General features: G+C 29.6%; 8 protein-coding genes and 1 pseudogene across 10 annotated transcripts in view; 4 read left to right on the top strand and 5 right to left on the bottom strand.

The window, feature by feature from the left end:
- The window catches only part of LOC109808471 (DUF21 domain-containing protein At4g14240), a 5,722-nt gene extending 2,477 nt beyond the window's left edge, over positions 1-3,245 (top strand). For both annotated transcript variants that reach the window (XM_020371492.3, XM_020371493.3), the window contains exons 8-13: positions 157-244; positions 334-407; positions 503-869; positions 971-1,017; positions 1,121-1,202; positions 2,996-3,245. In XM_020371492.3, the coding sequence (XP_020227081.2) occupies positions 157-244; positions 334-407; positions 503-869; positions 971-1,017; positions 1,121-1,202; positions 2,996-3,070 (733 nt within the window). In that variant the 3' untranslated portion in view covers positions 3,071-3,245. The remainder of the gene's footprint in view (positions 1-156; positions 245-333; positions 408-502; positions 870-970; positions 1,018-1,120; positions 1,203-2,995) is intronic.
- A 6,793-nt stretch (positions 3,246-10,038) lies between these two features.
- LOC109807405 (uncharacterized) lies at positions 10,039-11,038 on the bottom strand (annotated as a pseudogene).
- A 7,336-nt stretch (positions 11,039-18,374) lies between these two features.
- LOC109809046 (uncharacterized) lies at positions 18,375-19,769 on the bottom strand. Its single transcript, XM_020372267.3, has one exon. The coding sequence runs from the start codon at positions 19,598-19,600 to the stop codon at positions 18,677-18,679; it is 924 nt and encodes a 307-aa protein (XP_020227856.1). The 5' UTR covers positions 19,601-19,769; the 3' UTR covers positions 18,375-18,676.
- Positions 19,770-22,098: 2,329 nt separating this feature from the next.
- RNR2A (ribonucleotide reductase 2A) lies at positions 22,099-26,997 on the bottom strand. 2 transcript variants are annotated; one of them, XM_083075886.1, is made up of 9 exons: positions 26,672-26,997; positions 25,148-25,308; positions 24,630-24,678; positions 24,422-24,548; positions 23,513-23,578; positions 23,293-23,409; positions 22,990-23,152; positions 22,828-22,898; positions 22,099-22,489 (listed from the first exon to the last, which is right to left on the bottom strand). In XM_083075886.1, exons 1-9 carry the CDS (start codon positions 26,829-26,831, stop codon positions 22,474-22,476), a joined length of 930 nt encoding a protein of 309 aa, XP_082932012.1. In that variant the 5' UTR covers positions 26,832-26,997; the 3' UTR covers positions 22,099-22,473. The 2 variants fall into 2 exon arrangements, with proteins under 2 accessions (XP_082932012.1, XP_020227380.1); XM_020371791.3 differs by having other exon boundaries at positions 22,099-22,469.
- Positions 26,998-34,631: 7,634 nt separating this feature from the next.
- Positions 34,632-38,720, top strand: LOC109809137 (endo-1,3;1,4-beta-D-glucanase). The gene is made up of 7 exons (XM_020372371.3): positions 34,632-34,843; positions 35,659-35,680; positions 36,356-36,482; positions 36,772-36,862; positions 37,023-37,112; positions 38,010-38,110; positions 38,396-38,720. Exons 1-7 carry the CDS (start codon positions 34,696-34,698, stop codon positions 38,534-38,536), a joined length of 720 nt encoding a protein of 239 aa, XP_020227960.1. The 5' UTR covers positions 34,632-34,695; the 3' UTR covers positions 38,537-38,720.
- Positions 38,721-40,013: 1,293 nt separating this feature from the next.
- Positions 40,014-43,886, top strand: LOC109808727 (endo-1,3;1,4-beta-D-glucanase). The gene is made up of 7 exons (XM_020371842.3): positions 40,014-40,294; positions 41,240-41,261; positions 41,506-41,632; positions 41,946-42,036; positions 42,141-42,230; positions 43,164-43,264; positions 43,589-43,886. Exons 1-7 carry the CDS (start codon positions 40,147-40,149, stop codon positions 43,727-43,729), a joined length of 720 nt encoding a protein of 239 aa, XP_020227431.1. The 5' UTR covers positions 40,014-40,146; the 3' UTR covers positions 43,730-43,886.
- A 7,236-nt stretch (positions 43,887-51,122) lies between these two features.
- On the top strand, positions 51,123-54,952 carry LOC109809513 (endo-1,3;1,4-beta-D-glucanase). The gene is made up of 7 exons (XM_020372848.3): positions 51,123-51,312; positions 51,620-51,641; positions 52,470-52,599; positions 52,900-52,990; positions 53,124-53,216; positions 54,056-54,156; positions 54,586-54,952. Exons 1-7 carry the CDS (start codon positions 51,165-51,167, stop codon positions 54,724-54,726), a joined length of 726 nt encoding a protein of 241 aa, XP_020228437.1. The 5' UTR covers positions 51,123-51,164; the 3' UTR covers positions 54,727-54,952.
- A 5,900-nt stretch (positions 54,953-60,852) lies between these two features.
- On the bottom strand, positions 60,853-65,400 carry LOC109809426 (F-box/kelch-repeat protein At3g06240). The gene is made up of 2 exons (XM_020372734.3): positions 61,846-65,400; positions 60,853-61,050 (listed from the first exon to the last, which is right to left on the bottom strand). The coding sequence occupies exon 1, from the start codon at positions 62,985-62,987 to the stop codon at positions 61,866-61,868; it is 1,122 nt and encodes a 373-aa protein (XP_020228323.1). The 5' UTR covers positions 62,988-65,400; the 3' UTR covers positions 60,853-61,050; positions 61,846-61,865.
- Positions 65,401-67,457: 2,057 nt separating this feature from the next.
- Positions 67,458-68,721, bottom strand: LOC109809054 (small ribosomal subunit protein uS8z/uS8w). The gene is made up of 4 exons (XM_020372274.3): positions 68,561-68,721; positions 68,318-68,455; positions 68,072-68,232; positions 67,458-67,670 (listed from the first exon to the last, which is right to left on the bottom strand). The coding sequence occupies exons 2-4, from the start codon at positions 68,448-68,450 to the stop codon at positions 67,572-67,574; spliced, it is 393 nt and encodes a 130-aa protein (XP_020227863.1). The 5' UTR covers positions 68,451-68,455; positions 68,561-68,721; the 3' UTR covers positions 67,458-67,571.
- Between the last annotated feature and the right edge of the window lie 3,368 nt (positions 68,722-72,089).

The following is a 72,089-nucleotide window of genomic DNA, read 5'->3' as shown; positions in this document are numbered from 1 at the left end:
CACCAAACTAGTGAGACCTAACTTTGCTTGCATGTTGAGAGCAGAATTCTTGGTTAGAAGATGCAAAGCATATGTAAATAGTAGAATCATTCTTGTGCTTTTCCCCTCTTTCATTTTTTCCTTACAATCATTTTAATGTTGATAATCTTAAATCAGGGAAGCAATGGGAAAAATTCTTGCTCGCGGGCACAGCCGTGTTCCTGTGTATTCTGGAAATCCAAGGAATATTATTGGGCTTCTTCTGGTGTGTTTTTTTCCCCACATTTTGACTTTATATTTTCTCATTTTATTCTTTTTTAGGTTCTTTCTTCACATCATTTCTATTTAAATTAGGTCAAAAGTCTTCTTACTGTACGACCAGAGACAGAGACCCCTGTCAGTGCTGTATCCATTCGGAGAATTCCACGGTGCGCTTGTCTATTAATTTATTCTCATGTTTTTTTTTTCCTTTCAAACAAATTGTCAAATATCCAAAGTTTGTGTACGGGTTTTATATGTACAGGGTTCCATCGGATATGCCTCTCTATGATATACTAAATGAATTCCAAAAGGGCAGTAGTCATATGGCTGCTGTTGTTAAGGCTAAGGGAAAAGGCAAAGAAACTCCGCAAATCATTGATGAAGAGAAAAATGAAGAAAACAATAGTGTTGGTGGGGATTCACAGTTGACCACTCCGTTGCTACAGAAACAGGATGAGAAATCAGGAAGTGTTGTTGTTGACATTGTCAAGCCTTCAAAGCCTTCCAGCATTAATAAGCTGATGCAACGTAGTGATAGCACAACGAATGGTCCCTCTGCAGAAAATATTGAAGATGGTGAAGTGATTGGTATTATTACTTTGGAAGATGTATTTGAAGAACTTCTGCAAGTAAATTTCTGTTTTCTGAGACATACATACCCCCCTTGATTGTCCAGTGTTTTGTCTTTTTCCAACCCTTGTGACTGATTGTAATTGCTTCTTTGATACAGGAAGAAATTGTTGACGAGACAGATGAATATGTTGATGTTCATAAGAGGTAATAGAGAGTGCATACTTTCAAAATTTAGGTGGGATTGTAGCAGAGAAGCATGAAATTGCTACAAATCTGAATTTTGATGTACATAAATTTTATTTTGCAGAATACGTGTTGCTGCGGCTGCAGCTGCTTCCTCGGTGGCCAGAGCTCCATCAGCACGAAGATTGAGTAGCCAAAAGGGAGCAGTAAGTGTTTTATCATTACACAATTTTCGTGATTTTAATATTTGTTTCTTGTCTGCCGTAGTTGCTAATGAAATGAATCTCTTGAAAAAGGTTCTGAATATTCATGTTTCTCTGCTTGGTTTATTATCCTGTAATTCTCCATGATTTGCATGGCTATATACGTTCAGCAGCTCTGAACGGTAATCCAAACAAGCATTTAGTTGGAAATAGTGTTCTGACACTGTTTCAAAAAAATAAAATCAATAGGCTTAAATATGTTTTCATTAGTCCTCTAAAATATTTTAGTTGATTATGATTTTCATAATCTTTTTTATTTATTTTAAATTATCATTATCATCACTTATTGATGCCATGAGTCCATGACATGTATCTATCCATATCATGACTGTAACTGTTTTGAAGTAACGTGATATAACATGTTTAGAAGCGTGATATACCATCAATAAGTAAAGATAGAAACTATTTAAAAATTAAAAAAAAATTAATAATCATATTATTTGTACGAAGTATTTATGACTTCACTGTTGATTAATCTCTGCCGAAAAATTTAGCTAGCCATCTTTAAAAAAATTGAAATTTATGATAACCAAAGCCAACAAATAAATTTTTGGAGGACTAAAACTATATTTATTCATATTTACAAAGACTAAAAATGCTTTTTATCCGATTCAAACTCTGCCATTGAATGACCTGAACAAGTAATTGATTTGACTCTTCAGGAGATCTAATGGCTCCTGTAGAGCGATGTTTCCTATTCTGTATCACTTATGGTTATGGGAGTAGCATTAAATTGCAGATCTACCTCCCAACAACCCCTCTATTAAGTTTTAAGAATTTAAAATTAGTTTATTTTCATCAAGGGATATGAGAAGATTCATGGATATTTCAACAAGTTTCAAAATTCCTTAGGTTATGTTTGGATTCATGTTTGATATGGCTCAACTTGAGTTTATGTTTGGATTCATGTTTGACATGGCTCAACTCAAGTTTAGGACGGTTTGACATTGTGTAGAAAACATGATTCCAAGTTTTAGACCCAAGTCTCATTAAAGCTGTTAGAATTAATTTTTGCATCAACACTAACTTGAGTCATACTATTTGTTGCATGAATACCCTTAGTCATGTTAAAAAGAGACACTTCATGTTTTGTATTTTTATTTAAAAATAAAATAATATAATAAAGATAGAGAAAACATAGCAGTTGAAGAGCAGTAGTAGTAGTAGTTGGTTCTTAAAAAAGAGACACTTCGTGTTTTGTATTTTTATTTAAAAATAAAATAATATAATAAAGATAGAGAAAACATAGCAGTTGAAGAGTAGTAGTAGTAGTTGGTTCTTAAAAAAAATAGAAGAGTAAATGAAAAGTGGGTGAATTAAGGGTAGAAGCTTCTATAAATAAAATATAAAATGGAGACGAGAAGAAGTTGCAAAACATGTATAACCTTTATATACATCCTTGTTATACTCGAGTCATTTTTGGTAATTATACATCCAAAATCAATTTTGAAACAAGTTTCCAAACATTTTGTTAAAATCAATTTTTTAATATTTGTTATTCAAATAAAAATCGCATTACTATAATCTCACATTTAATTAAAATAAATTCTATAAAATCATGTTAATTCAAAATTAATTCTACAAACATATATCCAAACACGCACCTAACCAGAATGGTTTTGGGGTTCAAGAATGATTTTATATTTGTTGCCTAAAGTCTGTTGGCCAGTTACGGTATGTCCTGCTTGGATGCTGATCATGTTTTCCTTCTGGTCTAATTTATTTTCACCATCCAGGGAGGCCAAAATAAGCCAGGGCAAACTCCGAAGAAATCTGCAGAAGAAAATGGATTGAATTCTACGAAGCAATAAGTGAATTCGTGTTATACTCCCAGGAGAGTTCTTCAGTCATTTGATCCTATGATTTATCATATTAATAACTCTCCTTTCTTAAGGGCTCAAACGGATGTATTGCTATTTATTGTAGTAGAAATGTTGAAGGTTATTAAGCTAGTGCCGCTTGCATATCTGCTGCAATTTTATGTTCGATCTAAATTGTCTTTTCTGTTTTTAACGAAAAGGAAAGTGTGTTTGTTTTGAGTAGAAAACTGGTTAAAAATTTTAGTTGAATGTAGGACAAAATATCTGGCTTTGAGAAGAAAATTTGGATGACAAATTCCAAAATATTTAGAGTGTGTTGGTCTGAATGTGATGGATTTAGGAATTTTAAGTAAGAAGCGAGAATAATATTCTTATACAAATTTATAATAATAAATATATAATTTTATATATTTTAAAATAAAAATATATGTTTTAATTATTTTTTGAGATTTTATATTTTAAAAATATTAAATGATTTTCATATTTTTAAAATTATTTTTCTTCATATAAGTAACAAAGTAATTGTTTAACCATTTATTTCTTACATTAAAACTTTATCTTTTTTTAAAAAGTATAACATGACACATCTAAGTAAAAAGTATAATACGACACAAAATTACAATTACTTATTTTTTTAAAAAGGAATAAGTTAATAAGTACATTTTAATATATTTTAAAAATATTACAATTATAATTTGTTAATATGCTTTTTTTTTAAATATGTATGTTACAAAAAATTATATATATTTGATAATTTATATTCACTTATTTTTAAGAAAAATTAAATTAATAAATTACACTCGGATGTATTTTTTTTATAAAAAAAATATACTTCAAAAATAATATTTTTATTTTAATTTTTTTATAGCATAAAACATAAAAAGTAATGGAATACTTAGTTTTTAATATGATAAGTAGTGTATTTTATTATAATATATATATATAGAAAATAATGGCCATAAAAAATTTAGTGGGAGAATTTGCCCCCACTTGTACAAAAGTAGATCTGTCCCTGAGTTCTATTATGATAAAAAAAAAAAAACAATCAAACATGCGAGCATATCTTGATGTAGTTGTAATTTTAGTATCATATAAAGAAATAAATTGAATGAAAATAGGAAAGGTACATAGAAATATTTAAAAATAAAGGTGTTTGGTTTAACATGATCATGAAAAAATAAAGACAGAAACAAATAAGGTTATGAAAATATATATATAAAAAATAGAATAAAAATAACTGGTGAGTTTTATATCTTATCTATTTCTCTTCTTTTTATTTCACTTCTATCAAAGGTGTTTATTTTTTTATTTTACTTTTTTTTTTCTCTCCATCTTATTTTTTCTTCACCAAACTAAGGTTAATTTGGAATCATACTCTCACAATAGGTTCACATTTAATCGAAAGAAATAGAAATTCAAATAAGCTATAAGTACTTAATTCGAGTATTTTTTTTTCTTTTCCGTAAAAAGAAAAATAGTAAGTACATTTTCTTATTTTTTAAAAACAAAATACCTTATCCATATCTGATTTTTTTTTATAAAATTAGTTAAAGAGAAAATTAAGCACTTAAATTTTTTATAAAAGAAAATGAAATGAAGTATTTTTTTTTTAATTTAAAAAAAAAAATACTTTCACAAAAAATTCCCTCTTCTCTTTCTCTTGTTCTGTATCTCCTCTGCTCTGCTTATCTTCTGGTTCGTTGCCTTTTTCTTGAGTCATTTCTTTTAAATTAAACAAATCAGAAGTGTTAAATAAGTTATATTTTTTTAATTTTTATTTTGATATTTAATTTTAAAATGAATTTTAAGTATATAAAAAGTTGGGTTTGGACCGTTAAAGAAATAACTAACTTTGAAAATAGGCAAAAGAAGCAGAACTTGGCGCACCATTTTTCTTTCTTGCAGAACTTGGGGAGAGTAGTTATGAAGGGTGGTAGATATGATACAATACATGATATAATTTATATCTCAATTCAACATCTTAACTTTGTCTTCCTATTCGTGTTGTATCTTGTAACGATGTCAATATCTCTGATTTTTTTACTTTTCCCTCGAGTAAATAAATTCAGGAAACTTTTGCATTTTATATCAGAATTTCATATTGATCTAGTAAGAAATTGTTCTTTCTTCACTTGCATTTTAAAACTAATTTAATTCAAGATTAAATTTGTGAGGTAATGAAAACAGAAACACTTGAGAGAACTAAAATTTCGTTTGAAATCACAGCATTGGTACTTGATAATAATTATTTCACCAAGATGCTTCATGCTTAGTTTATACATTTCTCCACTAAGGAGAAATAAAGTTCCGAATTCTTTTTGACATGGCTAAGGAGAGTTTTTTTTTTTTTTTTGTTGGAGAGAACGGGAGATATGAAAGTTATATAGCCCAAAAAAGAAAATAAGAAACTTTAAAACGGATGGAGATTACACGTACCACAAAGATAATTAAGAAATTTTGTTACACACGTGTTGACAATCATCTACTGATACTTGCATAAGTTTTACTTGCTAATGAATAGAAAACTAAGAATAGTATGCCTAGAGTGTGAAAGAAGAGTACAACAAAATTCAGTAACTATACAAGTTTATCAACAACTGAAACATTCAGGGTCCTCCACTTGGCCTATACAGGCAAAGTAACACTCCAGAACCACTTGGTGGAGCAAATCTTGTGGCAGAGACTATGTAATTGAAGCCTTGCAGCCACTCTGCGTGTACACAAAAACTCAATATATTTCCAAAACTATGTCCAAATCAAAATCTATCCTCACACCGCATAAGAAACACTGTGCACCTCCATATGATATAAAATCTAGTTTTCTGCTCCCTGAAGTGCCTTGAACACCGTTGCATCAACCCGGACTTTGGAGTTCTCATTGATAAGTATTGCCTTGCCATGGTCAAAACAAATGCCTAGAGAACAGACACAAGAGGTTCAGTTCAGTTCTCTGGAGCTAAATATAGCTCTATGATTTTGTAGCCCTTATAGAAGTAGAACCCGTTATTGGTATATATATGTGTGTGAAGTTGAGAGGGTTGTGTGAGAGCGCGTAGCAGGTGACATGGGTGGTCCCTGAAAAGAATTGAAGATGACAAAATTGTCACTGTCACATTGTCTCCCTGCTAAGCAAGAGCCAAGAGGGTCTTAACACAACTCATGGTCTCATCCTAATAGTAGTGGCCAACCCTGTCTCTTTGTATTATCTACCTTTTGTGAATGTGCACATTGTATATTCCCAAAGCAACCGCAATTGTGCCTGAATTTCAGGTTGTGTTGCATGGATTCTCCTTCATAGTTTCAATAATAATGAACCCAAGTATTTTACTTTGTCATAAAGTTAACCAATCAGGTAGTCCAGCTAGGATTTCAATTTCACCTTGTGACAGAGAACCCATCTTTAGCTTGTTTTAATTATCACCTCATATGTTGTACGATACTGGTGGAAAGTAACATGATGTCTTTCATCAACAGAATGTTGTCATTAATTAATCAGCTTTTTAACAGATCATGTAACATTGCGTGTACGGGGGGAAATGGAAAGTCATTTGTTTGTATTCAAGTAGATCATCAAACAACCAAAATAAGTAATTTATGTTCGAGATTCTAATCGTACATGTAAAAGCTTTAAGAAGGACATTGATCTCTATTCACTGTTAACAATCCAATCTAATTAGTATCATAAAATTAATTTCTACTGGAATGAGTATATATATAAAAAAAATTACATTAACTAGGTACTTTCGACAATATGTATATACTTTCTAAAAATAACAACAGACATAAAACAAAGCTGGCCTTAGGGGAGAGAGATTTTACATTACTCCAAAAAAATTCAACCCCAATATGTTTACTACACAATTTCATTAAATGCTAATGTATAAACTGTTAAAGCCAATTTAGCTAGATGATGACTCCTCAAAGCTGGTGGAGAATACCAAAAAAATGTGTTTGTGGGCTAAGCCTGAGAGTACTTATCCCAATTTAGAAGCATAGAGATACACACCCTCATAATATAAAACTTCCCTCTTTGTTGCCTCACCATTCTCCTCAACTTGGAAAATCTCCTACTCGTGTTTCCCATTTGGAAGCTCAAAATCAAATTGCAGTTGTTGAGCATGTAGTAGCTCCAATGTAGGCACAATTTATTGAAGATAAAATCCGACCTGGCACTGATTGGATCCACGTGTTAGATTTGCACGCGCTCATGTTAAGGCTCCACTTGTACTTGAACTTCACATCAAAGTCACGTGCCTTCTCTTTCCAAATTCAACTCAGGCTAAGTTTATAGTTAAATCATGCCGGCCATTAGTGATTGTCGCTTCCCTGAAAGCGATTAGCAAGTACAAAAACACCAGCCTTATCTTAAATAGTGTGCCTAAAGCTAACATCTTATCCTCTCAAACAGAAACTTTCTTTACCATCAAGCAGAGTTTAAATGAGAGACACAAGTGAAGGCATGAGCCTTGGGGATGAACCCAACAAAAAATAAACCAGAACTTCAACATCACCGCGCTCTTTTCTCCACTCCTACTTCCAAGACCTTGATTTGTTCTACTTAAAAAGGGTTCAGCATGTGATTTACAATCTTGTCAAATAATGTCTCACTATTTACAAAAAGGATTGGCACTCAAACGCTCCTACAGTCACACATCTTATCTTTAAGCATAAAGTGTCAAAGATAAGATCCTTAGCATGTATAACTAATCTTTGTGGACCTTTGGGATTAGTCTAAAGATATCCAGCTATAATGGGTCCTAGTAAAATTTGCAAGATCAAATTAGAGTCACATAGAGGCCAATGAGGGTGACACAGATGGGAGGCACTAGTGGAAGAAACTGAAACTGGGGACATGTTATTTCAAGTGTTGGAATTTTGGTCAGAAATGTGAGAAAAGAAAGTTCCAGGCTGGTGGGGAGTCCTACTGTGTTGTGTCTTTTAAAGAACAGTGATGGACAAAGCTAGGTGATCTGTGTAGTTCAGGATGTGACTAACTGAGACTACACAGGACCAGTGTGGCAACATTCCCTTCAGGGAAACATCAGAATGAATCTGTGTTTAATTATGTGTATGTCAGGAAATGCTTAGCTGATTGCTAATAAGAAATATGAGGTCCATTTGAAGCTGGAACAAGTAGAAGGTGACAAATCAGATCAATTGAATAATTTAGCATGAATGAATAGGAGACCTATAAATTGTGTTGTATAGGGTAGCGTTAGAGACAAAGCAACAATAGCTTTTAAACTCCACCATAAAGTTGAACAATTCCTATTGGTCAGGGAATACTTCTAAAGGGGGAAAATGGAAATCCAACTGATGGCTTCCTGATATTATTTCTACGTAGCTCATGTGATTAAGCAACTGACTTTTGATATTTTTTGTTCTCTTTTATTTTTCCAATTTTCTCTCCATCAAATTGACAAAAATATCAGGGATCAATAATGCAAATTTAAGGAATTGCTAGCTTCTGCCTCCATAAAATGTGAAAACGGGTTACCAAACAAGTTTGGTATGAATAAAAATGGATTCCATAAAATCTCAAGTTTGAGTCTTAAAAATAAAATAAACATAATTGAGAGAAAAAACTTTATTAAAAGTAATCCATTAAGAAAACATAATTAAGATTTTTCGGTTACAGTTAAGAAAAAAACAAGGTGAATAATATTTTGCATTATAACCTGTTAAAAAAAAAACTGTAAAAACGAGCTTGGTGGGTCCAATTTGATAGGGCTGTCCTCAGATCATGTGTGGATGTAATTGGGGCAATACATGAATTAGGGAGTGAGGACAGCACATGAAAATCATGCAATGTATTTTGTGAGAAGCCAGATTTTAGTGGCATCTGGGATGAGTTTGGAATGATTTGATTTTCAACACAATTTTTTGAAGGTTTGAAATTTTGGGGGACACAAGTTTGAAAGTTTAGTACTTGATTACTTTCCATCCATGTAGCCACATGCACCCACATATTCAAAAAATAAAATGAACAATAATCGGAGTGCAAAAGCAGGTGAACGGAAGCTTCTTGTGTCTCACAGCAGCTGCAGTGTAGGTGTGCTAAATTATGACTTGTTACTTTCTCTTTTTATGTTATCTTATCTACCTACTTGAAAAATCTTGTACAGGATCTCAAGTCCTGAATGACAACTGAATAAATCGAACCGAAATTCTTGCTTAAATATTTTGAGAAATTCAGCTATTTAAGATTTTTTATTTTAATATTATGTATATGACCTGAATTAGTAAGATTTTTTTTTTCTTTTCCTGAAATACTTCAGTTCTATAAAAGGGAAGGGATGTATTGAATAAATATAATTTTTCTGATTCAAAATATGTTTCTTTTCTTGATTTGTTTCGCTGTATTACAGTGTTTAGATATTTTCTGCAATCGTTATAACCCCAAAAAAATCATGATAAAAAATTTTTAAAAAATAGAAGTAACTATTTATTATTTTGATTTCCAACGTAATTTTGATAGAATTAAAAGTAAATCCAAACACAATATCTATTTTTACATCGTACCAATAAGTCATAATTTTATGTATGAAATAAATTATATTAAAAAAATTCAATAATAATTACTGTTTAATGAATGTTATACTAATATTATAATTACTTTAAAAAAAATATAATAACAAACAAATTGGCAATATTGTTGCTCTTGTGAAGTGAAACAAAATAAATCAGCATAAAACCTATATACCTTTCCTTGTTTCAATCCACGAATTCTGAAACGCCACACATAGTACTAGCTTTACCCATGTCTTATAGACAATGGCGACACCCAAAGACTAGTGATCCATGGAAAGTTATAGAGGAGGACTACAAAGTTCTTTATTTGGATAATCCCACATTGGCTCATAGTATAAACTCAAAGGCAAAAGCTTATTTGTTGCTATTTTACAACAAAATCTCACTAGAATTGTGATCGTGAAATCAACATGTGAAACTTGGCACTATGTCAAGAATGAATATATATGAAGGAGATGAAAAGATAATAGCAATTAAAAATAACAGAAACTAAAATCATAAAAAAAAAATTATAAAAGATCGAGAAAACTATATAAAAAAGTTATAAAGACTAAAATGATCAAACATATATATTAGCAGTAGCAGTAGCACATGTGTAAACACGCTTAACTCAATAATACCCTATAACAACTAGTCACATTCCCAAAACAGTGAATTTATTTAATTCGTAATTAGAAAGAGAGGTGAAGAGATTTTGGCGAAGGCGGGGTTTGAGTCTTCATCCTGATTCCGGAAAGAAAAATACTCCACTTTCTCGCCATATAGTTTGAGCAAAAGCAAGTAAAAAGAAAGCGCAAAAACGGTAACCGCAATAATGAACCAACTGAATTGGATATTGAGAAGCGAGTTAGCACGGTGAAGTGCCTCGGGAGAAGAGCACCCAACCACCATGTGACCATCCTCATCGTTCAGGAAACAACCTTTGGGCACGAGCGATGGTGTCCATAGCATGAAGCCCATCACAATTTCCCACAGGCCCTGCGACAAGATGCTCAGGGACCGCACAAAGCTCACCACGAAACTCTTGGGAAGCCCAATTGCAATGAGGTGGACGTGGGCCCGGTCCAAGATGATGGCGCATGCCGCGTAGAGGAAGAAAGTGATGGAGATGGTTGGAGGGAATGGTTCCGTCTGGGTCAAGTGGTTGGTGGCGCTTAGGGCCTATGAAGAGTTCCATTCCATGGCTATGGAAACTGTGGTGCCACTGCCAGCCATGATGAGAACTAGCTCTAGGTATTTTAATTTGGCACTCGGGAACCATGATGGGCCCTTCTAGCCCTTTGGGTTAAGGGCGTGGAGCTTTAATTTGCCTATCTAAAAAAAACAACACCCTTTGTCTAAGTTTCTTATTGCAATGCAATTTGAATTCCCACAATGATGAACGCACACAAATATCCATCATCAACCACGTACGATAACATAATCCATGCATGGCATGCATTTCATAATTGTCATCAAAATTTATATATATATATATATATATGTGTGTGGTAAGCTTACTCCTTGATCGTAATGCAGACGTTTACGTTAGAACAAATTAAAGAAATTGCTAGTGGAAGAGATAGAATAGGGACTTTTGAAGCCCAATAAAGTTAAAGGTACAAGTTACCCTTGTCACTCCCAAGATTACTATTTGAATTCCTCATTTTCTTAAAACTTGTATATATTTTTTTCTGAAATACTCGTGACATTGAACACCCTTCACGATGCAATGAAAATAAGTTTTCGCATCTGAATCAGATATACAACTGTTTTTGACTTTTTGTTGTGCATTGAATACAAAGAAACATGTTTTCGTTAAATAGAAATTTTTTTAATTTTTTTTAATATTAATCAAAATAATTTGTATAATGATTAATTTAATTATTATTAAAATGTTAATTTATATCCTAATTATTTTGACTAATACTAAAAAAATATTATATCATAATTAATTCAATCATTGTTAAAGATAGCTTGTATAGTAATTAAATCAGTTTCAATTGAAAAAAGGGTTTGTGCTTTGATGCACAGAAACATGTTTTCGTTGTGCTTTGATGGATATAGAAACATGTTTTCATTGGGAACAACTTCACAAAACAAATAAAAGCCTAAAATAATACAACTAAAACTTGTTTCTATTGTATACTTTTGTCAAGATATACAACAAAAAATTGTTTGGTTGTGTTGTGGGACGTCGTTTGGGGTATTTTTGTCAAAAAAATAATTTTCCATAAAGGTTGAAGGTTTAAATGGAAATTCGGGATGTGTTTCAACATCAAGTCTGGTTATAAATTATCCTTGCCTTCAAATTCTAAATGATGTTGCGATTTTTATATATTAAAATAAGTCGTTTGATTGAGACTATATAATAAAAGTGACCTAGATCATCTTTTTATTAAATATATTATTTCTACAACAAGTCCATTAACATTCAAGATATTACTTATTTTGATATTTGTTATATCTTATTATATATAATTTTATCTTAAAACGACATTTTAGAGATTAAAAAAGTATAGAGTTAATAGCAATTCCCTTTTTGTAATAACAATGTTAGATTAAAAAAAACAAAAACAAGTAACATTCTTATAATTTTTACCAATAAAATAATATTAAATAATGAATTTTAAAATTGTGATTATAAAAATTATTAATAAATTTATCAAGCATAATAATTATAATTAGACAAAAATTTAAAAATTATTGATGCTATTAACATACTTAAATTATATTCTTAAAATCTATCTTTCTTGGTATTTTCTCTTTTCCTTTTTTCTTTCTTTATCTTTTTCATTGACCAATAGTATGTTTAATGTTACATTAAAATGACCAATATGAAGGGCATCACTTCTAAAGTTACTAGTTATCTTTTCCATTTTTTCACAAGTGAGACAAGATTCTATCCATTTGATGGGAAAATCCAATCATCCTATAGTTGTTTAAGGTTGAGCTTTTCAATGAGAACATGACTTATTTGTGAAGGCTTTCTCCTTAGTCTACAACATTGTGTTTGGTGCAGGGGGGAGGAGGGTTGGTAGGAGACAAAGGAAAGAGGAAAGATGGTATTTTTTAATGTGTTTGATGTATTGGAATAGAAGTATATGAAATAAATAATGGATTTTATGTGGTTATTATCCTCACTAAGATGAGATATTTGTGAGTAATTTTTACTCTCATTTACATGAATAAAAATTGTATTGGTTGTACTTGTTATTCTACTCATGATTTCTTTTGTCATATATGTCTTCTTTTATGTGAATTATGAGTTGGGTTATAACGTTATTATTGATTATGTTCATTCTTTAGACAAGCATAATCAATTCGTAGAAGAGTGGGGGAGGAGGAAAGGAATTGATATTTTTAATGTGTTTGATGTGGTGGAATAGAAAAGATGTGTACGAAATACATAGTGAGCCCATGTGTTTATTCTCCCTTACTAAGATGAGACAATTTGTGGATAACTTTGACTTCTTTACATTTTTACTCTCATTCACATGAATAAACATTGTGTTGATTTTACTCATGACTTCCTGTGTCTTATGTGTCTTCTTCCATATGAATTGTGAGTTTGTTGTAGCGGCATAATTGATTATACTTGTCGTTTGGACAAAGCATAATCAATTGGTAAGAAAAAGGGGGAAGAAAAGGGTCATTTTTCATGTGCTTGATGTAGTGGAATATAGTAGAAGTATATGAAATAAATAATGGAACCCATGTGTTTATTCCCTCTTATTGAGATAAGATAATTTGTAGGTAATTTTAACTTTACATTTTTATCCACATTCACGTGAATAAACATTATATTGATTTTTCTCGTTATTCTACTTGTGACTTCCTTTGTCTTATTTGTCTTCTTTCATGTGGATTGTGAATTGAGTTGTGGCGATATAATTGATTATGCTTACTATTTGGTTAAAGCATATTCAATTGGTAGGAGAGAGAGAGAGAGGGAATAGAAAATAAGAGGACATTTCTAGTATATTTGATGTAGTGTAATAAAAAAAGAAGTGTGTAGAGTAAATAGTGGGTCCCATGTGTTTATTCCCTCTCACTTTGATGAGACAATTTACAGGTAATTTATTCACATAAATAAATATTGTGTTGATTTTACTTATTATTTTGTTAGTAATTTATTTTATTTGTGTGTCTTTTTCATGTAAATTATGAGCTAAATTATGGTGAAATAAATGATTATGTTCATCCTTTAGAAAAATCATAATCAATTATGTTATCAATCATGCTTCAACTAAAGATAAACATATTTTTTAATTTTAATTTATATTATTTTTAAATAAACTTATTATTATTATTATATATATAAACATACATGAATAACATAAACAATTGTGTAATTTAATTTATAATATCAATTTAATTTTTTATTTTGTCTAATATAAATATATTAAAAAAAATATCTTTCATTTCTCTCCTACCTTCTTCCTTCTAAACAAATTACAATTTCTATTTTATTTTATCCACTTCCTTTCTCTTCTCTTCACTTTTTTCTCACTAACAAATACGGGATAGAAGTTTGCCATGACAATTAATTAATGTCAGAAAAATTAGTATGAGATCGTGGTAGTGTTTTATTATCTCGAGTAAGTAGTTTTTTTCCTTAATTAATTCATGCTGTGTAAATAAGCCACGTGGTACCTCTTTTATTATCGTAGCTGTGAGACCAGAAGACGTTAAATATTCTAACATATGATAATGATATGTATGTCATTAATTAAAAAGATTGTGGCGTAGTTGACTTGACCAAAAAAGAAAGTCTGAATCGTACACGTTGGCTGCTCATGAAAACTTAAAACTTCAAAGGAAAGATTACGTCAATGTCATACACTCTTTTTTTTTCTCCTGTTTTTGTTTGTAATTTTTCACGAAACTGCGTGATCCAGATTTTAACGAATGTGTACTTGAGAATTTGAAACTGCGAAGAAAATTCGCGGTATTGGTACTTTTGTTTTCCTTTAATTATTCTTCTTTCTTGAAAATTAGGCTTTGCTTTAATATAACTAATTTTAAGAATAAATTTTAGTAAAGTTTATTTTATTCAATAATTTATATATATTAAATTTTAATAATTTAATCGTTAAATTAAATTTTTTTAATATATAGATTAAGTTTGTAATTTTTTAGAAAAATTAAAATTATTTGATATTTCATTTAATTAATTTAAATTGTAAAATTATATCTATCAATTTGAATTGATAAAAAGAAGTATCATATAGTTAAAAAAATTAAAATTTATAAATTTGATCTATACATTAAATTTTTTTATTTAATGATTAGATTATTAAAATTTGATATAAAATATGAATTATTAAGTGAAGTAGATATTAATATATTTACTTCAATAGTAAGTCAACTTAAACATACTTCACTCAATTACTCATGTTTAACATTAAGTTTTAATTCAATCATTAAATTAAAAGTTTTTTGTGCATAGATCAACTTTTCAAATTCTTAAAAAATTTAAAAATTATTTGATATTCAATTTTATTAATTCAAATCGATGTATAAAATATTTTTATAATTGTTTATCAATTTAAATTAATAAAATAAAATATTAAATAAATTTTTAATTTTTAAAAAAAATATAGGCTTAATTTATGTATTAAGATCTTTTAATTTAACGTTTAATGATTAAAATTTGTTGTAGAATGTAAATCATTGAATGAAATAAGCTTAAGTAGATTTACGATTGGAATAAGTGAATCTCTCTATATATAGAATTTTTTAAATAAGAATTTGAATTAATTTTATTTTATTTTTCATCATTCTTTAAAAATTTCATTTGGACAAGTCAATTTAAATTATTTAAATTTTAAATTCTTAGTTTGAATAAACCAATTTAATTTCTACAATAGATAAAATTAAATTCTTAAGAATAAATTTTATAAAATTAAATATTAGTCAATTTTTATAAATATTAATTTTATAAAACTAACAATTTTAAAAAAAATATTATTCAATATTTAATAGTTAAAAAACAATTTTAAATATTTAACAATTAAAGAAAAATTATTGATATTTTATATGACAATTTTGAAAGAAAAGATAGGTGAGTAGGGAAAAAATGAAAGAATAATTTTAAATTCTAACTATTTTAGGAGAATGAAAAATTCTACATCTTTAAATAATTTAAAAAATGTTTAAATTTCAAATTCTTTGTAAACTTTTCATCCAAATAAAATATTTTGAAATTTTTCAAAAAATTAAATTACTCCATTAAAATTTTTCGTTCAAATAACTCAAGGTTGAAATATAATAACTTGTTGTGTTGACTACAATTACAAAATACAAATATTAAATGCAATCGGAGAATAAAACGAAACATATTATACAAGTGACCCAAGTGAAAATACCAATTACTTATTTGTATAGACTAACCATGTTTCTAAAAAATGGTAAATAAATTATATGGTCAACTCAACATCCTCAGAATAGTTGAAACTATGGTAGATCAATCATAATTAGAAGTCTTCATCAAACTTGAATTAAACAAACTTTTTTATGTGCATCTTATAGGCTTGACATCATAGATACTTTGTGATAATCACCCACCCTTCTCTCAAAGAAGTTTGTCTTTCCTCTACTCATTCAACATATATACTAAGATCAAAATATCAAACTAAGTTACCCTCATTCATGTGAATAAACCTTGTTTTGGTTCTACTCAAGTCTTCTTGTATCTTGTGCATCTTCTTTCATGTGTATTATGACTTGAGCTGCAATGACATAATTAATTATTCTCAACTTTGGATAAAGAATATCAATTGGTAGGAGAGAGAGAATGAAGAAAAAAGTTGGTATTTTTCATGTGTTTGATGTAGAGAAGAAGTATATGAATAAATAGTGGAGTCCATGTATTTATCCGCCCTCATTGGAATGAGATAATTTATGGGTAACTTTAACTTTACATTTTTTACTCATATTCATGTGAATAAACATTGTATTGGTTTTGCTTATTATTTTACTCATGATTTCCTTTGTCTTGTGCATCTTCTTCTATTGAATTGTGAATTGGATTGTGGTGACATAATTGATTAGGCTTACCCTTTGGAGGGTGCATATTCAAGTGGTAAAAGATAAAGGGAAGAAAAAAGAATATGACATTTTTAGTGTGTTTGATATAGTGCAATAGAAAAGAAGTATATGGAGTAAATAATGGCCCCATGTGTTTATTCTCCCTCATTGAGATGAGACAATTTACAGATAACTTTGGTTTCTTTACATTTATACCCCCATTCGCGTGAATAAACATAGTATTAGTTTTACTTGTTATTATGCTTGTGATTTCTTTTGTTTAAGTGTCTTCTTTTATGTGAATTGTGAGCTGGGTTATGGTGGCATAAGTGATTATGCTTGCCTTTAAACAAAGCATAATCAATTATGTTATCGATCATGCTTCAACTAAGGATGAGCATAGTTTTTAGTTTTAATTTTGTATTATTTTTAAATGAATTTATTTTATAAAAAAATAGATAATTGTGTAATTTAATTTATAATATCAATTTAGTTTTTTATTTTATCTAATATAAATAAAAAATTATCTTTATTTTACTTCTACCTTCTTCCTAGTAAACAAACCACAATTTCTACTACTTTTTTTTTTTATCTATTTTTCTTCTCTTCTCTTCTTTTCTCTCTACCATCTACAATATAAATAGTGTGATAAATTCAAGACCAGAATAAAAGTTTGTCAATCAAGGAGTTGACACAAGTAGTTAATGTGGTGAACCAAGGTCAAATTATTCGAAAAAAACCTTTGATAAAAATAATCATTAGTCAAACTTTACTTACTTCCTGATCAAAATGGATTAATTTAAGATGAAATCTTAAAACACTAGTATGAAAGAAAAAAACTTGAAATTTGCCATATATAGTAATTTATTAGTGTGAGAAGTAGTATGAGATTAACATGTGTATATTACTAGTTTAAAAGTTTTTTTTATTATCGCCAATAAAAAATTAATCCTTTTTAATTAGTTCGATTTTTAAGATAATTAAGTTGTCAATTTTTTTATATATAGAAATTTGTTATTAAATAATAGTAACTTTTACATTATATGTATTATTTATTCTTTCTATATTATATTATTAATTATACGCTGAAACCTGAAAGGACTGAACCATACAAACACATTGTGTGCAAAGTTTAACCAATGATCGTCAAGAAATTTTGGGCACGATATAATAACAAATATCTGGGAAAGTTTTTTGTAAGGAAATAATAATATATATTTTTTAATTCTCTCAATAAACTGGTAAAAAGAAAAGTTTTCTGTTTATCAAAATAACGTCTAGTGATAGGGAAATTTGGGTATGGAAAACAAAACCAATTCTACCTGTACATCATCAAGTGGAATGCTAGCGCTGTTGGTGTGTGGATTGTGAATAGGAAATAGTATATGGCTGGAAAGTCCATCCAATTAAGTGGGGATATGAATGCACACATGGAGTTGCTTGCGAGTGGGCATAGGCTTTATTTTATATGGCGACTGTATGTATAATATAATGTCTACATGATGAGGATTATATTTCATAAAAGACAAAAAAAATTATGTTTCTTGGCTTGATGATAGGTTTAATTAATTATGGCTTTATTTAATGATGGAGTAGATAAAAATGAACAAGTAGTTGGGGTATTATTATATACAAGTGAATTAGGTTTCTTTAGCATCCTTTTATTTTTATGGAATATTCTTGATAAGTAATAAAATCTTAATAGAGATGTGAGCATGGAATGCAAAAGTAGAAGAAGATGGCACATCCGAGGTTGCAAAACACATTGTAAATGTCACCAAATGAGAACAAAAGCAAACACTCTTGCCCCAACTAGCAAACACAATCAAATGAAATAAATCCCTATAAAAACTAGCCGCATTCACAACATTCCTATACACAACCACATGTAACATGTAACATGTAACATGTAACATGATGCTGATTAATTAATTCAAATCCTAACTAAAAGAGACCTGTACACCCCACACATACACTTACACTTACCAGTTTCCACTAATCACAGATTCACAGACAAACCAAAATATTGTTTCATCTCTCTCTAATCTCTAGTCTCTACCTTTCCAAATCATTGTGAGAAAATATTTTGCCCACGTGAATAAAGCTTTTGCTTTTGTCGCTGTTTTGCGACTCAACGTCGTCGAATGACTCTTCATCCTCGTTCCCCAGCGAAAAATACTCCACGTTCTCGCCATAAAGTTTGAGCAAAAGCAAGTACAATGAAACAGCAAAAACGGTAACCGCAATAATGAACCAACTGAATTGGATATTGACAAGCGAGTTAGCACGGTGAAGTGCCTCGTGAGAAGAGCACCTAACCACCATGTGACCATCCTCGTCGTTCATGTAACAACCTTTGGCTATGAGCGAAGGTGTCCACAGCATGAAGCCCATCACAATAAGCCACAGGCCCTGGAAGAAGATGCTGATGGAGCGCACAAAGTTCACCAAGAAACTCTTGGGAAGCCCAATTGAAATGAGGGTGGTGGAGAGCGAGAGCAAGACCAAGATTTGTAACAGAAGGTGGTACTGCCCTTCTGGGCCCATGTGGTCCGCCGAATGGAGGTGGAAGAGAAGAAGCTGTTGGCCGAAGGCTACGGCCCCGAGCAACTGGGTGAGTTCGTAATGGGCCTGCACGTGGGCCCGGTCCAGGACGATGGCGCACGCCGCGTAGAGGAAGAAGGTGATGGAGATGGAGGAGTGTTCGAAGTTGTGGAGATGGTTGGAGGGAATGGTCCAGTCTGGGTCCAGTGGTTGGTGCCGCTCTGGGCCTATGAAAAGTTCCATGGCTACGGAGGCTGTGCACCCAGCCATGATGAGCACAAGCTCTAGGTACCTGAATTTGGCACCTGGGAACCATGATGGTCCCTTGTAGCCCTTTGGGTTAAGAAGGTGGAGCTTGATGTGGTTGAAGAGGTGCCACAAACCAATCAACAAGAACCCAAAACCTGGTGCTACATGTCCCACTAGAGTGCCCATGATTCTTTTGTCAAGTGTGTTAACGTTTTTTCGATGCGGGAGAAAGAGAGAGGATGGCTTTTAAGAGGGAAAAAGTTGATGATGTAAGTGATGTTGTGTGAGGGGCTGGCTTAATTTAATGCACAAATATGGTGGCTTCGCTTCTCGAATAACCTTTTTTTTTTCAAGTCTAACCTTATGAGTTATGACCCTCGAGAAATAACATATGAGGTGGCGCTGCCTTTCTGGAATCAACAACGTACCACGAATTCCTTGTGCTGTCTTAATGCGTTTAATTAATGCTAAACGAATAACATATGATATGAGATAAACAAATACTAATTGAATAACATTTTCTCATTCTCCCTCAAGTTTTTTAATATGGCAAAGCTCCTTTTTTCCTTTCAAAATTGGGTTTGGTTTTGTTTACAAGTCATTGCTTGCGATCGCTTTGACTACAATTCTCTTTACTGTCAGTAAAATACAGTATTCAAAGTTAGAAACATGAAAGGTTGTATGCTATTTTATATTAAGGAATATTTTGTTTAAAGCCTATTGTTCCTTCTTACTAACCATTCATCATTGTTGTCATCTTCGTTTAGTATTTTAATTAAATATTTATGTAATGATTAACTGTTGTGACCAACTAATATAACATGTGTGATAAAGTAAAATAAAAAAAAATTCTCTAAGTCTCCTCTTTATTTATTAACAAAGTGGTATATCCATTCACTTCAGCGTTACAATATGTGCTAATAATTCGACCATTAAATTTGTTGTTACTTGTAGTATTTCACCTATTTATAACACTTTACCCAAATCTACAAACAAATTGAGGGGTGGAGTATTTTTTTTAGTTTTACGAAAACTCGAAATTGGAAACAATTTCTGTGGTCGTGGTGGTGTTTTATTATTTTAAGTAGTTTTTTTCCTTAATTCATGTTCTGTAAATAAGCCACGTGGTACCTCTTTTGTTATAGCTTAGCTGAGGGGATCAGAAGATGTTTAATATTCTAACATATCATAATGATATATGTATGTCATTAAATAAAAAGATTGGCGTAGTTGACAAAGAAAGAAAGTCTGAATCGTACACGTTGGCTGCTCATGGAAACTTAAAAGGAAGATTACTAAAATGTACACGTCATACACATTTTTTTCTCCTGTTTTTGTTTGTAATTTTTCACGAAACTGCGTGATCCTGATTTCCGAACGAGTGTGTACTTAAGACTTTGAAACTGCGAAGAAAATTCGTGGTATTGGTACTTTTCTTTTCCTTTATTCTTCTTTATTATTCTTCTAATTATTATGCAATTTGAATTCCTACGTTGAACACACACGAATGTATTCAAAATGATTTAATAGAATGCCCCGGTTTGGCTGACCAGATTGTGTTTGTCAACGTTGTGTTTGAGTAACATATTTATCCATCATCAACGACGTAATATAACATCTCCATGCCATGCATTGTTATCTAAATTTCGAAGGGTCTCGAAGGTCAAATGTCAATCCTTTGTTTATTATCTTACTCCGTGATCGTGATGTAGATGGGGTAGAAATTAAAGTTATTAAAGAAATTGTAATAAGTGTGAGAAACAGATAACGTAGAATATGACGATTGTAAGAATGTTTTTGGGTCATTCTACTGTTTATAATTTGGTTTGACTAATTAATAGTTGGTTTATTTTAACTAATGATTATTCTAGAACCTGTTTATTTATGTTTTATTTTCCACTTTTTAATTACCAAAATATCATTTATTTTTAATTTGTCTTCTGTTTTTAAAAAAAATTCTACAAAGGTAGAGAAAGCAAAAAAAAAAAAAAAAAAAAAAAAAAAAAATATATATATATATATATATATATATATATATATATATATATATATATTACAGTCCTAGTAAAGTTAAAAAAAAATTCTTATAAATAATTCCTTTGATAGACTTCTATTATTGTTTAAGTGGTAAAATATTAAGGATCTTACTCTTCTTTTTTCTCAAAAGGACATCTTTTCTTAGTACAATAATCTTTGATAGTGTTTAATATCACATCACAAACTTAATTTTTGCATCAAAATAGAAGTAATTAGTTGTAACTTTTACATTAAAGACCTATTTAACATAATTTTTTTTAGTAGAAAATATAATTTCAAACATGCATTAACTTTTTGGACTCCAAAGAATCCTACTTTATATGTTGTTGATAACCTCTGTTTAGAGTATGACAAAATTAACTTATATACAAGTTAATTGAAAACTTATATATTAGTTGGAAGATTATAAAATAAAACTTAGGGGTTGAAATATGAAAAGTTTATAAGTTATTTGATTGAATTAAAAAAAAAAGTGTTCATTCAATTAATAAATAAATAAATTGATAAATATAAAATGACATATAAATTAGTTTGTAAAATGATCCGGGTGCGCAGTGCTTCAGTACTTTTCTACTTTGCAAGAAAATTGAAGCCAACAAATTAAGTATTAATGGCAATGCTATCTCCTACCCTTTTCAAGAGAAACGTTATATAGAAATTATAGTGTAGGCATTATACGGAGTGCCTTTTAAGGTTGAAATATAGTAACTTGCCGTTATGGCTACAATTACAAAATACAGATGCAATTGGAGAATAAATCGAAACATATTATACAAGTGATATGAGTGAAAATACCAGCTACTTATTTGTATAGACTAAACATATTACTGAAAAATAGTAAATAAATTCTATGGACAACTCAACATCTTTGGAATAGTTGAAGCTGTAGCAGATCAATCATAATTAGAAGTCCTCATCAAGTTTGAAAACAAAGTTTTTACCAGCATCTTGGAGGCTTGACATCACAGATGCCTTTTGATAATCACCCACCCTTCTCTCAAAGAAGTTTGCCTTTCCTCTGCTCATTCAACAGTTGTACTAAGATCAACATGTCAAACTAAGTAACAAGGGACAAGGCATGCATTTAACACAGGAAACCAAGAAAAGTGGGAAGTTTCTGCACATTTTTTCCCCCAAAGACGTGTTTCAAAAGTAAGAAAGAATCCTTCAATACCAGCATATCAACAGGTTTGTTTTATTTAGTAAAATGAGAATAAAACTCAATAATAGGCATCATGTGCATGTTCAGCGATTAAAATATGATCATGTCCTAAAATGGTATAAACATGGAATGCACTAGACAATTAAAATCAATATTTTTTACGCACGAGATAATATAGAAATAATAGAATAAACCATATCTATAAAATACTCACTGCAAAGAAATAAACTCCATCCAATCAAATGGATTTTCCACATTGTACTTTCTTTGACACCCTAAAGCAACCTGAAAGGTAAAAAGAGAAGCAGTTAACCAACCTCAGGGGAAGGGAAAAAGGGAGAGAATCCAGGTAAAATGAAACATTTTAGTGTCATACCAATAACCTGTCAGCAACAAATTTTATGTATTGACTCATGAGTGTTGAGTTCATGCCAATCAATGCACAAGGGAGGGCTTCACAGACAAACTCGGTTTCAATTTCAACAGCTTCATGTACCAGCTTGTGAACCCGCTCAGAACTTAGCTGCTTCTGCAACAAGCTGCAGGCAATAACAATGCATTGACTAATCATTTCCTCCCCAAAATATTACCAATCCTCCAAAACAAATGTGAGAACATATTCCAGTACAACTTGCATTTCCATTCTATTTAGAATAATGAAAGAAAAAGTGAACACTACCTGTACAGAAGACAAGCAAAATCACAGTGAAGGCCCTCATCTCTAGAGATTAACTCATTTGAGAATGTCAAACCTGGCATCAATCCTCTCTTTTTAAGCCAGAATATGGCACAGAAGCTGAAAGCAAACCCCAATTGAAGTTACACAGAAAGTAGGACATCATAACTCACATCAAGAGACAAGGAAAGGCCTATAAGCTGTTCTTTCTTGAGACAACTACCTTCCAGAGAAAAATATCCCTTCAACACATGCAAAAGCAACAAGTCTCTCTGCAAATGAAGTGGAACTGTAGCCCCATGCAGTACAAGAAGTCATTAGAAAGCAATTTCGATGTTCCCATTAGAAGATATGAAGAAAAACAAAGTTAAAGAAAAACAAGGAAGACCAGATAACTGCAAAACATAAAATCTAGGAAGGTTAATGATCACAATTCCCAAATATAATGGAGCAAATAGATATTACATTATTACCTATCAAAAAACTAAAATGTTGTTCACAAGATGATGAGTATATCTCCATTAAATACTAAATTAAATGGATTGGATCCACATAAAAGCCACCAATCCAGAAGTTTATAACGAAAATTACAACCTCAAGACACTGGATGCATCCTAACCCACAAATATTGACAGCAAACTTTAATGATTTTGTGTTTTTTAATTAGTGATTAGGTAACTCCAAACATATTGTCCATACACATGTATTAATTCTGTGCTTAATTTCTGCACAAACATGTGAATAAAAGATAACAGAATAATATGAATCAACAATATTCAGAGCCCTGGGTACAATTGGGTTCTTAAAAATTCTTTTAAAGGGACAAGTTTTAAGTTTGAGCCAATGGTCTCGCTCTGATTCTAGAACAACAATGCTTGGGTTTCAAATGACTTTTATGTTGCTTACACTTGGGAAACACCACTACACAACAAATTTTATCTTCTTTCCTTTGCCTTTTCTTCTGGTTTCTTTCCTTTCAATATACTATATTCCTATCCTCTGCTACACATGTTTTGAATTCTGATTTTTCCAATGTATTTTGGACTAGCAAGCTAGCCCATTATGTCAGTCAATGAATGTTAACAGACCTGTTTCACAGGTTATAAAGAGTGGGAGCATAATCAATTGTCACCTATGAATCCAACCCAATGCCCATTCAGCCTTCCTTGCAACACAAGGCAAATTTTCAATTGCATTGAATAATCTATGTTTCTCTCTTGAATCCTTAATATATGTCTCCAGCAGCAAGCTGTACATCTCTGATGAAAAAAAAAACATTAAATCAGCCAGAAAGCAGACGTTGTGCTAAGTAAGAGAATACATCAACTACAAAATTTCACCCGAATGAATATTCTCCATAGCTATCTGAAACCCATAAAATGCACGAGCCTGCCAATAATTAAAGTCTGATGGTTAAATTCTAAACTATAAGTAAACAGATGAAATACTGGCAACAAATGAATAACAAACAAAAAGGGGGAGGGTAGACAGAAACAAACACATTACAATTCTCAGAACAAAGAGTTAAAAGACAAGATCCTCAAAAGAAAGGGGGGGGGGGGGAGGAATTTAATAATATATATTTTGAAGATTGAATAAGAAAAGTAATATTAAACCAAATCTGCTATGAAAAATTGAAACCGCTCCTCCCATAAAAGAAGATTAAATACGTAGCTTAAAGTATAAAGAAGAAAATTCCACAAATTATTACTCAATCAGTCAATCTAACAAGTATTTTAAGCAAGTCAGCAGTATGTAAACAGAATAAAGCAGTCACAAATATATAAATAAATAAATAAATAAAAAATACTTGATACTGTAAAAGCAGAGTTTGCAAAACAAAAGCTTAAAACATTACCTCAGGAATTTGCACATCGCTCAGAAACCTTGCAGCCAAATTCTCCAAGACAATTCCATCAGAAGCAGCAAAAAAAGCTAGGACATGTGTAATGAAGTGCTTCTCAGAGACAGACAAGGTCTCCCAATGTTGTACGTCACAGGAGAGATCAACCTCTTCCGCTGTAACCAAATTACAAGTTATTAAAATTGAATGATCAGAATGCTTAATCCAATCAATCACATGGAAGAATCTTAGATCATGTAAGAAAAAGAATCATCTTTTTATATTATAAAACATAAATCAAATGATCAATATTATCATTTCAAGGTGTTCAGTAGGCGAGACCCAATACTTCTTCAGTATCAGTGCTATAAGCTAATAGGCATCTTGATCAACTCTATTCTCATTCTAAGCATTTGTGAGTTCATATTACATGACTTCATATTGTAATTTATTTTTAGTTTTATCAGAAACGTAGTCACTTATCTACGCAAACAAAACCAGTGTTATCAGATACCTTCAGAGAAACACGTTCAGTATGATTTATTTATTTATTTATTTTGATAACACATTCAGTATGATTTAATTACTACTAGTCCCTAGATATTAAAATGTTAAAATTAATGGTTGGAAATTCTGCATTATCCCTATGTTTAAAAATCCTGACTCAAATAAGGAAATTAAAATTTCTCCCTACTGCAATTAGCTATCAATATCATCAAACTTCTACGTGAAATTATTTGAGTCGGTCAAACAACGCCACACACACTGTTCCGATATTAATTACATCTCAGGAGGTTAGTAGGATGAAAATATAAGGCACTGGCAGTCCTCATAACCAAATTTTCACTGGTTGTGCCCCAGTCTCCATTCACCCTAAAAATAAAGAAAAAGAGACAAAGAAAAGGAAAATCTCAAGAAATTTTGTAATAACATCTGCAGAAAAGAAAATTTTATTTCCAAATGTCATACGTGCATGTGGTGATTCATTGCGAATCAAATCAACTGTAAGAATATGTTAATCACCTACCCTCAAGAAAAGTCTTTCGAATTCCAAACACCGAACAAAAGTCACTCAAGAAATGCACCAAAAACAGAATTATAAAAGAAATGATAGAGATAACGAGAATCAAAATGAGAAAGGTTGGAAAAAAAAAAAAAAGCAAATAAAATCTTGAACGAAACAAACAAATCATATTTGAAAGAAAAGATAGGACGTGCAACATGTGTGACACAAAGTACTCATGCGCCAGATAAAAAAAAAACACTTTTTTTCTTCAATGAAACAGTGATTTGAAATATCCTCACTCGATTTTCCCCAGGTTCAAAAGACAAAGCCACCAAGATTAAGAATATAAAGAAGATGGAATGGGAATTGAAATAAGCCCTGGGAATGAATTACTCAGATATCCAAATTCAATAACATGAGCATGCTTAGAAGTCAAACGTTATCAAAAGCAGAGTAGAGGAATTAGTGGAAAAAGAGGGTCTTTGGAGCACAATTATAAAATTTATTAATGATTAGTGAAGGGGAAGAAGTACCAGTCCAGAAACTGGCTTCAGCTTTCTTGTACATCTCCCAGATTTGCTTGTAGCGAATGGGGAACATGCAAAACCTCTGACTTTGCTCTGTTAGTATGGGTTCTTGTTCCTGTTCTTGTTTATCTCTTGCTTTGTGTTCTCCATTTTCCAAAGACCCCATTGTTTTTTGGAAGAAAAGAAAAGAAATGATGAATAAACCCTGCAAAAACCCCTTATCAAGAACCACGCTGACCCAAGTTGTTGCTGACACCCAAAACCCTTATTCTTATTTTCAGTTTTGTGTGTTTTCGCTCATGTTTGCTTTTGTTTCAACCGTGCAATACAAGGATCCTTTTTTCTTTATATAATTTTTTTTAATAAAATAAATTTAAATTTTGTCCCGTTATTTGGTAACAATTCAACTTATTTAATTGTAGTATTATTTATTGTCATGGTAAAAATTTTCCAAGTTCCAACTTCTATCCCCTTCTTGTTTTTGTGATGGGATGGATAAAGATTTTTAGCCTATCAGTTTATTCAAGCACATATTATCTAATTTGCTAAGAAATTAATTTTTGTCGTTGGAATTATGCTTAATGATTTCCTATGCTCGGTACTCGTTATAAAATTGATATGTAATCTTAATCTTGCAATGGAAATTTCAGATTTAAATTGTTCTAATTCAATAACCATGTAATCTTTTAGCTTTAAGTATAGGGATAAATTAAATATTTTCGTATGAATTTTTTTTCTCTTGATACTTGTGACTGCTTTTGCTTGCCTAAAATATTAGGATTCATAATTGAAATCAGAGTTTTTCACAAAAAATAAATAAATAAATAAAAATAAGGTTAAACTAATTTAGAAAATTTTTGATGTAATTTTATGAAATCAAATAGTTTATAACACACAATTTTTTAAGGTTAAACTAATTTATAAAATTTTGATGTAATTTGTTTAATAAGAAGAGTTTAGAAGTGAAAGAAATTGTCTTACGATAACTAAGAGTTTATGGCACCTAACTGTTTTAATTCATTAAATCTTCAACAAAGCTTTAAATTGTTTTCTTTCTTTATTTAAATTACAAACAAAATCTAATTATTTTTTAATATCTAAATGAAAATAACTGATTGATTGTGTTGTAATTAAACTCACTCCTATGATACTTTACTTTATGACCAATACATTAGTAGTGGTCTTAACATTTACAAATTGTGCGTTTTAATGTGTATATATATATATATAGGAGTTTTTTTTTTGCGTAATATTAATATTAATTTTCATAATATAGCAATATTATTTCACGTGTGTAACAAATTATAAAAAAAAAAAAAGTTTTTGTTAATACTGCGATTCGTGACATGATGGCATTGAAAGTTAACATTTATTTTTCAATAGTTGGGGAGAGAGAAACAAGAGTAACTAATATAATAATATGTAAAACATTGTTTTTCCTTTCTAACCATCTTAGGTTTGTAAAATATCGTTAAGACTTTTGACACACAAATTTATTATTAGTTTCATCAAACTTTAATATTTGTGTGATATAATACTAAGTTACACATGAACTCTAGTACTTGTTGAAAATAATTTTTTCCTCTTTTATTTGCAATAATGAGAGGATATACAACAATAAAATATTATAAAAGAAATAAGAATAGATATATATATATATATATATATATATATATATATATATATATATTATAAAAAAAAGAACTTTGCAAATGGAATCTTTTTTTATTGCAACACCATCATTTTATAATTATGTTGTTTTGATTTGTCAGTCGTTACTGAGAGCTATGGGGTTAAAATATCCTTAGAGTAAGTTAATATATGAAGAGCTCAATCACATATAAGAGAAATCAACATAAGAAGGTATAAAAGGAAGTTTTTTAGTTTAGAGCTTCATAATTCAAGTTTTTTAAAAGTAGTGGAGAAGTTAGAGAGAGATTCCTTCTTCCTCCTCCCTTCCTTCTTCCTCATTCTTACTAGAAAACCTTCCTTTCATATCCCTTTCAGTTGAAACCTTGAAGTTATGGCTTGGGATCCGAGCTTGTGGAGGTAGTAGATTTCAAGTCAAAGTCGTATGAAGTTCCTTCTCTCCTTCCCCTTCCCTCCTGTGGATTGGAATCATGTCAAGTATGGTTGAATAACACCATCCATGAGGTGAGAGACTCCTATTTGCTTGAGTTCATGTCAGGTGATAATACGTGTGGCATTGGGCATGAGTTAGGCAAGGAGCTCTCTACCTGATCAGGGTCGAGTGTGGGTGTTGTCACGCCAAGCATGAGAGTGTGGGGCACTCTTTGCCTTAACCATGTTGGGCATGAGTGGTGCGATGTTGGGCATAAGTAAGACAGGGAGTTCCCTGTCTTAATGGCACTGAGTGCACAATGAGTTACATTGGGTGCAAGTTGTATGATGAAAAGTTGTTACTTTAAATTGTTTTAACAGTTGATTGATGATGAATACTTTGTATAAGTGATGTTGTAAGATGATGTGTGTTAATAAGTAATAAGTTGAACATGTTGTAAAGTTGCAAATAGTTTTAAGTTGCTTGAGTTATTTTGTTGTTGCTTTCTTAAAGTTTTTCATGTTGTAAAGATGTATGATGTTTAAGTTGTTCAAGATGATAAGTTGTACGTTGAATGTTGATAAGGTTGTTAAGTTGATAAGTTATACATATGTGTGTTATATACATGTTTTAGCTACAATATGTAAAAACTAGGGGGAAGTAAGATGTTTTTGGAATTAAAATATCTCATTGTGCAGATATATATTGTGGTGCTCTAAGAGTCTAATTGAAACCCTTTAGTAGGTAAGTTGGCCTCTGAATGGGTAAATTGTTTTTCAGTTGTCTCCTCTGGATTTTATGTAATATCCGTGTGTGGATAAGGTCGAGACACACATGTATAAATCGACCAACCGAGTAAAGTATTGGGTCGGGATTTAGTCTTTAACATAGTATTGGAAGGTTGTGATATTTGGGAGTGGTCGACGGACTAACTCCATAAATGACTTAGTTTAAGTGATGAAACCTGAGAAATCAATCTACTTCATACTATCCATTTTTTATAGTCTTGTGTTAGTTGTTATTTTTTGACCTTAATGTTAGCCGTTGTTTTTTGGTGTTGTACTAATCGTTGTGATTCGATAGGATCAAATCACTTAGAATGCTCACCCCGTGTTGTAAGAGACCTCTGTAGTTGATATGAGTGATGACACATTAGGTATGATGTGTATGTTGATGCGTTGAATGTGTTGTGAGGTTTTTAAGTTGTTGTGTTGATGATGTCTTGTTGTAAGTTATATTTTTTTTGCTATGATAATTTTGTTTATAAATTGTCATGTTGAATTATTTTCACAAACTTACCATTTTTTTTGTGATTGGAACTGCAATGATCATACTATACAAGATTAGTGGAATGACTTCTACTGTTAGTGGTTAGTCATGTTAGAGGTGGCTAGATTTTGTTGATGACTACTCTAATGTAGTCATATTTTGTATAAATATCAATTGACACTTAGATTTATTTTACTTTTAGTATGGTATTTTGTATATAGCATGTATGTACTTGATGCTAGTACCGATTGTATTATAAACTCTCTTTTTGATGCATGTTTAGTCTTTCACTTTATAGTAGTTGATTAGTAACAAATGTAGTAACCTACTGAATTGTTACACCTATCATATAGTATTATTTATTGGATTTCTATAGAAGCTTATTTGGAAAGAATATTTTTACAATTTTAAAACGACATAGTTGTGACTTGTGATCGTAACTCGAAATAAATAAAGAAAAATGTGGGTCGTGTTTTAAATAAAATGCTATTAAATTATAGATGAGATTTCAAATAAAATTAATGGGAATTAGAATGTTAAAATTGAAATTAAATGAATTTTTGATTTTTAATTTTGAATATTTATTATTACAAAATTAAAATTTTGGTAAATTATAATTTTAATTTGTGATGAAAATAATATTTAAATAAAGTATAAAAATAAGAGATTTAATATGGGACCGTGAGAGTTCTAAAACTCTACGCAATAATAAAGAAATCACAGAAAACAGTTTTTTTCTACACCAATTCACACAAAAAAATAGTCGAGAACTGAAAATAGGTTTTAGAATGGAAGATGTTCTTAATTATTCTTTCTTTGGGCTAAAAGCCCAAAATCGAATGCGTGGTTTTCTGGAAGGTTTCTGGCGTTCGGTAGAAAGATTCCGAAAGCCCTCGTGTTTTTGTCTCTTTCTTCTGTTCTTGAATTTTGGTGTATGTTCTTTTGTTTTTGTCTCGTTATGTTAAACAGTGCAATGCAAGGAAATCATTAAATATATACCTTAATACATTATTATTGGATGAGTTGCTGTTAAATTTTACTAAATAAGATATGAATTTAGATTGGTTAGACGTACTTTTAGTTTTTTTTAATGTATTATTATCATTAACATAAAATTCTTGCGTGTTAAATTAAATAAAATTATCTTATATAATCTTTAAAATATTATTATAAGAATTAATAATACAATTATTCATAATAATTTATTGTTAACTAATAATTTAGTTTGCACACTATATATAATAAATACTTAGTTTTATATTTAACAGTTATAATAAATATTTTTAAATATATTATGATTAAAATTTATAATAAATAGGCATTTTGAACGTTTAAAATGTATTTTAAATTTATAATAAATAATTCATATTAGAATATATAATTATTTTTAGCTATCCTATAACTTCTTATAAAAAATTAAAATTCAAACAAAAATAAATTAAAAGATGTAAGCATTTAAAAAAATGAAAATAATAACATTTAAACATTTTTTTATAGAAAAACTCTTAAAAAATACTTTCATTATATAATAACTCTAAAAATATTTTGTAACAATCCATTAAATCACTATACTTAACAATCTAGCTAGGAACAACAAAAAGTATACACTTAACTACTTGAGATTATTATGTAAGCTACATCTAGATATAGATATTATAATATATACGCATAAGAATTTAGTCGACAACTAAAGTAATAAAATTTCTATACAAATATATCAAATATGTACAATAATTTAGATACTAAAATAATAATCATAGTTGTTAGTCAATCCCACTGCATACAACTAGTATAACTATACTAAGATAACTCCAAAAATTAATCGTGCCACCAATTTGATATGGCTTCAAACAAGTTTCATCTCTAACTTATCCTTATTTTATTTTTATATCAAGTATGATCATTATAGTTCAACTATATGGAAAACATGCAAAAATAAGCTAATATTAAAAAAATCAACAAGATAAGTATAGAAGTAAAATTATACCACTCACATAAATAATTCAACTTGTTTCAACACATTACAATATGTTCTTCAACTTGAATAACACAACAATGCAACTCGTCACAATTCAACATAGCATGTGAACAACATAAAATATCAACACATCACATGCACAACTTATTCTTCAAATTGCATAGCACTACAACATGACATATGCATCACATAACTCAACAACTCAATCACATATGCACAACAAATCAACTATATGCATTATCATGCATTTCAACTATGAGATCTCATACAACACAAATGAATAGTATAAGTGGTTTGGCCCTATTAAATCAACAACGACACGTTCTCTTTAATCCAACTAGATCAATAGCTAATTTCGATAAAAATCCATAATAACATGGTTTTTCATATCTAGCCACTTAAACTAGGAAGTCTAATATTTCTATCAAGATAGAATAACTTAAGTGTGAGCCTATCACAACATTAACTTGCATAACTAAGTCACATATGAGATAAGCTCGCCGACTTTCCTCCAAATACTATGCCTTCCTATACTTAGTCAGGAATTTTGGCTCCCAACCTTGTATTTTACTTAGTCACTTTATACATGTATGTCTTGACTTTACTCACTTATAGATCAATATTAGTCTTTTGCAATCAGTATAACTTGACCTGTCTCCTATACTATGGTCGTTTATAGATGGTATGTCTTGACCTTGCCCATATATTGCATCAACTAAAATCTTAGAGAATACTCAATTATTCACTTCAAGAGTCAACTACTCAAGAAAGATTTTCAACAATTAGGCTCATAGAGCACCATAACGATATTTTCACAACGGAATATCCAACTTTTAAAAACAACCTCTCATTTAGTCTGAAGTTAATTAACTTAACACAACTTCTTGCCTTAAGCATTCTCAACATAACTACTCCATATGATATATCATACAACTCATGTTATACTCCAACAATTTAATCAACTATGCACATCAATGTATAAATAAATGATATCATACAACATATAAGCTCTCTTACTACTCATACAATTTTCAACACTTAAACCAAATACAACACATTTTAAATAGACAACTCACATTCGATGTCATTCTTTATGCACTTGATATCATTGAGGCATAGAACTCTCGGGCTCACCCATGTCGGACATCACTTGACCTGCGTCTGACGTGAATGAGACAAAGAGTCTTTGTTGCTCTTATGCTTGGCATGACCAAACCCAACGCCAAGCCTCATTTTAGGAAAAAAGTCTCTACTTGACTGACATCCAACATCACTGAACTAACACACAAAATTGTCTAAGTAAAAAGCCTCTGTTTGGATCATGCTTGGTGCCCCCTTCATAAGGGTCGATGTGACCAAGTTAGAAACATTTATCCCTCTTCATGCCCGATGTTATTAATTCCACACCCAACATGATCAAATTAGATAGCTCCTGATTTGAGTCACGCTCAGTGCCATGAAGTTACACCTAGTGCAATGTTGAATTTTGCACTTGGTAGAATCACGATTTTGTTTAATCCCCTTAAATTTAAGAAGATTTCCAACATGAAACACAAAACAAAGCATATATACACATTAAACAACTCATATATTTTTAGAATCAACATGCAACACATCATGATCAAAATATTAAATTTTCAGCTTTACTCAACTCATCAACGACAAACCCCAACTTCAATATTAAATTCCCATAACCAATCAACACAATCTTGATTTGTAGAAAACAACCAACATACAACACAAACAAAAAAATGAGAATGAAAATTCCAGCTTTCCTTACCTCAAAATCAATCAAAAATGGGTAGAAGGAAGCAAATGACTACTCTTAGTTACTCCACCACCACTACTAATTGCTCTAATTCTTGGCTCTGAGTTTAGAGCACCTAAGCAACCACATAATCACTGTTGAGGAAAGAAAAAAAAGGAATGTGTGAAGTCAAAATGGAGTTGCTTTGCTTCGACTTCAAATTTTTCTCTAAACTCCCTCTAACTTTATGAAGAAATTGAATCTATGAAGTCCATTTATAAAGAAAGACCTTATATACCTTCTTCTCCGGATCAAACTTGATTTCTATTTAGAGAACTTCTAAATAACTAAAAATTCATTAAAAAAATTTCATAATTCTAAAGTTTCTCAATAATCAAAACAAAAAATTACCACAATATATATTCCAACAAAATCAATAACAATTAATTAAACTGTAAGTGTTACATATTTCATATAAAATATTTTTCAAATTTATATGCATAAAATAGAAGATTAATAATGTAAAAGAAATTATACTATAAAAATATTTTTTAATTAATTTTATTCGTGTTAAATAGTAAAGAATTTAGTCTCTATAAATGAAATAATGTAATGATTTATTTTAATTACTAATAAATAAATAAAATTTATGTTTAATTTATAAAAACGTGTTATATGCAATTCTTATTTTTATAATTGGGAGATAATAAAAAAAAAAGTGACCATTTTCGTGAAATACAATAATCATTTACAATATATTTTTATAAATAAAAATTAAAAAAGAGAGTATATATTATGGAGAGATCTAAAATGAAGAGTATCATCACAACTAAAAACACGTTTAATTTATAAATAATAAAAAAACCATAAAAAAATGTTCATCGTTCCGTGTTATAAGTAACATCTTAGTCATAGATTGAAGAAGAGAAGAACATAGGTGAGACCGTGAGAGCGAGTTGAGAGGAAAAGAAAACATGTCGGGACCTGAGTGCTGTTCAAATCCACCAACTCTGAACCCTTCTGGAGGAGCTGGGCATGTCGACAAAGTGGCTGGTGTCGATTCCTATTTCACAGGCTCTCCTCACTCCAAACTCGCCGTTCTTATGGTCGCCGATGTTTTTGGTTTGCCATTTCTCTTTCCCTTCTTTCTTTTTAAACTTACATTTGCTTCTGCTATTTCCCCTGCAATTCACTCTACGAATCACTTCCTTATCGTATTTTATTCCCACACATGGGGACCTCCGTTTTCTTGTAGAGATCAAATTAAGAATAGGCTAGTAACACTACATGCATGTATAAATACATGGACACCTGTGATCACATCTTGCGGGACGATCTATTTGTGTAGAAACTCATCAAACTAGGACAGTCACCGTAACGCGAGTTAGATTAGTTTCTTACCCGATAAATTAGGAGATACTCGTGGCGGGATAAAAAAAAATTAATGTACATGGAGCAAATATTGTAATTTATCTAGTTATCCGTTATCGTAATCATATCATCTGTATTTGTATGAAACGCTCATTTAGAGTATACATGCATTAAACAGTCGTGACTACTATTTTGAAGCGTCTCTGCTTCCTTGATTTATCATCACTCAAGCTTTTATTTTCATCATAAAAGGCATGAGCTGACTAACGATCCACATCTTATATTAGGAAGCTGGGGAGAGGAATTGTCTTTGACATTTGATAGTATATCATACTGCTATGATATTCTGGATTTTTTTTATTATTTGTGTGGTTATGAATTTCTTGCACGAGTTTATACGCCTTTGATTTCTTGGTCCAACTGACAACTACAAATACCAGCATTTTGATGGCTGTGGTTTATATACTGAATTGATCATGTTGAATGTATACAGATAATCTTTTTATAGTTATTGCCTTTAACCAAAATCTTTTTTTAACTTGATGCTCTTTTTTTTGGCTTTGTAGGGTATGAAGCACCAAGTTTAAGGTATGGTATGGTTAATTTTCATGTCGGTTTTCTATGTCTAATTTGCTATATTTTATAGTCTAGTTATCTGTTCGAGTAAGTTATTTTGGCTTCATTCTGTTAGAATTCAAAGTAGTGTACCTCTCATCGCATTTGATTCTTTCTCTTTATTTTTTGGGTGATTGAAATCCAATGCCTGCTTATGTGAAAACTGGTATGTATATCTGGGGAATGCAAATTCATGTTTTCTACATATATATTAATTGACAATTATGAAGTTTGTGAAAAATATATTCTGGATTATATTAATTGAGCCTACCTGTCTTCTTTTAAACTACTTGCTCATATTCTTCAGCTGACAGAGATAGATTTCAACTTTAGTGGGGAAGTGATCATCTATTTTTTTTATAACACTAAAAATGAACAAGGACGTATCAATGACATTTCAAGAGGAAGGATTTGTGAGAGCAATGCTGTGAACTGTATATAATATGTTTGATTATAACTAGAGTTTTTAGTTCCATAGATTATGCATTTGTGATATAATTATTTGGTTCATTGGGACATTTACCTTTTCACTTAAAATTTCTCAAGGTTTTAGTAAATTAGATTGCCAATACATCTCTCTAATTCTCATTTTTTATATGATGAATGTAATGGTTTCTCCAGCAAATAATTCTGTTCTCTGTTGTGAAGGAAACTTGCTGACAAAGTTGCCGCTGCTGGGTATTATGTGGTTGTTCCTGACTTCTTTGATGGTGAACCCTTTAATCCTCAGAATCCTAACAGGCCCTTACCTGCTTGGATAAAAGATCATGGAGCGGTTAGTTCTTGTATTGAGCTGGTTTGGATTAAATTTTTTCACTGAAACTCTGCCAAGCACAAGGCCTGAAGCACAAAATGAGGAAGGATAAATTTCTCCTGCTTGCAAATACCCATTTGAAAGCCCTGAGAATCTAAAAACAGATATAGATTCATAATGATACTTGGTTGTTTATGTTTTTTTTTTTATTTTTATTTATTTATAAATAAAACACAAACATTATGAATTGTCTCAAGTCAGATATACAAAATGGTGACATTCTCTGATACTTACCTATTTATATTAATAGGACAAAGGTTTTGAAGCTGCCAAACCCATAATTGAAGCCTTAAAAAGCAAAGGTGTTTCAGCTATTGCAGCTGTTGGTTTTTGTTGGGGTGGTGAGTGCCTACTTATTTTCTGTGCTTCCCCGCTTCCTTTTATGTTGAAAACAGATTCAGATCCTCTTAGGTGTATTTATTGGTTGGATTTGAAGTTTTAAATGCAGCTAAGTTAATAGCTAAACTCACAGAATGTACTATATTTTCTTCTTTCTCTCAGCTAAGGTTGTGGTTGAACTAGCAAAGTCCAAACTTATCCAAACTGGTGTGCTATTGCATCCATCATTTGTCTCTGTGGACGACATTAAGAGTATGGATTTTTATTATTTAAATTATTTTTTTCCCCGTATTTTGAATTTCTTTGTTTATTGTTTGTCTCTTAGCATATTCTAAGGGGAAAAGGCTACTAAAATTTTGTTGTAGGTTCTTGTTCAAAAGATAATGACAAAACAAAACATATCAAAATATTTAATGATAATTGTTATTACTTATTACCGTCAATTTAAGCATGATCTTGAGTAAAAGGTTTACTGTCACTTGCTACAGGATCATATACTTTTATACAATTATCATAATCATCACATTTAGTGCGTGTTTGGGATTGTTTTCATATAAACATTAAAAATCCTCAGAAAGAAGTTTTAGCTCAAATCTATTTAGTATAAAAATTTAGTAAAACCAAAATGTATTATTTGATTGTAATTGTAGTTGGATCATTAAAAGTTTTGTCTGAAAGATGAGAAATACCTGCAACTGCATCAACAATGGACTGTGTTTTAAATGCCTGCTTTATATTTATACTCAACAAGCTCGTGGTTAATTATTTTTATGTATATGTTATGCACCTGTATTAATATACAAATGATTATACGTTAGTGCAAAAAATTAGGAATTCAATTGTTCGTAGACTATATATAAGATAAAGGTGAAGTATTTTCGGGACTTTGTATGCAATGCATGCTCTATAGCCAGGCCATAGCCTATAGGAGTAATTTACATTGATATTTGTTTTTTTTTGGGCTTTTCCTGTTGTCTATTATTCTTTTGCAACAGTATAATGGTTCTATTTTAATTCGGAGCTTCTTCCATACAAACTCATTTTTCAATGATTGAATAAAGACAGAAAATGAATAATCAGTAGCAGATTTCTTAAAGCAGCAACTGAGATGTTCATATTTTAACACTATACTATTGGTCTGATGTTCAGGTGTTGATATTCCAATTTCTATACTTGGAGCCGAGATTGACCAAATTTCTCCTCCAGAGCTTGTGAAACAATTTGAACAAATCCTCGCTGCTAAATCCGGGGTCAGATTTTGTTTACCTTGATGATTTCCTAATGTTATATTTTGTGTTCTCTCTATTATGAATTGCAAGATTCTATATGCAGTCAAATCGACTTAGTTTTTCACATTTTTTGTGCTGTTATGTGTTTGTGAGAAAAAAAACTTAACACATGGTCTACAAGTGTACAGTAAAGCAAAATTTATTAACAAAAAAAAAATTGTCTGTTTTTATTGAGTTCTTTAACTTGCACATTTACAAAAATCTATCATGTATTTAGATATTGCTCATGAACATTTTTTTGTGCAGGTTGCCAGTTTTGTCAAAATATTTCCCAAAGTTTCACATGGTTGGACTGTGAGATACAACACCGAAGATGCAGAAGCTGTGAAGGCTGCAGAGGAGGCCCACCAGGAATTGCTGGACTGGCTTGCTAAACATTTGAAGTGAGAAATCTTGTTAAGATTGTACAATGGAGGATTTAAAATGCTACTTGTAGTTTGCAAGAAAATACCTGTTGGACGTGACTGTTATTTCTAGATCAGCATAATAATGTTGCTTTCGGTGATTGTGTTTGTTGGACAATTGTGATTTTAAATCTTAATAAATTATATTTTAATAACTTTATGTAAAATGTTTTGTGTATGTTTCTTTATATATATATATATATATATATATATATATATATATATATTAAACCGAATAATTTGTGAAAGGAAAAATTTGTGTTTCCTCCGTGGGGGGTGAACTTTGTTTTACTAATTATTCAATGGCTCCTGCCAACTGCATTTGGTCTCAAATCCTTGGAATTGCTTTTTTCAATTAACGTTGCCTACATTTCTTTATGTTATTCGTAAATGTAACTCCTTTTTGGTTTAAGGATGAAAGTGAAATAAAAGAAAAATAAAAGAAATAAAATAACTTTGTTTCAATAATGTTGCTTTCAGTGATTTTAGATTGTTGGACAGATGTGATTTGAGATCTTAATAAATCATATTTTAAGACCTTTATGAGCTAATATTTTTAACTGGTTGGATTATGTGGATTATAAATAGAGAAAAAGGAGTTGTGTGTTTACACTGTCAAGTTTATTGGCCTTAAAAATTTGTCTTAAAACTCATACTGATAATGGTTTTAATTGGTCGATAGTATAAACTTTTATACTAATAATACAGAAAATCATTTAACTCATAAAGATATATAAAATATTAAATAATAACAAAAAAATATGTTGGATGAGACTGTTACATTTTAATTATTGTTTTTAAATTTATACTATCAAGAAGTTAAGAGATATGTGTTGCCAATTTATTATGATATGGGATCATATTTTACCTCAGATGAACCAAAATTTCTTTGGCTTCTTGAAACACTGTTAACAAGTGCTAAAATTAGCGATGAGTTTGCCTGTGCCTTGTATTGTGCAGCAATCAGTTTAAACGTTAGAGTGTTGCTCAAACCCAACCAATTTTCAAACTTATGTCATGGCCCCCAGCTTTGACAATAAAACTTACGTGCCTCATTTACATTACGTTTACGCCTGTTCTCTCTTCATATTTGTCATCAACCATAACAACGTCATTGGTGCCTGTATTTTATTATTCATAATTGAAGGGGTGAAAATCGTTTCATTCTATAATTAACCAAACCACAAAGTTAGGGTGGTAACTTGGTGAGTATTGAGTAAAAAAAAATAAAAAATTGATAAGTGAGTAATTCAATCGATTATTTTGAATTAGTTAATAGTATAAAAAAAATTCACATAAACTAGGACTTAAATTGAGAGAAAAATAAAAATTATTAAAAAATGTAAAAAAATAATAATAATCCAAAATAGAGTAAAATGGAAAAGAAAATCGTGGTGGGTGAGTGTGAAGCGTGTGAGCAGATATAGCCAGATAATTGTGGTGAGTCAGAAGTAAAGTTGTTGGGTGGAATATTCCGTTTCTTTCTTTGTTTATTGACCTTTTCAGTTTTCATCTGGAAGGGAAGCGTTATCTGAAAAGTCAAGGAAATTTTAGTGTGGGAAACTAAGGTTGTTGCGAGTGATAACAATAACAATGTCAGGACCTGAATGCTGCTCAAACCCACCAGTTCTGAACCCCAATGGAGGAGCTGGCCACGTTGAAAAACTCGCTGCTCTCAATTCCTACCTCACTGGCTCACCTGATTCCAATGTTGCCCTTCTTCTTATCTCCGACATTTTTGGTACTTTCTGCGTTGTGCTTTTTTGGGTTACCATGTTTTTTTCTTCTGCTTCCTGCTGCGGTTTTTGTAATTGAGGCCCTGTTTGATTTGCGGAAAGAAAAAAAGAAGATCTTATGTTATGAGTAAACTTTGGTTTCTATAGTGCATGTTTGAATTTTTACACAATTGATTTTGTCTAAATGTGAAAGTAATGTGGTTTTCCTTTAGACGAGAAGGGATATAGATTTGATTTTGTTACTGCATGTTGTTCGGAAATTTGTTATCTGAATTGTTTTTAAGTGTATAACTGTAAATCTAGGCAAATAAAACTTTAATATTGGCTTTATCTGATAAAGAAATTACTAATAGTTGCTTCCAAGATGAATTTTCATATCTTGAAATTAATTTTGCTAATAATCAAATATGCAACAAACGTGATTCTAATAATTTTGGATGTAATAAAATTGATTTTGAACATGTTTAGTGTGAAACCAATCAAACCCTTAAAGTGATTTTCCGTAAATGTTCATGTTCGTTTTCATGGTGACTGCTGAGGAATTGATTCTTGGTCTAAAATTGATAAGTGCACATTTGGTTTTGCGTTATAGATCCCTGTCACCCCTTAAAATTACCTCAAAAAGAGGAAATTGGTAGAAAAGCAAGCTTGAGTTGTTTCTTGTTGATTTACTGTTAAATATAATTGACTTGTTACCAAAAATGCAATAAAACAATTTTAGGTAGGTCGGATAAAAAAAAAGTTTTTCTACTTGTTTTTAGAATAAAAATATCTAAACATAAAAATTACATCACTTTTCAAAATCAACTTTATACTTAATCAATTTTTGAACGCTCATCTAAACACACCCATATTGAATTGATTATATTGATCGTATGTGCGTATTTTTTAACTGCTTTAGTCTTTAGCATTATCATTTTTTAACTTGACATGCTCAATGTGTTTTGCAGGATATGAAGCACCAAATTTAAGGTATGGGCTAATTCTCAAATCTCATGTCTATTTTTTATTTCTATTTTAGTAGTTTTCTAAGAGTCTATTTGGATATAATTATACAAATTTAGAAGCGTTTTTTTATAGTTTCTCTGCAGAAAAATATTTTTTTATTTTCAATGGAGAAACTCTCAAAAGCGCTTCTAGTTTGTATCCATCTCTCTCTATGATGCTAAATGTAGTATACCTCTGTAAGTAACACTGTTTGTTCACTGATGTTTAGGAACCTTGCAGACAAGGTTGCAGCTGCTGGGTATTATGTGATTGTTCCTGACTTCTTCCATGCTGATCCCTATAATCCTGAGAATACTAACAGGCCCTTACCTGTTTGGTTAAAAGATCATGGCCCGGTTTGTTCTTATTTTCTGATAATTGGTTATGCATATAATTGTTTTTGAATTATGTTAAAATAATTTTATTTTATTTTATTGAAACTTTGGTGACACTATAGTTCTGATTATAAAAGATTACAGTTGGATTCAAATGTGATTTTATGTGATGTTTTTAACACCATAGTACTTGGTTGGCCAGAGTCCTATGTATTGAATGCTAGTCTGCAACCTCTTAGGATTTGTAGATCAAACGTTATATTATCTCGGATCAAATGTATCAAAATTTTGTGACTTTTTTCTTTAAAATTGTAATGCATCATGTATCAAATAGGACAAAGGATTCGAAGATGCAAAATCCATAATTGATGCTTTGAAAAGTAAAGGTGTCTCGGTTATTGGGGCTGCTGGATTTTGTTGGGGGGGTAAGTACTGTATAGCAGTTTGGCTCCTCTTGAGCATAATTATTGCTTTTATTTTAAGTTAGTAATCAAACTCACAAATTGAACCCTTTTCTCCATTCCCACAGCTAAAGTTGTGGTCGAACTTGCAAAATCCAGACTAATCCAAGCTGCTGTGCAATTACATCCATCATTCGTCTCTGTGGACGATATCAAGGGTATGAATTTTCACTATTTGGGTTATTTCTTAATCTGCATATTTGTTTATGAAAAATTACTCTGGATCTTATAAGGAAGAATGACCATCAAAATTATGTTGCAGAATCTTATCATACCATCAATTTAAGCATGTTTATGTGACTGAGGCCTTGCATCACTTACACAATAATGATATTTGGCTTCACGCTGACTTGCAGTGAATTTCGCATATTGCTGATGTGATCAAATATATTTTCATGACAAAGTTATCACTAATATGTCCTCGGTTACTGTAATTGTGCATCAACTATCATGGGACTAGTTGGCTTTCTCATCCTTTTCCTCTTTTTGTAAAATTATATTGGCATCTATTGTTATGAAAGTATCACATAATCATTACATTTAACATTTGATTGTAGGATAGAAATGAATTTGGTGAATATTTTATACTTTAAATTAATTTGTTTGTCCCTTAATTGTTTTGGAATTTTTAAATGGATCCCTATCCTAAATGAAGAGAAAGAAAATCGAGAGGAAAGAAACCTTTTGAAATTTGAAATTTTCTCAATTAGTTGAAAGGAAAGATGTGAGAAAAGTTGACTTTAAGAAAAGCGGGAAAGAAATAGAATATGCAGTTTCTATATAGCCTATGATTGCAAGTTGCAGTCAATGTTCCAATTTCTTAAAGCCAACAACTTGCTACTTAAAGGTAATTTAATTTACCTTTTTATTTGAAAAATCTCTTTGATTGTTTACAACAGTGTATTAAAAATCAGTTGGTTTAATTGATTATGCATTGGTTCTACTTTATTGAAGATTGGTTCATACCAACTTATTCACTTGTCATTTCTGAATCATTCAAAATAGTGAAAGAAGGAAGAGCAATGATTAGCAGATTTCTTGAAGCTGTGACAAAGATTTTCATATTCTAACAGTCAATTATTGGTCTTCAGGTGTTGATATTCCAATTGCTATACTTGGAGCTGAGATTGACAAAATGTCTCCCCCAGAGCTTTTGCAACAGTTTGAACAAGTCCTAACTGCTAAACCCGGGGTCGTATTTTCTTTCCTTTCTTTTGTCGATATCTATCATCATTTTATATTACCTTTATGTTTTGCTAATGATATTAGTCATACTATTTTGTGGTAACTATGTTGATTCTTTTTTCTTTCTATCTCCTTTTCTTTTATGTTTTTGATGCGTGCAGACAAGTTGGAATTAATTCATCTATGTGTAGTTTAGCTTTGTTCAAATTTCATTTTTAGCATTCAATTTGCAATTCAAGTTTTTGAATTAATTCATTCATGTTTAGAATTAATGAATTGAGGAAAAAGTTGTGTTTAAGACACTGATGAGGGGATATTTGTATTGTAGCAGGTTGATTCTTTAGTCAAAATATTTCCTAAAGTGTCTCATGGTTGGAGTGTGAGGTACGACAAGAAAGATGCAGAAGCTGTGAAGGCTGCAGAGGAGGCCCATCAGGTCTTGCTGAACTGGTTTGCTAAACATCTTAAGTGAGAAATGTTTATATGCTAAGAACATGTACGTGTTTGGACTACAAAATAAAACAACATAGAAATTGTGTGTGGACTTATCTTCATTTTCTGCTAGAGGAATAAGGCTTTTGTTGTAACTTTGCTAGATTCACCCCTTAAAATTGTGATGTGTTTGAGTTTCTCCTTGCCTACGTGACACGTCATGTCTCATTTTGCCCCTCGAATGGTTGGTGGCATCTCATAGCCTGGTTAAGAGGGCAATTTGGGAGTTGGGATGGAAATATGAGTTTCACTATCTCATCTCAGTCTCTATTTTTATACTTTATATCTATCTTCTTAATTTTTTTCAGGTATTGAGTATATTCGTATTTCTTCAAAAATTAATTTATTATTTTTATAAAAAAATAAAAATTTCAACATAGATTATTAATTAGATTAATTAAGTTTTATTTGACATAAATTTAAAATAAAGTAATAATTACATAAATATTAAGTAATTAAAAAAAAATTCTATAAATTTAAAGCAAATACGAGTACGGATATATATTTCCGTATCTGTTTTAATAAATTAGGTATTACATGTACCTCGTTAAATCGAATATTTTTCATCAAATTTTGGATGAATTTGAGCATTATACATTAGTTTATTTGTCATTCTTATTTAGGAGAAATCAACGTGTTAATTAATTTGATATAAAAACTAGCTTAAAAAATTATTTTTCAACCATATCAAACCACTCTCATTTTATTTTATATGTTTTATTTATTTATTTTTAATCACTTACCTCTTTTGATTTATGTTTTTCATCTTTATTTTTAAACTAATTTTAATTAATTTTCAAAATAAATTATTATTAGTTAAAAATAAGGGCATGGACTATTTGATTAATCTTTCTCGTTTACTGGGATCCCGAGAGAGAGTAATTATTTATCTCATGTTCTGGCAAGCTTAAGAGTTAGGTTGGGGGTTCAACATGTAATATGGAGGAGTCTTCCAGATTTTGTGTTTTAAGTGTATGAGAAGGATCTCTAAACCCTACACTAATTTCCTTTCTTTCTAGTTGTTTTTGTCTATTTTTTTTTTCTCATGACACCAAAATTTTTTTAAATATTTTTTTATAAGTTATTTATCTATATTAAAATTTAATTATGGTATAATTAATATATTAAAATATTTATTTAATATAAGTTTTAGTTATATATAAAAAAATTATCTTGTATATTATAGGTATGAAAATACGTTTGAAATTCATGGACTTCCACCTACATCTACGAATTTCAACTAAACAATTATAATCTCGCAAAAATTTGTGTACTATGCTTCTCTATATTTTATTTAAAATAATTAAAAATAAAATAAAAATTTGAGATTAAATAATGAAAGTAATTAAGTAATAAAAATGATTGAATTATATTTTTGATCTTTTATCTTATTTTTTATATTTATTTTAGTCTCTTATCTATTAAAATGTTTATTTTGATTATTTATATTTTATATTTAAGTCATGTTATTGCTTTCAAAATAATGATCATTTTCAATTTTGCGATATGATTTTAAATCAATTTTTGAATTCATTTAAGACTTGAAACTTGTAACGTTAAATTCAATTATATGAAAATTAAGAATTGCAATTAACATTTAAATTTATATGAAAATTAAGAATTGCAATTAACATTTGAATTTATATGAAAATTAAGAATTGCAACTAACATTTAAATTCAAAAAGACTATAAATATAGTGAAAAATATATCACTTATTACAAATTCGTGATTTTTTTTTAAAGATAAGAAAGATTACAAAGATGATCGCAATGAGAATTGAACCTAGATTCTCGTGCTTCTAACTACCCTAACCTCTCCCCACCCAACCACTAAACTAACCCTAGTGGTCCAAATTCATGATTCAAATTAAATAAAGATTAGATTTACTTAATTTGGATCGTATTTAATGTAATCAAGAAAAAAATAACTTAATTTAATTGATTTAGTTTAAATTCTTTATTTTATTAGATTATATCCAAATCAACTAACAGACCTAACTTTACGAAGGAGCATGTTTTATATTAATTTCATATATTGACCATTTTTTTTTCTTTCAAATATACTTTTATTTTAATTTTAAGTTCAATTGAATTTAACGATTAGCTTAAATTGTTTTTTTATTATCTTAAATAGTTTTTCTCTTATCTTTGTCTGTATATTTATTTTTTAATTGCTTATTTCTTTTAATTTATCATTTTTCATCATTTACATTTAAATTGAAATTCAATATTTTTTAAAAGACATTATATATAATTAAAATAACTTTATATACCAATATAAATTATTTATCATAATTTAGAATATAATTTATATTTTAAAATTATTTATTAATTATGAATTTTAATTATAATAAATTTAATGATACCAAATTTTAAAGATAAAGAAGACAATTGAATATATTAATATTATTTTAGTAAAAAAAGTACAACTTCTTTTTATTAAATTGATCTTATAAAAATAAAGTGATACATCAGTCTTGATTTCACATTGAAGAATGAATAAAAGGGAGGTAAAATATAGTTGAAAAAAAGAAAGTTAAAAGTGCTACTTCCTATTAAAAAAAAGTAATTAAGAAGGAAATAAAAATGCATATAGATGTCAATGATCTGTTAAAATCTATTAATTTACTTATTTATAGTTTACTTTAGCTATACAGTAGAGGTGCCGAACCTAATGAAGTGCCGAACCTAATTATTTATTTTGACTTAAATATATTATATAACTGAATAATAGTTAAACAAAATATTTTGTATCTTATAAAAATAATATAGTAATTTTAAATATTTTATCCTTTTTAATCAATACTTAAATTTATTTACAAATCATTATATTTTAAAATATTTGTAAGTCATATTTAATTTTTTTTATCAATTATAATAATTTTTCATTTTTAAAAATAAAAATTAAATTTATTTATAACATGAAATAAAGTTTCATTGCAAAAAAAAAGTAATAATATGGTAAATGAAATTTTGGTATTTTAAAATATTTATATTTTTTTGAATTAAATTTATTTTTCAGATTTTTTAAGAATTTTAATCTATAGTTAGTTTTTAATTTTTTCTTTCAATACTAAGGAATATTGCTCACAAATTAAAAGACTAATGTCCCTTATAAATTTGACATATATTAAATAGATGAATATCGTCTTTCAACTTGAAATTCTACATTTTTCAATAATATTTGAATTTTAATCTCTTGATTAAGCGATATAATCACGTAAATCTTTCGTTATTTACAATAAATTAAATATTTAATTAATACTTAAATATTTATTAATTAATACTATATAATAAAATACTTATAATTCCTTTTAAAATTACATTTTATGGATTAAAATAGTATTTTAAAATTAAAATTTTAATATATATATATATATATATATATATATTCATATTAAGCCATGTATGTATTTTAAGTTGTTTCACTTAGATATTTTTTTAATTAAATTAATTTTACATAATATTTTTATTTGTTTTAATATATTTTTCCAATAAATGAGCTAATTAGTTTTAAATAAATTAAAATTTTAAATTTGTTAAGAAAGTTTCAACTCGAAATGAACTTTAAAACTTAAAAACAAAATTATCAAATAATTTCTATTTTATTTTAAACAAAGTTAAAATATCACTTTCCGTATTTATTCATTTAATTGAAGTCAAAATCAAATCGCTATCAATCTCATACGTCTTGATGTTAACAAAATAAAACAAAATATTTTTAAATAATGTCAACGAATGTCTTTAAAAAACTAATTAATAAATTGATTTTTTTCCTAGAACGGTATTGCTAAAATATCAACCTAATTTCTATTGCAACAGTATGGTAATTGTTTATAGAAAAAAATTTATTATCTCTTAACTAATCAATCCTTATATATTAATTGATTATCGAAAAGATATGTAGTATTTGAAAGTAGTCAACCGACTAATTTCATATGAGACTTAAATATGTATATTAAGGTTGTGGTAGGTCCACAAAGCAAGTTGTTTTATCTTGACATAGTAATAAACTTTCTTAGTTTAAGTGCTGAAATTTGAGAAATCAGTTTTAAGTTGTATACCTGACACTTTGAGAGACCTAACATTATTTATACTTGATCTGATTGTGATAGATCAAATATTGTGGTTTGATGGAGTCTGACCACTTAAATTACTTACCTTTGTTGGAGGGGATCTCCATAGTTGATATGTGTGATGATGTATTAATTGTTTAAAGTTATTTATGTTGTGACAAAAAGTTGTGTATGCTAACAATGTTGTGTGGGGATGTAAGCAAAGTTCTACATTGTTCAAATAAGAGAATGAACATATGATTATATACACAAAGTTGTCTTCATTAGTTGGAAGCCTTTTGAGTGATGACCAAAAGCAAAATTATGAAGGCTTAGGCCTAAAATGGACAATATCTTAACAATGTGAAAACAATATGTGTGGAAATCCATAGTGCACAACAAAGGGTATTAGAGTTGTTAGTTTGACTAGGTTACCAACTTAGCGAGTATGATGGAGCTGGCAAGTAGATCTGAGTATAGGATCTCTTATATCAAAAGTCTTCTAATAGTGGATTTGGGTATAGGATCTCTTGTATCAAAAGTCTTCTAATAGTAGGTCCACGAAAGTTTTTGTGGATCCATGTGTGGAAGTGACTCTTCTTGGTAACATGATGGTGGGTCCACAAAAGTCTTCTAATGGTAGATCCATGTTTGGAAGAGAGTCTCCTTGATAACATGAGAGCTAGGAGACATGTCTCGTTGTCGTGAGTTAACACGATGGAGCGACGATGCAAGTACTTAGAGTGTGACTAAACCCTATGGCTACCATCATATATACTTGTGGACTAATAGCTTTCGTCGGAGGGTAAACTATGGTCCTTTGTTTGAGGGAACAATCATTGGGATGCAAGCAAAGTCTCACATCGTTCAAACAAGAGGATGAACATGAATTTATATATACACAATTGTCTTCATTGATTGGAGACCTTTTGGGTGATGACCAAAAGTAAAACTATAATCCAAACTGAACAATATCTTACTAATATGGAGACAATGTGTATGGAAACTCTCGGTGCACAACATGTTTATGTTGTAAGTTGTATATGAAGATTGAAAGTTATGATTTTTGATGATAATTGGATGTCTTTAAGTTGTTGGTGTAACATAAGTAGTACATGTATATAGTTGATATGTTGAACCATTCACAAGTTTACCCTTTATTTTCTGTGTGGTTGGAACTACAATTATCATATTTGATATGGAAAGAAAACGATTCTTACATGAAGCATTGAAAGAAATGCCTCATCCATGAGGCAGTAAAATGACCTGTAATAGCAGGTTTTTCAACTTGTTTAAAATTACAAAATAGTCCTTATATTATATGCGAAAGCAATGTGGAGGCACGATGACAGCAGAGGTCGTCTCCTTCCACGGTGGTGGTAGCGAAGGCGTGATTTTGTTCACGCAGTGGCAGCGGAAGCGCAACTTCGCTCCCACAGTGGCAGCGGAGGCGCGGCCTCCTTCGCGTAGTAGCAACGCGGAGGTGCGGGCTCCTTCACGTGGTGGTAGCGGAAGCGCGACTTTGTTCACTTGGTGGCAGCAAAGACGCAGCCTCCTTCGCGTGGTGGTAATGCGGAAGCTCGAGCTCCTTCGTGCAGTGGCAGCAGAAGCGCAAGTTCGTTCGTGCAATGGTAGTGGAGGCGCGTAGGCATGACAATCTAACCTGCCCCGTGGGTACCCGTCCGAACCCGCCCCGATTTGGACGGGGAAAACTCGTGTTTATTGGGTTCGGGTTCGGGTTTTCCCCGATTGATAAAATCGGGGGTGGGTCGGGGACGGGGATGTTAATACCCACCCTGCCCCCGCCCCCATACCCGCCGCCACCCCCCGCCCCGCTTAATAATATAATTAAAAAATTATTTATATATATATATAAACCAAAATTAGAAATATTTATATGTAAAAATTTATATTATTTTTATTTTCTTTTATTTTTTAAAAAGTGTTCATATTTATTTAAAAGAAAAAAGAAAAAAAAAAAGGAGCGGGGGCGGGGAAACCCGAACCCCGCCGGGGGCGAGGATGGGGACCTAGATTTTTACCCCCGGCAGGTATCGGGGGCAGTTTAAAGCCCCCGCCCCGCCCTGTTGCCATGCCTGGAGGTGCGGCCTCCTTCTTCGCGTGGTGGCAGCGGAGGCGCGTGCTCCTCCTCCTTGGCGCCACCGGCCTCATGTCCCTCCTCTACCGCTACTTCCCCCTCCCCGTCGTCCGCGGTGTTCAACTCTCCCAAGGCCTCTCCTAAACCCTAAACCTCGCCACCTCCAAATTCGGCCCTCCCTGCCCTTGGCTCTCCCTCGACGACCTTGTCGTCGCACTTGCCGTCGTCGTTTTCCTCGTCCTCACCACCCACCGGCGGCCAAAACAGTAATCCTAAACAGGGACTAATATGCAAAATACAAAATTTTTCATAAACAAGTTACAGGTAGCAAATCTGAACTGTTGATTATTTTATTACTAAATCTAACGGTTAAAAATAATGTTTCATTGATGTACCTCTTTTCATACTACTTCATGTTAAAATTTCTGATGGAAACATGTCAAGATTAACAGGTTGGTTTGGATGTTTTTGGTGAAGGGTCATGCTATAAATGACCTGATTTTGGTGGCACTGCTCTTATGTAATTTTATTGTATAGAGATAATGATAAAGTTATTTTGTTAACAGTTTAGTATATTACATATATATTGTATATATGTAAATTGTATGTATATAATCTCTTAAGGGGTTTTATATTTTCAATTGCATTAGTAAAAATTGTTTTAAGTTTTCTATACTTTATACATTTAACTTTTGCGTGTATATCTAGGTAGCTATTGCATAAGAGTCGTAGAGTAACATAGTTATTTTATAATTTTACATTAAATGTAATATTGTGTTATATTAAGTTTAATGACTTGTCAAGTTGTCACAAATACCGATTAGCAAAACTTATATTAAAAAAAAACTTATTTGTACCATTTTAAAATATAAATATTTGAAAATATATTGATATTTAATTAATATTTTATTATAAAAATAGTATTATTTTCTTGGTACAAATACAAATTAGTGTTGTTTTATTTAGTCTATAGCAGGTGTATCTTGGGGCGGACGGAGTCAATCAAATTAATATTTCTTTATGAATTCATTTCACTTTCAGGGCAGCGACTTTGATTATTTATACTAATAGTGTCCGCTTTTAGTTTTTCATTTTATTTATAATAATTATACATGATTTTTAATAAACATACAAACTACCAAAATAAGTTTTTTATTTTTTAACAAAGTATCTTTTTTTTTTTTTTTTTTTCTGGTTATAAATAAAAGCCGAATGAAGCATGAATGTTAGCGCTTAGCATAGCATAAGAATTAGAGAGAAAAATGTTAGGAAGAGAATGCCACTCAAACCCGCCAATCCTGAATTCCTCAAGTGGTGTTGGCTATGTTACCAATATTGCTGGTCTTAATTCCTATGTCACTGGTTCCCCTAACGCCATCATCCTCATTATTCTCATCTCTGATATTTTTGGTATTCATTCAACTTCTTTTGTCATCGTCAACGCTTATTCTTGTGACTCATTCCTTGTATGGTTCTGTGTTTTATTTATAAATAGAAACAACATAAGAGAATGAGAATGCTACTTTACTCTGTTTAACTAATTCAGTTTGGTGTATCTGTGGTTTGCTTTCGATTTTGCTGTAACTTATCACTTATCAGTTGCACACACACCAACATTGCTTAATTCCTTGTTTGGTGTATCTATTGTTTGTTTTTAACAGTTATTACCTTCAACCAATATCTTCTTTTAACTTAATATGCTCAATTTGTCTTGCAGGATATAAAGCACCACTTTTCAGGCATGTCTATCTCATTTTTGCTTTTTTATGCCTTATTATTTAAATTTGAGTGAATATATTTTTGGTTTCTAAACTTTCTCGATTTTCATTTTTAGTTCTTGAACAAATTTTATTTAGTTTTAACCCCTAAAGTTTTCTATCATAAAAAAAAAATCTTGATGTCACTAGACCAAAATGTTAACAAGAGGAAAAATTAATAGACTAAAAGTGAAAGTCAGCCAAAAATTAAGAGACTAAAACTAGTAAAAAAAATTAAGGGCTAAAAGTAAAATTGGCATAAGTTCAAGTACTAGAAACATTTAGTTTGGTTAAATTTGGTCGTTTGCTTCTCTTCCAGAGCAAATCTATGTTTTCTTGGATTCTATTGTGCATTCATATATAGGCTCATAAGAATTTAAATGTTTTTCAAAAAGGATATTCTGCATTATATTCTAATTAAAACAATTTGTCCTCTGTAAACCATAAGCTCATGTGCTTCAGCTAACAGTGATGGATTTCTAATTTTGGTTGGGGAATGATCGAAAGCTACATGTATCATGTATGGTTGGTGTAGTTAATTCAGTCGTGGTTCATGAAAAGTAATGTCATAGACTTTATATAGAATGTTAGATGATAACTACATTTTTAATCTCCATTGGTGCATTTTCAGCTGGGATGTCCCTTTTTGCTTTCACAGTTTAATTTATGTTTCGGTATGTTATACACTAGAGAATTGGCTGCTTCATTCTGTTGATCTGCTCTCATTGCCTATTCTCTCTCTGTCTCTCTATGATACCAAATGTAATATGCTCCCCTGATAAGTAATACTATTTGTTATATATTGTGAAGGGAGATTGCAGACAAGTTTGCAGCTAAAGGTGGATATCGTGTCTACTGTCCTGACATGTTCAATGACGATCCCTTTGATCCCGAGAATGAGAACAGGCCTTTACCTGTTTGGTTAGAAGATCATGAACCGGTTATTTCTTACTTAACGATACTTGGTTTTGTTTATGAATTTTTTAGCAAGAATTTTTTTTCTATCTTGAATTCAATTTTGGTGTCCTTCTTTGAAAATTTGGAAGAGGATTCAGATGTTTGGCTTCTGTAATTTTATCATCATTTTTGCTACTGGCTCGCCACCATCTTAGATGGTTTCCGATTTGTAAATTGAATTTTATGATTTCTTCAATTCAGATGTAGGAAAAGTAAAAACTGTGAATTATCTGTAAATAGTAATTCATTGTGATGCTTAGTTTCTTACCTATTGTATTTGTAGGAAAAAGGTTTTGAAACTGTAAAACCCTTTATTGAAGCCTTAAAAAGTGAAGGTGCTTCTTCTATTGGAGCTGCTGGTTTTTGTTGGGGCGGTGAGTGCCTTTCACTTATTTGGTGTTCTTTATTTCTTTATCACCCCTCTTTGGTGCACATTGCAATTTCAGGTTGTCATAGGTATAAACTATAAACTCACGGGATGTAATACGTTTTCTTCTTTTTTCTCAGGTAAGACGGTGTCTGACCTTAGCAAATCTAAACTTCTTGTCCAAACTTCTGTGCTATTACATCCAGCATATGTCGAGAAGGATGACATCAGTGGTATGAATTTTCAATGTCTAGATTATTTGGTATTTACATATTCTTTGTTTAGGGTTCCCATAGTATCTTCTTAGGGGAAAAAAGTATTGTAATTCTGTCATACCTTCTTGTCAATTGTCGTGCATCAATTTAAACATGTTTTAATGCAAGAAGTGCATCCCTTCCCAAATAGTCATATTTGTCTTCAAGCTTACCAATATCTACGGAGTGTTAGACAACTCTATTTTATGACTAAGTTATAAATAATATTCTTTATCAGTTATTGTATCTGTCTTGGTTCTCTTTCTCTTTTCTTATCAGAGATTAAGTTACTGTTCTATCATAATAATTACAATTAATAAATGTTTTTATTAACTTATTTTGTTTTTGGAAAAGCTTATAATCAAAATTCCATGGGGGTACTTCTGGCTGATAAATTGTTTTCCTATAAAAATTTAGCAAAACAAAACATTTTTCCCGATATTTGATTTTAATATAGAAATAGATTTAGAGAAAATTTTGGATTAGACCAACTGCCATATCCCACTTGATGGATGGATGAAAGGATGATTTATAAATTTCAAGATTATTGAGTATATTTTTTGTTTGAAAGATGAGCAAAACCTGTAATGATAGTGTGTATCTAGAATTTTTTTTAAAAATCTCCTATCCTGTTGTCTCTAATTCTTATGCAATGAATACATTTTATTGGGAGCTTTTTGAATATACACTCTTTCACTTACCTTTTCGACATAGTTTAATAAATTGAGATAAAGAAGAAGCGATCAGAAGGAATTTCTTAACGAAGTGACTGAGATGTTTGTATTCTAACAGTTAATTATTGATCTTATTACTTTCAGCCGTTGAGGTTCCAATTGCTATACTTGGAGCTCAGAATGACACAATTACTCCTCCAAGTACTATAAAACAATTTAAGCAAGTCCTAGATGCTAAACCTGAGGTCGGATGAATCTTATTTTCTTTTTGTGGTTATGTACTATCAATTTATATTACCTTGATGATTTGCTTATGATATCATTTTGTTGTAATCGGTAACCACACAGTTAATTACAAGATGTTGTGTTAATCTTTCTTAATTTAGGTGGTATGGACAAGTTAGACTGGATCCATCTATCTATCACTTAACACGAATTTCATATTTAGTATCTTAATTTTTGATACCAAAATACGTTAATTATCTCCTTTTCTCGTTCTTTTCACACCATTATGTTGGTAGACATGTCTAAGGAGTCAAAAAGTAAAGTATTTGATAGAAGAATTGGCAAATAATTTGACACTTTTTAGGTACCCCATGTGAAACGTAGTTTATTTTTATGGTCATTAATGGGTATGCACTTTATCTCTTGTGTACCATTTTTGTTTTGTGCAGGTTGATAGCCTTGTAAAAATATTTCCTAACGTTTCACATGGTTGGACTGTGAGGTACGACACTGAAGATCCAGAAGCTGTGAAGGCTGCAGATAAGGCTCATCAAATCACGTTACATTGGTTTGATAAACATCTAAAATGAGAAATCTTATAATGTGATGTTTGATTGTAATATTGTGTACCTTGGTGGAGGATGGAAAATGTTACTCTTCCTCGTAGTTATATTCAATATAGAATAAATTGTCACGACAGGCATTACAGGCTTTAACAAAAGCCTGAAAGTCCAATAAGATTTTATTAGACATTTGAATGGAATGAATGGGTTAGAATGGAACTACCATTTCTAATCCTTACTATCTTTCATAATATATTGCTTTTTCCTAGAATTTTAATTTCAGTGCATAAAATCAAAGCAAAATGAAATCAAATTTGATATTCTAAATGTTGAGAATATCCCGTTGAAAGAAAAAAAAACTGTTAACTTTTCGCATGAATAATGTTGTTAAAAAAGATTAAAAAAATGTTTTATTAGGTTGGTTACTTCACATTCGTGTCAATACATGGAATAAAAGAGCAAATTTATGTTGATAAAATATGGATTCATCAAAGTAATGGTAATTTATGATATAAACACTTTTAATTTGGCACGGAAGCCAAGGTTTATAAAATATAGCTTAAGACTGAATTAGAAATGTTATATCCGGCTCATATCAATAGGTTGTTAGCAGCTATCAACTGATTGTTCCAACTTTAAATTTGGCCACGTATCTTGCTAAGAATGCAATATATTCACTATTGAGGCTAATCTAAAAAGCCTGTGAAAGAGTGAAATGATATAAATTGCAAACATGAACAAACCAATAACACAATGATGGAATAATGATGAAATAACACTTTTATCTTCTGCCTATATTTTTGCATGCTTTATAAGATGAGATTATTTTATTGATATTTATTTGAGAAGATATTTTATGAATATTATTTTTATAAAGTTATTACATAAGCATACTTCACAATAATTAGATATTGTCCGTTTTAAGCTTAAGCTCTCACAGTTTTATTTTTTGCTATTATCTAAAAGGCCTCTCTATTATTGAAGTATTTTTGTGCTATATAAGTGGTTATTTTTTATTTTATTTTATCGATGTAGGACTTATTTGTATCCCAACAATCCTCCTCTCAAACAAGGGACCTAACCTTTCATACAGCGGAATATGAGTTATGAGGGTTGTTACTGCATCTAACCAGGTGGCTCGATATAAAGATGGTTAAAAAACCCGCACTCGCGGGTATCTGTGGGTAAAAATTGCTAAGAATAATAAATGGATAGGTTAGTTGGGTACTTGCAGATAATGGGAACGAATAATTTTTTACCCATTTATAAACGGGGTGGGGGCGGGTATGATGATATTCATACCCGCGGGTACCTGTTTAATAATATTTCTTAAATATCTTAATTATCCTTGTACTACATAACCCTAAAACTACACTCTCTCATCTTATTTTCTTTCCATAAACGCACAGCCCACACATTAGTCATTACAATAAGATTTATGTATTTTAAGTTGTTTACTTTTTGTTTGGAATTATGAGATTGAATTATTGTAGCTTTCTGATATGAGACTTTCACTTGTGAGATTGATGTATTTTAAGTTATTGATTATCTTGCATTTTTATTATTATTTCAACAAAATTAACGTTAAATACAAGTTCAAAATTAACATTGAATTTTTATTTTTAATATTTCAATGATATTAAATATAAACTTAAAATTATTTCTAATAATTTTTTAAATTTCTTAAAAAATTTATAAATATCTATGGATATCCGTGGGTATTCAAGAAATTCATGGATACCCACTTAATGAATATACCTGCACGGATATGAGATGGGTATGAGACCAATTTTCATCCCGCGGGGCGGGGACGAGTTTACTATTACCCGTCCCATGAAGCCCCATTGCCATCCCTACTCTGATACCACTATTGGGGTGAGGGTTATTTTTTATAAGGTTATTATACAAGTATACTTCACAATGATAAGATATTACCTGCTTTAGGTCTAACTCCTCACAGTTTTGCTTTTGGTCATTACCCAAAAGACTTCTCTAATATTGAAATATTTTTGTGCTATATAAGTTGTTATTTCTTGTCTTATTTTATCGAAGTAGGACTTGTTTGTATCTCAACATTATATACCAGGAGAATTCATAAATCACAATACCAGACATGTAACAAGAAAATTAAGGAAGGAATCAGAAAATATTTCACAACCTAATTCTTTTTGTTTCCTAATGTTAATCATCTTCTCCGACTTGCTTGATGTTGTGACAAGGCAGTGAAAGTATAGATAGACTCTTTATACACAGCCACCCTGAATCCAGATCGACCGAGACTATAGAATCGATGGTCTAGTAGTTGTCGTCCCTTGTCATTTCATTTTATCAATCCAATTCTGGCATTTTTTCCAACAACATCACCACTTTTTGTATAGCATATGGGAAGAAAGAATAGAATAGAAAAGTCATTAAGAGACATAACAATAGTCTTAGTCCAAGATGACTACACTTTATTTTCTTTCAGCACCTATATTTCTATTGAATTGTTACTCCTTAGAACAAAGAGGTTGAGCAATTCTCCAAGTATCCACAAAAGACTTGGATTAAAGTTGTGGTTAGGCATGGCAGACGTATTTCTAACAAACACCTTTCGAACCCACGGAAAAGTAGATAAAACTTGCGGCCCGACACAATAGGTAACGTAACGAACACAAGTGTCTACGTGCTTACAACATCAAATTCAAAATGTGACCTTGCAAAATGTTGTGATGTAGTTTAGACTAAATTAGACTTTACCATTAATGGTATAGTATCCGATTCATATTAATAGTGTCATCAGCTATCAATTGATTGCCCTAATTTAATATTAATATTTTGCTACATATATATCATGCTAGCAATGCAATAAATTCATTAGACCGTCAAGAAGTGGAAAGATATAAATGGCACAATAATAAGAGAGTAATAGCATCATTATGTCTATTACTCTTCCATGCCATACTATAACAGAAAAAATCATAAATCATAAAGAAAGGATGAGTAACGAGAAAATAGTATAGGAATATCCAAAATATTTCACAACATGATTCTTCTTCTTGGTTATTATATTGTTAATTAGTCATCTTCTTCGGCTTGCTTGGTGTTACAGGGAGTGAAAATAGAGACTAACAGTCACTGCAGATCTATATGGAACACTCTAGCAGTTGTCCCTTGTCATCAAACTTCACCAATCCAGTTCTGCAATGTGTTCCAACAATATCACCATTTTCTGTTGAGCATATCGAGTAGGATAGCACAATAATCTTAGTCGAACATGACTGTACTTGTATTCTTCCGAGAAATATCCGACGCAATAGGTGATAACTGATAAAGATATTTGTTTGTTGACTCCTGTGAATGGATTCCACACGTAGAAGAAAGTTGAGCCTCAATGAAGCTGAAGCAGAATCATCATCAAGGACTGCACTGAAATTTATGAATCGAAAGTCGGAAACACAACTAAGTAAGTCTCTAATCGCTGCCGTAACTTTAAAGATGAAGGAGTTTCATTACCTTCTCTCATAAGAACCAATAAAATAAATACACAATCACATTAATTTTTTAAATAAAATTTATTTTTTATTTAAAATTTTCATATTATTTATTTTTAACTCCTTGTTTAATATTTTTAAAATAAAATAAAAATAATTATTGAATTTGTCATTATATATTGAAAGTGCAATTTTTCTATTGGATTTGTTGAGGTTACGATTCTTCAATCATGCAACACATGATTTTTGGATTGAAGGGTGTTGAATGCTACACATGATTCTTCACAGCAGAGGAAGTTTGAAGCTTGTGGTAGGAGATGGATGGATGCGGCTTTAAGATCAAATGGTGTTGTATGTTGGAACTCTACATTAATTTCTTCACATAGAAGAAGATCAAAGCATAAGAACCCTTACTAAATTCTTTCACAAACTCCATGTATACCAAGTTTTACCTGGTTGACTCTGTCTAAGTTATTTTTAAAGAAAAAAATCACTTACTATCGAGTTTTTATGCATTTTGGTGTTGACTTGTACCAAAGATTCGTCAGACTTAAGCCTAATAAAGTCTTATTTTTTTGCATTACTTTTGAACTAGAATGATTAATAATTTTTAGTATTAGAATGTAAAATGATGACATGACTAAATATGATGACAGGTCGTAAATTTATCGGACTGTATTAAAATTCTTTAAAAATTGTTGAGTATGTAGAAATTTTCTATTATTATTTGTTCTTCTATTTTGACATTATTATTTTTTATTTATTTTATAAACTTAATCCATATTTTAAAGTTGATAATTAAAAATTAAATTGTGGTATTGTGACTTCCTAGTATATTGTCTTTTATATTTTATTTTTGAATAAAAGATGTAAAATGTTTAAAATTCATCTATATTTATTAATTTATATATAAATTATTTCTTTTAAAACATGTTTTATAAACTAAATTTAAAAAATAAGAAAAATATTTTTTTAATATACATGTGTAGAGGTATTAATTTTTTATTAACTCGTTTAATTAACAATAAATTTTTAAAATATATGTTTAATGTACTCAATTTAATAAATATATTTAATAGTAATATTATTAAAATTATCAGTTATTATATATAAAACAAAAATAACTATATTGTACGATAATGTTTTTATGAATTTTTTTCTACGAAAGAGTTTTTAGAGATTTTCTTAATTTCATATCTAATTTGATTTTTATTTATATTAATTATTTATGTACTAAATTTTAATATTTTAAAATAAATTATCAATAACTAAAAATATTTTATGCTACAATATGAATTATTTATTATAAACCTACAATATAATTCATATATTTAAAAATATTTATTTATTCAAATTTTATATATAATATATTTAGACATAGTATTTATTTATATATAAATTAATTTAAAATTTAATTATATATAATAAATATTTAATTTATATATTATACAAATTAAAATATTAATTTAATATTATTTATACCAATTATAAAGGAAATAAGTTTTGGTTTTAAATTTTTTAAAAAAAATAATTTTTCATTTTTGTATTAAACACTATTACTCTTAAATTTAACAAAAAAAATTTCTTTTAAAAACAAATATATAGAGATACGAAGTGCGTATTTCCCTACTAATATTAATAAATACAATAATCGATTCCAAATAAGCAAAAGAAACTGATTATTATATATTTATATAATTTTTTTAAAAAGAAAAATGGTAGAAAATAGGAGCAGCTCCACCCAATTACAGGGCAAGGGAGGGTTACCCACCAAACAGAAAAAGTGACAATAAAAAAAGTAAAAGTTCAATTGCCAAACTTTAACCACTTATATTAATCCACGTTGACATATATTTATATAAGTATTACATTAATATTTATGGTTAAGCCAATATTATGTTTTTAATTTGATTATTTAAAGCATATTTTATATATAATTTTTTTTATCATTTTTAATTATATACTATGTTCACGTACATTTAATTTTTTTTTCTTTCTAATTTACAATATGATTTTAAGTGCTTTAAACAATAAGAAGAAAAAATTGATGTAGGTGCACATATATAATTTTTTCAGTCATAAAATTGAAAGCTAAGAATTAATCTTTCCAAACATGTACTAAGACACTAAAATATATTTAATTAAGGATTAATATTTTTAACATATTTGTTAAAAAAACATATTTGTTTCATGCACATGAATCAGAGATTAAACTTTAATTACATGCTTAAAAACAAAGTTATATATTAATTATTTCAAACCTTGTTAGTTGTAGATGTGTGTATATATTTCAGATGAAAATCCATAAATTTAATATATATAATTAGTAAATTTAATTATATATATATCATATGCAATAAATACAATATTTAATACTATATAAGGAATATATATATATATATATATATATATTAAAAAAACAATTACATTAATAATTGTGGTTGTTAAGTCTATTTTACATTTGTAGTTTCATTAATTTAAAATATATTTTGTGAACGATATTAAATAAAACTAAGAATTTAATTTTTTTAATTATATTTAAACTAAATCATACTAATTTATGCTATCCTGATGAATTGCTTATGATATTATTTTGTTATCATTCGAAACCTGCACACACACGAAGTTAATTAAAAAATGTTGCGTTACTCGTCCTTTTTAATTTAGGTGGTGAGACAAGTTGGAAAAAATCCATCTATCTATCTATCACTTAACACAATCTTCATATTTAGACCCACAATTTCTTAGACCAGAATATTTGCAATACCATCCTCTAGCGTCTTCTATATGCCACGTCCAGAACATGAGGGGGAAGTAGCATGCTTTTGAATTAATCGCTTGTGTTCACTATGCAGATCACCACCCGGTTTAATTTGACCTATGAATGCAAGCAGAATAATATGTCAAATCGAAACAAATTGGAAGCACATTAAAAATAGTCATTTCAACTTAGAAAAATAAAGCTTATACAACAATGACAATCAAATCTCGAGTCATTAGTCAGGGACAGCTACAAGATCAATCATGAGATTGACAATAATAGGTTTCGCATATGACAGATTCTGAATGAAATGCAGGCTACAATTGGACAGAGAATGTCCATTAGGTTGGGGAAGCAAACAAAAGAGAATACAAGACATCCTCTTGATCTATCAACCAAGCAAACACAACATTCTCAGGTAAATACACAATTATATTACTACTTGAAGCAAATGGTGCAAATTCTCAGGTAAACACACAATTAACAACATATCAAGCTTAGAACAAGAATGAAAAATATTAACTTCGCCAAATGTTGTCATGTAGCTTGGACTAAATTAGACATCATTAATTGTAAAATATCCGGTGCATATCAATAGTGTCATCACTTATCGACTGATTGTCCCAATTTAACATTCGGCGGCATATCATGCTTCATGCTACCAATGCAATAAATTCACTATTATGGGTGGCTAAAATTTGCTTTGTACTAGTTTAAAGATTGTTCATCATCTTACTAATTAATGAAGTTAGCACATACCAAAACTTTAACTATCACGATTCATACCAAAGGCAAAGGCAAGTAAAAAAACTGATATTGATGTGCCGTCTTGCACAATTCCAGTCACCCTAATGGGAAACCGGGAAAGGCATAAAAAACTTTAGTATAACTACCAATAAAATATGTCACAACCTAATTTTTGTTCCTTGTTGTTAATCATCTTCTCCAGCTTGCTTGGTATCACAAGGGAGTGAAAGTAGAGACTCTTTATACACAGCCACCTTGGATCCAGATGAACCAGTACGATAGAATCGATGCTCTAGCAGTACTCCATTGACATCACATTTTGTCAATCTAGCTCCGGCATTTGTTCCAACAATATCACCACTTTTTGTATAGCATATTGGAAAAAACAACCCAGTTGGAAGGGCATCGATAGGCATAACAACAGTCTTAGTCCACGATGACTTCACTTTGTATTCTTTCATCATCCATATTTCCAATGAGTCTCTTCCCAGAGAGCACAGGTTGAGGGATCCTCCAAGTATCCTCAAAAAACTTGGATTAAAGTCGTGGTGCTCAAAATTAAGAGGCAGAGGTATATGTGACAAACTCCTTTCCGTCAAATCAAAGGCTGCAATAACATGGATTGATGCATCATAACAAACAGCCAACCAATGAATAGCACCATTCAAGAAGCACCCGGCTGTACTATTCCTATAAGAAAAGCATTGCCTATAATTCAAAGGGGTAGCACCAATTTCTTTCCATGAATTAGTTTTGATCGAAAAGTAGTCCACGAGGGTTGCATAATCACCCGAGAGTTTGTTGTGGTACACCTGAACCACCAAATAGTCATCTGTTGATGGGTCATATCCAAAACCACGAAATGCAAAAAACTTGCGACGACCCGTAACAACAGGTGACGGATGTACAAATTTGTAGGCCCCTGTAGATGGATTCCACACGCAGAAAATACCATTCAACTCCAAAAGCAAAAACCCTCTGCAGGAACCTAGGAATTCAATATCATCATAGGGTCTGGGACGATAAAACATGTTTTTAAATGTAGGAGAAGCAGAATCATCCAAAAGATGTGCATTGAAGTCTATGGTTCGGAATTCTGGAACAGAAGGTAACGATAAGGCTAGCGATACGAAGACAAGTCTCTCTGTGCATGCAGCAGCCAGTTCAAAATGTGAGCTTGCAAAGTGGGGATCAGAGATGAGAGTAAGCCATGACTTACACACTGTTTTGAAATGGATAAGAGACTTCACCGGCAACCTCAACAGGATTTCAATTATCAATTCCCACGGCAGAAGCATCTCCTCCATCCTTCTCCTTTTTCCTCTGCGATAGCCACAAGAGACACGAGGTTTAGGTTTACGTTTAGGTTTAGGTTTAGGTTTATGTTAGGGTGTAAGCATTTTTTATCATATTGTGTCATTTGGAAAAGATTTTATCTTATATCATCAATTAATTTACAATTAGTCAATTAAAAATTAGTTTGTGTTAATTTTAGTTTTGATATAATTATTGTCAAAATTAACGAACTACGATTTCTGAATGAAAGAGTAAGAAAATATTTACATTATCAGTGTATACTTTTATATAAAAAAATGTTTTATATTTCTTAAGGTTAATGTTTTTTTATACAGTCTAAAAGTATTTATATAATTTATTTTTCATCCATAAAAATATTCTTTTTATTTCTATTATAGTAAAAAAAAAAATTTTATTTTTTATCTTTTTAATCCTTTTTCCTTTAATTCTTCTCTGCTTTAATAAAAACTAGCCAGTTTCATTTTAGACAAAAGAGGATAGATAATTTTATTTTTAAAAAATGTTTTATCATTCGACAATCCGAATTAATTAAATTGTTTCAAACAAGTTTATTTATTTTTCCTTCCTACTCAAATCCGAGCCAGATCAATTATAATAGTTTTAAAGGTTGGTTGGATGCTGTTGTTGTTCTTTTTTTACAGATTTTACGATTAAGGTTTTAATTACTCTTAGTTAAATAATTTAGTCAATTATTATACTTTAATTAATGCCTTTTATTTGAATAATAATTATAATTTCAAAAATATTGTGTATATATATATATATATTAAGTAATTATATAAATAAAAAGTAATTTTGTATATTAAAGCTAAAATTATATATATTTTGTTAATTTGAAATTTTAAACGATTAAAATAAAATTTATTTTTAATTTTTTATTTAATTTTAATGAAATAAATATTATTATTTGAATATGATTTATATTATATCTCATTGGTCAAATACAAAACATAATATAATAAATAAACATAAAAAGATATCAAATTACATTTGTATAAATTTTATTAATTATTATACTATTCAATAATTTTTAATTAGATTGTATTTTCTCAAATACATTATTAGATTCGCGCTTTACATTGTCTCAATGTGAATGTTAAATTTTGTTAATTTCTAATAATACTACTAAATAAGATAAAATTCATCTTATTTTTATCATATCTTATCTTCACCACATATCTTATTCTATGTTAACAAACAAGAACAAGTTATACCTCTAACACAAATCGACTTGGTACACATTTGATTTACCATAAGTTTTTTAAATCCATGTTGGAAGGAAAAGACAAATTTTTTTTTAATTTAGTGCATTGAAAGGTATAAATTCTCGTTTGCATTAATACAAATAAGTTCTTGAACACACCCTTAAGTGTTTGACTAGAATTTAATTTGAAAGCTTAGGAAGAGAATGAGTGTTGATATTTTTAATGATAATTTTTTTATTTTTTTTATTTGTTTTCTATCTTTTTTCTCACATTTTTTGATTTTTTTAACTATTTTTTTTCTTGTAAGATTTAGATGATGGTATGATTTTGACGTTTTGAATTAGTAAAGAAATAATTTTTTTAACATAATAATTATACATTGTAATTACTTTTTTATCATTGAATTAAGATTTATTTGACACTTGCATTTTTAATATATAAAAAATTACTAATGATAAATACAACAATGAAAGTTATCATTATCAGATTCAATTAAAGGTTAATAGATAATGATGACTTTTATTTCTCGAATGTCCATTCTAATGGAACAAAATTTTGATTATTCCTTTTCCTACTTTAGTGTGTATATGGCTTTATTTTGAATGGTACATTTGGCCAAACAATGCTTTATACGCCTTGATAAATTCTAAAAAGTTGACACGCGATCAAATTTAACTACAATGTATAATTTATCATGTTGAGAAAATATTTATTTACTCATTCAAAATGCCAAAATTATATGATCATCAAAATCATAGAGTCAAAATTAGTTAAAAACGTAAAATATTAAAAAAAAAAAAGATAAATAGACAAACAACTCAAACAGTCAAATTTTATTATTAAAATACTAAAATAAATATTTTAAACAATAAAAACAATTTACCCTAAAGTAAGGGACCACAAAAGGCAGTGTAAATTAGGTTCTATAGTGAAAGATAATTTTGTAAATAAATCTAGATCGAGGCTTATAATAATGCAAATGTTGGAAGCGTAGGTAAAAAGAAAAGACTTTAAAACTGTCAGTCAATGAGATGAGATTTATGAAGAAAAAAAATTGATTGATTATTTTTAATGAGATTTTTGCTTCTCTTAAGGTAGAGTCCAATTTCATTTGAATTTGAGACTTAATAGTGGAGATCTATGTTGCAGGGATATAGTATGAGACAATCATGTTCCCAAATCCGATACTCTTTTTGAAGTGAACACATCATAGATGCTTCTACATATGTCGCTACATAAATTGAATATGTCTCTATTGTAGATATATGATCAAATTTGAGATTTTTTAAATAAATAAATATATATATATATATATATATATATATATCAATAAAAATAGAAATAAAAAAGAAAATTTTGAAATTTAAAAAAATAATAATAATAAATCTTGATATAAATAGAAACAAAGAAAAGAGAATTCAAGATTTAAAAAAAATATATTGTAAACTATAATGCTTCTTAATAATGTTGAGACTTAATAAGTTATTGTCAAATTATTTATATTATATATTATATGTATATCTGTGTTCATGTTGTATCTACGTGTTGTGTCTAATCCGCAAAGTGCTACATAGGTCATGAGACATCTTGTTTATTAATAATAATAATAATATTAATCAAATTTTAATAAATTATGACTATATATAGACAATCAAGACTTGTATTTGGATGAAAAAATTTAATTCTTGACATTTAAATTACTTTAATTTTAATTTCTATTATTTTTTAAATATTTTGTTTGAATAAGTTAATTTAAATTTTTTAAATTTTAAATTATTAGGTTGAATATGATAATTTGATTCTATTATGATAAAATTAATTTTAAAACTATATTTATATGTTGAAATTTTTAAATTAAATTTTATAAAAATAAATACTAACTGATTTTTAAATATTTAATAATTTTAAAAATAATATTTTATAATTTTAAAAATACTTTTAAATATTCAATAATTAAAAATATAAAGAAATAAGAGATAACATAAAATATGTAAGTGAAATAAGAAAAAAAATAAGAAATTTTAAATTCTTACTTTTTAGAAAAATTTAAAATTTTACTATTTTAAGAAATTTTACAATTATTTAAATTTTAAATTCTTTATAAATTCTCTATCCAAACAAAATATTTCACTTTAAGAATTTGAAAATTTTCAAAATAGATGAATTACTCCATTTAAATTCATCATCCAAACATACTATAAAATTACAGTTACTTGAAAAACATTTGAATTAAAATAATACAGACTAATAATGTAAATACTTCTGTGATCAGATTGTAAATAACCATGTATGAACTACATAGTACCATACTTTTTCTGTGATCAGATTGTAAATAATCAAGTATGAACTACAGTTCCTTCGAGCGAGATGTAAAAATTCGCCTTAATTGTGAATCCATAAGTGTATCCATACACGCTGTTCATCCACAACTCTTACAAAGGATGCATATTCTTACTACTAGAATCAGTTTTTGATTATGTTATGCCAAAAATTATAATAATTAATATATCTATCTTTCAATAAGAGAATAATTCGTTCAATGTAAAGAGACTACCGAGGTATATATTTATCCTTTAAACAATTTTTTTCATACAAATATTCTAGAGTCATATTCCTAACATGCTTTAAATGCTCGGTTATCTAACTAACAGATGATTTCATTAACTAATTGATAATTTATTGCCTCATTGGAGTGTCTCTTTATTAAATGGTTAAAGAGGAAGTCTCCGAATTATACTTCGAACATTAACATTAATGATATTAAATTAAATTATTTCTTTTTATAGTAAATCAATAAATAGATATTGAACTTTCAATGAGTGCCAGGATTTTTGTATGTGTGAATTCGAGAGGATACAGAATTAGAATAGTATGAAAAAATTCCTACTATCAAAAAATTCAAATACAGTACTGTGAGAGTGTGAGTGAGTGGTTTGAAATCCCCTGGTTCTGAATACAGTATCGGGAGGATTTTCAATTCTTATTGATAAAAAAAAATAAAATCTGTATAAATTTAATATTTTTTTAACAAAAATTCTTTTCTGAAAGCCAATATCCACTGATTTCAGAATTGATATATTCAATGCAATATCAAACTATAACTCGAACATCCCTCTGCTTCCACTATGATGTTCCCACTTTCTAATCAAAGTTCTTATCGATTAAAATAACTTGTGCAGTACATTTTGAATAATGAATAATGATAAAGAAATGAATGGGAAAGTAATAGTTACCAACTTGATTTTGCAAACAAAATAAAGAACCATAAAACAGCTCTTATTATGCTTGATATTACTGGACGCTAGCATATTTCCAATTACAACGACAAATCTCAAAATTAAAATCACTTTCATCCTCAATAAAAATAAACTAGTAGAAGAAGCCCAAGACCTTACCACCGACATTCTTTCTCCTAGCCTCCTCATGATCCATGATGCCAGCCGAGGTAGTCAATACAATATACCCAAACTGCATAATTAGTGTACATCAAAAAGGTAAGGTATACATGGAGGAACCATTTACATTCAACATATAATAGTGATCAATCACATATAATGGATAGTTCTACAGTTGATCAATATAATATAACAAAACTTCATAACTAGTGTAAATCCAAAGCTGGGATAAGTGGAGCTGAAAATAAATCAACCATATAATCAAGAGACCTTAACATTAATAAATCCTTACATAAAATTCCTAAACTTTAAAGTAAAATATTCAATATAATGTCATGATAACCCTTTATACAAAGGGTCACAGTTCTCAAATAATTTAGAACGAAGGCAACACATGAAAATACACTTATAAGAACATGGCAAGAACATGGCAAGAAGGGTATGAAACAAAAGGAAAAAGACACTTAAACAGACCTGTCTTGAGGGAAGAAGCCTAGCAGTCCAACCTTCAATCTCTTTGACACCCACATCAAAACGCGGACTAATAACCCCACACTTGTTCAATCTGCCATTCAATTCAACCACGATTTTACCAGCCCTGTGGTCATCGACATATTCAAACTCTCCAATGTATCCTACATTTTAAGGATCAAACACACAATAATTTAATACATAGACTAAATAATTAAACCGAAAAAAACTTTGATTATTGAAAGATACCATGCTTTTGCATCACCAAAAGGAATTTGATAATGACTTTGGAGGATGGCCTAATCATAACTTGACGCTTCCCTCTTTTCTCAGCATTGTACATGCTCTTGAGAGCATCATTCAACACACTAACCCTAACCATAGTCGCTGACACGCAAATTTGAATAAGAATCAATCAACTATATCACATAAACTTAATCAGACTCTAATGGAATCACTTTTTACGAAGGGAGAGAATAATGTTATTCTTACCAACACAGAAGAGAAGAGATGCCTCAGGAAACGGCGGCTCCCGTGCTTTTCGTCAAGAACTGAACAGTACGGAAATAAGAAACTCAGGCTCAGAGTATGTATCTAGGGTTTAGGAGCTTCAAACCTTTTGGGCCTTATTGTACAGTTTTTAGGGAATTGCTATTTACACTCCCAACTTTTACCAATATATTAAATTTTTAACTTTTTTTTTCAAAAATATCCCTAAGAAATAAACTTAATGTGTCTTTTTATAAATTAGTATAAAATATTTTACATGTTAAATAAAAAGGTTGTATTTTAATTAATAATATACTTTAAATTTACATGTCAATCTTATTATAATTATATATAAGAGAAAATATCAAATACAAATTTTATAATATATATTATAAATCATTTTATACTCTATAATATATAATTTTATATAAATTAATATTATATAATACATATTGATATATATTTTGTAAATTAATACTTATTATATTTACTTTTATCTTTAAAATATAATATAATATATTTAGACAAGGAAAGCGAAAAATTTTTATCTTATCTTAATGCTTTTAAATCTAGTTTTATTGTTAAGATAAAAATTCATTAATTAGAATATAATAAGACTATCATATTTGTAGAAAATACAGTTGATCTTTCAATTGTCTCTCAATTGGTAAGGACTTTTAGGCGTGTTTTAGTTGTTACAAAATCTATTTAACTAAGTTTATTGTTTATTATTATTTTTAACTTGTATTGAGTTTGGTCCAAAACAACAATTTTCTACGCCAATAGCTTATAATCATATCATGAGATATTAACTTGTCATCATAGATGATAAAGTAAGTTGATGTCATAAATTAAGTCAACTAATTACTTAACTGTCAAAAAAATATAAAGTAAATAAGGTAATTTAATCTGCTAATCTATCTTATTCTCGTCTTGCCTAACTAGCCAATTTGATAAATTAATTATTTGGGAGAGGACATGTTCAACTACTTAATTTAGTCTCATACTTTTTTTTGAGGAAATTTAGTCTCATACTCTTCTATATTATTTAATGTCTAAATAAATTTATATTTTTATATAATTAAGAAATAATATGTACATTTTATATAAAATAAATTAAGTATTGTATTAAATAGAAATGAGTTAACATTTTTGTTGTCAATTAAGGTATGATAACTAAACTTGTACCCATGAGTACCCATTGGACCCCAATCCAATTTTGACATGGAAATCCTACTTTGATTAAGTACAAATTTTTCTCGACTTGAAAAATTGGGTTCAGGTATGTAATTTTCTACCTCATCTCATACCCATCACACTATTTTTTTTTTGCGAAATATATATATATACATAAATATATAAATATAAAAATTAAAGTTAAATTTAAAATTTTTATAAATATTAAAATAGAAATTAATTCTTTTAATAATTAAATAATTCAAATTACTAAGATGACTAAGTAACAAACTTAAAACTATACATTTAATTAAAAATGTAATTTAATTCTTAAATTTCTATTTTATGAGTTATTTCTTAATTATTATTATTATTATTATTATTATTATTATTATATATTGTAACATAATTATTAACTTATAATTTAATTTATTTAAAATTTATAAGTAAATTAAAATTCAAAAAAAATTGTGATGGGTCCTTGTGGGTTTATCTGAATCCGATAAAATTCGATGGAGATGGTGTAACATCCCTCAGATATGACATGTCAACGGTTCCACTTTACTTTACAGGGTGACACTTTACACAATTTTTCATTAGTCAGAATCTTTCACTGATCAAAATCTTCCATAGATAACCTTTTATGAGATGCTCATCCACTTTTTAGGATTAACGACTAACCCCACAAAGTAATATAAGACTTTTTAGCATATTTTATCCTCACTCACACATCTTATGAAAAAATTTTCAAAAGGTCACTTATTCCTAAACTATTATAAGTCAAGCACGCTCAACTATATAATTTTATATTTATACAATCTTTGAATTCTTCTCACTACAGTTTGTTCAGGTCATTACAAATGGAATGAGTTTTGAATCACATCTTTAAAACCTAAACTCGAACTCGCCCTACCTTTTACGGGACAGGGCTCCATTATCATTCCTAAGTTTTAGTAAATTAATCTGTCACTTCAACTCTAAAGAAATAGACTATATTTTCTCATTCATTTCTACTAGTGAGTCATCAATTAATCTCACCACACTTAATGTGACTTAAAAATGAGTTTGAAGTTGAGAAAAATCGTCTATTTAACTAGCCTTACATTTCGATACTTGATACTCATCTAACACTTAATTCTTTTGAATTAACGTAATTCAAGTTCAAAATAATAAATTAATAATCCTTCATCAAGTCTGTAGTTTATAATCAGATAAATTACTAACTGATAATTATTTAAAATTTTACTTGTGTCAAATTTGACATAATTCAGATCAAGAACACATTTTAATATAGAATTCACATCTTAAATTAGTCTATATATAATTTTTAAATAATATCAACAATTAAAACTCAGTTTTATCTAATTTAATTAATTTCAAACAAACCAACGTAAATGGTATTTTCAATTGAAGGCACCCAAATGCATGTTCTCTACATGTGCATAAGAGGAAGGGATACAAAACTGCTACCGTCTTATCTTAAAATATTGAAAAGCATCACATGACAACGTGTCTTCCTGTCTACTTCAAAATGTAAAGCCTTTCTACCCACAGCTCACATCTACAACGAATATGCTGGAAAGGAACACTTGGTCCTCTTTCTATTTTTCTAGTTTAGCCTATTCAAAAGAACAAACATATGAAACAAGGTTAGAAGTTTCAACTTTAAACACGTTATTCCCCCGACCTCAACTAAGAGTAGGAGATATAATATCTCCCACAAGTAGGGAACTGAAAAAGGATTTGGAAGGGTTTGGGTGTCATCATTGATAGCACCTTGCATAATGTGAATCTTGTATATATATGGCATACGTGACTTCATGAATGCTACTATGATTAGTTGATATTTGGTTTAAGGATAGATTTTTTAGGTTGAGTTACAAATATTCTTGTTATTATATTATATTTTTTTTAAAAAAAATAAGGAGAACTGGCTTACACTTTATAACAACATAAATCAATTGATATGAAATAAATTAAATGACACTAAAATTATTTTAAAATATTAAATTTTATCTAAATTATAACTAAATAACAAGTTAAAAGTCGTTAGTAAATGATTTAATAATTGTATACTTTAACTAAGAATACTTTTAACTTGAATATAAAATTATGATTAAAAATATCACTTTACTTATAAAAGAGTATATTAAAAAAAAAGAGTTATACATTTTTATCAATTAAAAAAATATTTATAAATTCTTACTTTAATATATGTTATTATGATAATATCTAAGATATGAATAGGTGTATGTTTTAATCAAATTTTATTGTTTATTTAATTTAATTTTTAGATTATTTTTTCAAATTATATTAAACTTAAGTAGAAATCATGTTCTAAGAGTATAAATTAACC

This window comes from Cajanus cajan, chromosome 5 (assembly GCF_000230855.2).
Source record: "Cajanus cajan strain Asha chromosome 5, NIPB_CcT2T_4, whole genome shotgun sequence".
In the NCBI taxonomy this organism is placed as follows: domain Eukaryota; kingdom Viridiplantae; phylum Streptophyta; class Magnoliopsida; order Fabales; family Fabaceae; genus Cajanus; species Cajanus cajan.
Note: the sequence above shows the minus strand (reverse complement) of the source record. Positions and strands in the feature narration are given on the sequence as shown.

Coding starts and splice junctions, on each gene's coding strand:
- LOC109809513 (XM_020372848.3), top strand. CDS start 51,165: ATGTTAGGAAGAGAATGCCACTCAAACCCGCCAATCCTGAATTCCTCA. Junction 51,313..51,619: donor TCTCATCTCTGATATTTTTG/GTATTCATTCAA, acceptor TTTGTCTTGCAG/GATATAAAGCACCACTTTTC. Junction 54,157..54,585: donor TCCTAGATGCTAAACCTGAG/GTCGGATGAATC, acceptor TGTTTTGTGCAG/GTTGATAGCCTTGTAAAAAT.
- LOC109809054 (XM_020372274.3), bottom strand. CDS start 68,450: ATGGTTAGGGTTAGTGTGTTGAATGATGCTCTCAAGAGCATGTACAAT. Junction 68,233..68,317: donor TTTGGTGATGCAAAAGCATG/GTATCTTTCAAT, acceptor CTTAAAATGTAG/GATACATTGGAGAGTTTGAA. Junction 67,671..68,071: donor GGCTTCTTCCCTCAAGACAG/GTCTGTTTAAGT, acceptor CTAATTATGCAG/TTTGGGTATATTGTATTGAC.
- LOC109809426 (XM_020372734.3), bottom strand. CDS start 62,987: ATGGAGGAGATGCTTCTGCCGTGGGAATTGATAATTGAAATCCTGTTG.
- RNR2A (XM_020371791.3), bottom strand. CDS start 26,831: ATGGGGTCTTTGGAAAATGGAGAACACAAAGCAAGAGATAAACAAGAA. Junction 23,410..23,512: donor GGGATATTTTTCTCTGGAAG/GTAGTTGTCTCA, acceptor GTTTGCTTTCAG/CTTCTGTGCCATATTCTGGC. Junction 23,153..23,292: donor TTTGCTTGTCTTCTGTACAG/GTAGTGTTCACT, acceptor TATTGCCTGCAG/CTTGTTGCAGAAGCAGCTAA.
- LOC109808727 (XM_020371842.3), top strand. CDS start 40,147: ATGTCAGGACCTGAATGCTGCTCAAACCCACCAGTTCTGAACCCCAAT. Junction 41,633..41,945: donor GGTTAAAAGATCATGGCCCG/GTTTGTTCTTAT, acceptor TGTATCAAATAG/GACAAAGGATTCGAAGATGC. Junction 42,231..43,163: donor CTCTGTGGACGATATCAAGG/GTATGAATTTTC, acceptor ATTGGTCTTCAG/GTGTTGATATTCCAATTGCT.
- LOC109809137 (XM_020372371.3), top strand. CDS start 34,696: ATGTCGGGACCTGAGTGCTGTTCAAATCCACCAACTCTGAACCCTTCT. Junction 35,681..36,355: donor TATGAAGCACCAAGTTTAAG/GTATGGTATGGT, acceptor TCTGTTGTGAAG/GAAACTTGCTGACAAAGTTG. Junction 37,113..38,009: donor CTCTGTGGACGACATTAAGA/GTATGGATTTTT, acceptor TCTGATGTTCAG/GTGTTGATATTCCAATTTCT.
- LOC109809046 (XM_020372267.3), bottom strand. CDS start 19,600: ATGGGCACTCTAGTGGGACATGTAGCACCAGGTTTTGGGTTCTTGTTG.